The 72,089-nt window shown below is 40.5% G+C and overlaps 2 protein-coding genes across 2 annotated transcripts; both read right to left on the bottom strand.

The window, feature by feature from the left end:
• Positions 1 to 6,477: 6,477 nt before the first annotated feature.
• On the bottom strand, positions 6,478 to 28,963 carry matn1 (matrilin 1). The gene is made up of 8 exons (XM_041213232.1): positions 28,858 to 28,963; positions 24,122 to 24,465; positions 16,875 to 17,097; positions 15,199 to 15,321; positions 13,377 to 13,781; positions 11,271 to 11,420; positions 8,478 to 8,558; positions 6,478 to 6,530 (listed from the first exon to the last, which is right to left on the bottom strand). The coding sequence occupies exons 1-8, from the start codon at positions 28,961 to 28,963 to the stop codon at positions 6,478 to 6,480; spliced, it is 1,485 nt and encodes a 494-aa protein (XP_041069166.1).
• Positions 28,964 to 34,600: 5,637 nt separating this feature from the next.
• Positions 34,601 to 61,041, bottom strand: LOC121291954 (lysosomal-associated transmembrane protein 4A-like). Its single transcript, XM_041213641.1, has 7 exons — positions 60,726 to 61,041; positions 51,860 to 51,968; positions 51,017 to 51,093; positions 48,329 to 48,460; positions 46,297 to 46,392; positions 42,809 to 42,907; positions 34,601 to 37,463 (listed from the first exon to the last, which is right to left on the bottom strand). Exons 1-7 carry the CDS (start codon positions 60,819 to 60,821, stop codon positions 37,281 to 37,283), a joined length of 792 nt encoding a protein of 263 aa, XP_041069575.1. The 5' UTR covers positions 60,822 to 61,041; the 3' UTR covers positions 34,601 to 37,280.
• Between the last annotated feature and the right edge of the window lie 11,048 nt (positions 61,042 to 72,089).

Below are 72,089 nucleotides of genomic sequence, written 5' to 3'. Positions count from 1 at the left end.
TACTTTTATTTTGAAACAAAAGTTAGCAACCAGTGGAAAATATAGAACTGAGATCATTTATTTAAAAATTAGAATTTAAAGAAGTGTACTCTCATGTTAATTCCTCGTTTGTTCTGATTGAATTGATTTTCGGAGGCGATGAAGTGATACTAAGTGACTTTGGGCTAGAAAGGGAAAAAAAATAACAGTCTGGGCTCTCATCCTGACTCTGATCCAGTGTCTTAAAATCACAGAAGGGGGCTATTTAGCTTGTGCAGCTCTTTGGTAAAGCGATCCAATTAACCCCACTACGCATAACCCTGTAATATTGTTCCTTCAAGTATTTATCCAATTTTCTTTTGAAAGTTACTATTGAATCTGCTTCCACTGTCCTTTCAAGCACTGCATTCCAGATCACAACCTGCTGCACAAACAAATTACCTCTGTTTTTCTTGCAAACCACCTTAATTTTGTATCATTTGGTTACTGGCCTTCCTACCACTGGAAGCAATTTCTTTTTATGTGCCCCATCAAAACCATTCATGATATTGAACATCTAATTCTGCCTTAAAGTACGCATTTGGAGATTGGAGTAAGACAGTACTGGTCTTGGCTGTGATAGCCTCTGCAGTCACTCAGGCTGCTGGTAACATAATTAGACTTGGACAAAGGTCTGAAGGGCTGCAAGAGGAATGGTTCCTTCAGGAGAGGAAGGGAGCAAAGAAAATGTCAGAAGAATAATTATTTCAGTTATTTGCCATTGACTGGAAGAATATTCTTGCATTTTAGCACAAGGACATTGCAACACTGAAGTAGGATACTTTGGTCTTGTGGAACATGATTTTAACCTTCTAGTCGGCTATGTTGTTGGTCTTGCCTGCACAATTGTGGAATAATATTTAGTGCAGAGCATTTGGCATCTCACAGGGAAAGGGGAATAGGGTGGGAAGGATGAAGAATTTAATAGTGACAGATCTCCAGTCCACTTTTGTGCATTTACAAGTTGCCAGCTCTGTGTTGGATTGGTAGAGGATACAGGATATGTATAGCCCAGGAAGGTCAGTCGCATACTGCATAAGAAGCTTCTCTACAAGATCAAAGCATTTGGTTTTAGTTGTAATACACTGAGCTGGATTAAGAACTGGCTAGAAGGTCGGAGGCGAAAACAGTTGAAAATGGATTTGGATCTGTTTGGAGACAGGTGTCCCACAGGGATTGATGTTAGGACCATTGCTCTGACTATGTTAATGATCAGGATGTAGGCATTGGGGTACAATCTGCAAAGTTGTAGATGATGCTGAGAGTTGTGTGAATGTTTGGGCTGTAGGTGATGCTTGAGCATTCAGGTTGATCTTGATGTATTTGGGGATTGGGGTCATGACTGGCAAATGATAATTAAATTAGAAAAGTACAGTGTTACGCATTTGGGCAAGGCGAATGTTGGACACAGATACACCCTTCAGGGAAAAGCATTAAAGCAGTTGAGAAAGAAAGAGACCTGGCCACTTGAGTGCAGAGATTTTAAAGAACACATGCTGTGAAGCAATAGCTAGAGCAAATAAGGTGCTGGGTGCATTTATAAGATAATTGACTATAAGACAAAGAATACTATTTTGGTCAAGCTTCAGTTAGAATTCTGTGTCTAGTTTTAGTCTCCTCACATGGTGGGTGATACAGAGAAAGGTCAGTAGATCAATTCCAGTTTAAAGCATCTTGGTTATCAAGATAGGATAAACAATTTGGGATTCTACAACTTGGAGAAGTGCAGACTTAGGGATGATTTGATCACACTTTATAAGTAAATGAAAAGAATAGATTGTGCTTGAGTGAGCAGTCTATTCCTATAGCCTATGGAGGGTTAGGAGTTTACAGCTATTGAGTAGCCCCCTGGCTATCAGCTTTATTGACTTCACCAAGGCCTCTGATAGCCTATGTTGTCCTTCACAAGGGAAAATTATCTCTTCATGTGGAATCCCATCAAGGATGGGTACAGCTATCGAGGAGATTTATGAGAATTCCAGGTGCTATGTCAGGGCAGAGGATGGTTCCGGTGGCTGGTTCCAGTGGCTGGTTCCATTAGCAGACTGGCATCAGGCAAGCTTACATCATTTCCCTCTTTTTTGTTGTCACCATTGACTGGGTATTAAAGAAGTCAACCAAAAATAATCTTGGATTGAAATGGATCAGTAATGGTCGCTTACATACTTGGACATTGCTGATGACATTGCTGCCCTGTCAGACAGCATAACAGGGTTACAACAGCTCATTAACTCAATTAGCAATCAGGCTGAGAGAGTGAGACTTCCCATAAATACCAAGGAAAGAAAAAAAATATGATGATGGGAAACCACTACAACCAATAGATATTAATGTCAACCAAAACAAAGTTGACATTGTAGAGAGTTTCACCTAACTGGACAGTTCCATTAATATCCAAGGAGCCATAGACAAAGAACTCAATTGAGAATAGGTAAAGCATCATCAGCTTTCAATCAACTGAATAAGATTTGAAACAGTAAAAAACTTTTCATGAAAATGTAGTTTAGGTTTTACAGTGCAAATGTGCTCTCCACTCTCCTCTGTGGTTGCTAAACTTGGAACCTGAAAACTCACCAAAATCAAAAACCGGCTGTCTTTGATGCCAGATGTTTTCGAAGGATTCTAGGCATAAACTGGAGGGAGGAAAATGCTCAGGTCAGTCTCCAGTTTCACCCAACATCTGCAAAAGATAGCTCAGCTGGTTTGATCATGTCACCTGACTTCCATCATCAAGGCCTGCCCATCAGGTCATAAAGTGGTGTCCTAATGGGCAGAGAAGAAGAGGACAACCCAAGATGAACTGGCGCCAGACTGTCAGTAGAGATCTCCAGTTGGTCAACAGATGCTGAAGTGACATGAGAACATTGACTGTGGACAGGAGAGAATGGAGTGTTTTTTCTGCCTTATGTATCTCTAGATGCAGGAGCAATGAAGACCAAGTCTAGTAAGAGGACCAGGGGTTGCAATGTTAACTTGTGTAAAGCTAGATGTCCGTTGGGGTGGTGGGGGGCATGCAATGAGTGGTGAGGGGGTTGGTGGTACTTCTCCCAAAGATTCTTTCTGGCTGGGTGGAGATCACTGTGCCAGAATGAGTTCCTGGATTAGCTTTGATCACCTAAAGGGACCAGAGAGGAAATTCAGATTTTCACCTCCCAAATTGGTTTGGATTTTATCTGTTTTTTTTTGCCTCTCCTTGGAGGTCACATGGGTATGAGTGAGTTGGTGAGTTTATACATTGGGTTAGTTGGGCCAGAGCTTCTTTACCTGTCTGCCAATGATTGTATGCTAATAATTGGTGAGCCTGAAAATAAGGTAGTTTACCATGCTATGCCCATGTTACTACTCCACAACCCCCAACCTTCCACATGCCTTTCTTTGCTTTGTTGCTGCATTTGTTTCCCTTTTGACCCACCTCAACTGAAGTTACTTTTCACCAATGCCAAATATTTGTTTGTTTAATATATATAATAAATGCCAGCTCGGTTCAGTGTTAGCATCTTTAGCAGAGACTGGGACAGAGGGTGGTATCTTCCGCTCTAGAGTATAAGTTGGGTGGTGGAAGGGGAAATGAGAGTAATTTCTGCTCGGGGGTGGAATGGCCGGCCTTCCAATATCGTGCTCCTCAGCTCATCACATATGCATGCGCGAGGAGCACGGCAAATCCCGCAGTGGGGGCAGGCAGGAAGTCGCCGTCGCTGCTGTTACCTTATTGGCTGGAAGGTTCCGGCGCCATATTTAAAGGGCATGCAGGCTGCAGGCCAGGAACAACTGTCTGGCTGTCATTCTAGATGGAGAGGCCCACTGCAGATAACAGAATGTCACAGATCAGATAATGCATGGCCCCATGATCCAGAGGTCCCCTTGCAGGGGGACAGGAAAGGCAGGAGGCACTTTTTCCCAGGGATGGCAGCAGCAGACACTGCCGTCTGACTACAGTGGCCTGGATAGAGGTCACGTGGAGGTTAGCGGCCATGGGGCCCAAAAAAGAACAGCCCAGCAGTATCAAGAAAGGATGAAGGATCTGCTTGCACTCCGCTAGGGTAAGTGACACTGTCTATTCACTACTAAATGACACTTATTAGGGCATCAGGCAGTGTAAGTGCAAGTGCACAATCAAACAGGAGTTAGGGTTGCAGGATTCAGCAGCAGGTGGGACATATGCACTGAATGTGTGGCAGCTACTTCATGCTCTCAATCTTCTATCAGTTGCAGGACATTCTGCTTGTTAATCACTTACTGGGGAGGGCTCAAGTTGGCATGGACACACATGGTCCTAAACTGCTCATGCACCCATTGGGATGACAGTCAATCCCTCTGTCTGTCTGCAGGAAAGAATGCTCACAACGGGAGAGAGAGGGCCAAGATTGGCGACAGCCTTCCAAATATTTGAATTCTAAACACCTTCGAGGATGATCTCAGAGAACTAGCTGGGGACAAGCAGGACCATGCCCTGTGCTGAAGGTGAGATAGGACTTCCCCAGCAAGGCAGTAAGGATGCCATTGACAGAGTGAGATAGATAAGTCCTTGTCAGCCGTGACCGTTTACCTGGGAGTTTGCTGCCGTTTGCTGCTCCTTGGAGGCACCCACTTCCTTCCCACCCTCCCTTCATCCCTGCCCCTGACAGCAGCAGATGCCAATCAGCAAAGAACGCACAGCAGCTCAAGACCTTGATGGGTTCTCACCGGAATGCGATCCATTAATCATGGAGCAATGCTGGTTCATTAAGCGTTGGCAGCTCGAATAAAAATGGCCAGGAAGTTTTCTGATTGTTGTCAAAAACTCAACTAGTTCACTCCAGCTGTTCCAGCCTGGCCTGGTCAATATGTGACCTCAGTCTTTAATTGCCCTCAGAAGTGGCCTAACAAGCCATTTGATTATATTAAACTGCTCTGCGATTGAAGAAGGCAGCCCACTACCAGCTTCTCAGGGCGACTAGTGATGGACAATAAATGCTGACTTTACACACAAGAGTGACCTCACCTGGCATGAATGAATTTTTGAGCAAAGGACATCACCAAAAGCAGAAAAGATGAGATAAATCAGAAAGTGGTGGTTAAATTGAGACATTACTTGGTGGGGGGGGGGGGGAGGTTTGGGGGAATGGGGAGAGTAAAAGAAACCTTCAAAACCTTGGAAATTCATGTGGGACTTAGTAGTGTCAATTGTCTATGAGAGGTGGAGATGCTATCATTTATCCTTAAGGTATTGAACCTCTTAGATCAAATCATGCCATGCAGGTGAATCTTGTTTGACTTTATGGTTAGTTTGGTTATGGTTATGGTTTTCTTACGTTTATTTTTTAGTGAAGGGTTTTTCTTAGAGACAAGATTTGTATTAGGAGAGAAATCAAAGAGGTTTCAGTTCAAAAAGATTCTGCTGCCAAGTCCTGTCTTCCCACAGGATGACTTGCACATCGTGGTCAACCTGTTCTCGTCAGTGGAGCAGGATTTTTAAATGAACATCACTCAGTACTGGGCATGATTAGTTTGATCTTGTGAGTTTTCCAGGCTACTCTCATTCATTTCATTTGTCTCATTCTTAGAATACCAAAAGCAATGTTCCAAGTGTGGTCTGAGCAGTGCCTTGTAAAATCTTCATAACTGGTGTGAACGCTCATCACTCCTCAGTCAGCTTTCAACTCAGACTTTCAGTGTGAAACAAGAATATTCTAATCAGTGGAGTCACAGAGTCCAACAAACTGGCCAAAGAAGAGAAATAATAATGTAAATAAAGAAATCACTGTACAGAACTTGAATGTTTTTAGGCCACTTTAATTGGTCTGTTTTATTTCCTGACATAAACTATGTTTTACCAAGATGACAAAACAGAACACCCATAAAACCTCTTAAAAATGTATGATACCTTTTTTTCTTAAATATACTTCCATAAATATTCAGATTTTAACACGTAAGACACTTTGTTTCCTGGTTTTGTCTAACAAATTCTTTTCTTTTAACTGTCCACCTTGTATTTCATCCACTTTAATGAATAACTATGATATTTTGCTTTCATAGTTCATTGGGTATTTTATTTTTGGGACAATTTCAATAACTTGTGTTCTATTATTATGTCATTTTTTTAGCCAGTGAACAAAATATATAGGCTAGGAATTAAACACGGTTGAGGGATATTCGGTATCAAGTAAATTACAATATAAATACAAATTACATTTCAGTTTTACATTTGGTGACGTTCTTTAATATACAAAATATACTGCAAAAATATTCAAAGTTTCTGGCATAATTCACAGGGCTTTGTCCATTTGTTAACATCTGCACTTAACACTATAGGGTTCCTGTACTAGGAAAAGGTTAACTAGATTAGACACTTTAAAATAGATGAAAGCATTTTTAGTAGTTCAGGTGCTTTTGTATATTAAATAAGCATGTTTTCAGTCTTTTACAATAGGATACTTAGTGATGATGTTAAGGGTGTCAGGAAAAGTGCACCGGAATCTATTAGACAAGAAGCCTGTTCTCGAGAGCTGCCAGTTTTTTTGTGAAGGCACCTAGTATAAAAAATTGTTAAGGATAACACTCGATGAGTCAAAACACTAATCTTCAGTGTTTTGTATAAAAGTGTTCTAATGGTTTCAAATTTTCATTGAATTATTTATCTACATTCTAAATCTTACAAATACCCACAGACATAATCTCTTCACACCACGCTAAAGATCAGACCTAGCTGACAGTAAAGTTCTAGGTACTGAGCATTCAAGTGACAGATGTTTCTGCTGATCAAGAACTCAGTGTGTGCAAAATCAATTAAAACACACCTATAGAATTCTTGTAGGTAACAGAGGTTGTTTTATTCATTCGGGGCATGTGAGCATCATTAGCAAAGCCAACCAGCTGCCCATCCCTAAATGTTCCTGAAAAGGTGGTGGTCAGCTGCCATCTTGAACTGCTGCAATCCGTGTGATTTGGTACATCCACAGGTTTTTGACCCAGCGACAATGAAGGAGTGGTAATTCAGTTCCAAGTTGTGATGATGTGTGATTTGGAGAGGAGCTTGCAGGTAGTGGGTGTGTTCCCATAAGCCTGCAGCCTTTGACTTTCTAGGTGGTAGAGCTCGCGGGTCTGAAGGGTGTGTTGAAGGAGCCTTGGCGAGTTACTGCAGTGCATTTTGTAGATGGTACATACTGCTGTCACTGTACACCAGTGGTGGAGGGAGCAAATGTTTAAGTTGGTGGTTGGGGGGGAGGGGGGGGGCAATCAAGTGGGCTGCTTGGTCCTGGATTGTGTTGAGCTTCTTGAGTGTTGTTGGAGCTGCACACATCCAGGCAAGAGGAGAGTATTCTATCACACTCCTGACTTGTGCCTTGTAAATGGTGGACAGGCTTCAGGGAGTCAGGAGGTGGGTTACCTGTTGCAGAATTCCCAGCCCCTGACCTCTCTTGTAACTCTTTCGAGTACAAACCCGTTTCCATCTGTTTCAGATGAAGTTACATTGTTTCATAGTTTGCCATGGTGAGATTTGAACTCTTGATCTTGGGGTTACAAGCCCGGTACCATAACCACTTGGCTATTTAGGCCAAGCCCCTGACCTCTCTTGTAGCCACAGTATTTATATGGATGGTTTCTGGTTAATGGTGACCCCCAGGTGTTGATGATGGAAGATTCAGTGATGGTAATCCATTGAATGTCAAGAGGAGATGATTAGACTCTCCCTTGTTGGAGGTGATCATTGCCTGACACTTGTAGGATGCAAACGTTGCTTGTCACTTTAAAGCTTAAACCAGAACATTGTTCAGGTCTTGTTCCACGTGGGCATGTTCTGCTTCAGTTTCTGAGGAGCTGTGAATGGCACTGGACACTGTGTAATCATCAATAAACATCCCCACTTCTGACTTTATATTGGAAGCAAGGCCATAGATGAAGCAGCTGAAGATGGTTGGGTCTAGGAGACTATGCTGAGGAACTCCTGCAGCAATATCCTGGGGCTGAGATAATTGGCCCCCAACAACCACAAGCATCTTCCTTTCTGTTAGGTATATCTCCAAACCTAGTGGAGAGTTTTCCCTCTGATTCTCATTGAAGTCAATGTTGCTAAGGTTCCTTGATGCTCACCTGCTTAAATGCTGCCCTGATGTCAAGGGCAGTCACTCTCGCCTCACTTCGGGAGTTCAGCTCTTCTGTCCCTGTTTGGATCAAGGCTGCAATGAGGCCAGGACCTGAGTGGCCCTGGTGGAACCCAAACTGGGCGTCAGTGAGCAGGTTACTGCTGAGTAAGTACCTCTTGATAGCACTGATGTGACACTTTCCATTACGTGTGCTGACAATTGAAGATCCATTGCAGTTAGTGTGTGCTTTGGTCACAAACAGCAATATGTGGATCACAATAAGAGTTCAGAACTGAAGCTTTTATATCACCTACACATATTTTTCCTCTATTAACTGTGGGTAATTCGATATTGGTATATTTTTATGCTGAACCACACACGGAATTAAAAGGATATGTTTTGATGTCAGTGTTTTAATTATTTTCTCGACCTTTGTCTGGAACTCCACAAGTGACTCGCAGGCACATGGGTCTTTAACTGGTGCAGCTGAAAGCAAAATAAAGCACATGAGGGAAAAATACGAACATATTCCAGCCATCCCATAAATCACTAGCTGCAGCTGCATATCATGCACCCTGTGTATTATGTGCAGTGAAATTCTAAATGTGTTAGCTAGTGCATGTTACTTAGAACTAGATCTACACAATGTAGTTCTCATGCCTTCCACTGTGACACTCTTCAGTATGTTGGTCGTAACATAATATAAATTTATCCAAGTGTTATTGCACATCTCTAAATCTTGTTCAGAGATTGGCTTTGGAGTCATATGTAGACCAAACCAGGTAAGGACAGCAGATTCCCTTCCTTAAAGGATATTAGTGAACCAGATGGATTTTCATGACAATCATCAGTAGTTTCATGCTCACCATCAGGCTTTTAATTCCAGATTTTTATCGAAAATTTACCATCTGCTGTGGTGGGATTCAAACCCAGGTCCCCACAGCATTACCCTGGGCCTCTGGAATACTAATCCAGTGACAATACCACCACACCACTAAACCTATTGGTAAACTATGTTCCCTTCACCCCTAAGAATGTACTTCACATTAGTTAAGAAAATAGTAAAAAGACCAATCCCTGCAGAATATCATCAGGAATGAGACACTGTTGGTAATTAGCTTTCAAGAAGATCCATAGTCATTAATCACAGCTCTTTACCTCTGGGAGTGTAATCAAATCCTAAAACATTGTTATGCTTCCCCACCGATACCACAAGATGTTGTCCTGTGGAGTAACCTATTGTGTGATACATCATCAGAGGCTTTTTAGAAGTTGAAGTAAACCACGTCTAGTAGATACCTTTGTCCACTAACCTTTTAACTTCCTCCAAGAATTCTAGTCAATTAGTTAAACACCACGTGCTTTTCCAGAAGCCGTGTTGAGTGATATGATACCTTTCCTACCCCAGTGATCTCCCTTACTCATGATTGACATCAGGCTTGTGGGCCCGTAGTTCCCTGGACCCAATTTGTCTGCCTTATGAAAAGCAGCACAATTTAAGGATCTTCCCATCCTAAGGAAAAAAAATCCAGAACCCAGGGAGTTGTTAAAGATAAGGGCAAGAGGCTTGCAAATGACATGCTCCAGATCATTAATCACCCTTAGATTAAAGTCACCTGGACCCGCAGCTCAATCTACTTCAAGGCCCTTCATTCCATCCAAGATATCTTCCCCTTTTATTGTAATATACTCAATTCTCTTGTTTACACACAATCCATGTCTGGTAGTGGGGCATTATCCATAAGAGGGTAGACTGCTGCAAAGTAATCATTGAACATTCCTGCCATAATTTAAGATTCTTCTTGAATCTGTCCTAAGGTATTTCTCAGTGATTCTAAGCAGTTGTTTATGACTCCTAACAAAAATAATCTTTTCCATTACTCCCATAATTCTCAACAATTTTCTTTTCCTTCGATCTTTTAGCTCCTCTAATAGTTGCTTTGGTCACCCTTAATTACATGTGATATTAATTTCCATTTTCTTTCAGTATTTTTGTTTCGGCCTAATTTTTGCTGCACATTTCTGATTAGCTATTTGGCTTAGCATTGCTTTGTCACCTTTTACTTTCCTGTTTGCCTGTGAATGGTCTTCAAAATAATGCATGCATTCTTAGCATCAATTTTCCTGCCTACAGAGGTTGTCCAATCAACTTTTGCTTACATGAATTACTATGACATTTACAGTTCAAAAGCAGGACATTTGGCCCAACTAGTCTGTGCTGGTGTTTGTGCTTCACACATATCTCCTCCCACACTTCACACCTACATCATCTTAACCTTCTGCATATCTTTATGTTCCTGTCTTGTTTCTTGTTCCTTTTTTAATGATGCACACAGGCCGTTGACATTATAGCTGAGCTAACTTTATTGATAACACATTTTCCTAACATGAGCACATATTTGCAGTGTCTTAGCTTTAACAAGACAGGCTCCAACATGTGCTATCTGACGTTCAGCCCCCAGGTCAGATGACCCCATATATAGTACAGAATACCATAGAGTATCTAATACTGGAGTCCATAACCACAATCAGCTATTATCATGACAGTTCCCTTTTCTCTCATGTACTTGGTTAGTTTCCTTTTGAAAGCATCTTTCAAGCCTTTAGCCTGTTTATTGAACTTAGACCAGCTGAAATCATGAACGAGTATTAAATTGTTACTAACCTTCATTTGGCCAATACAATTAAAACTAATTGTTATGATCACTGTTGCTCAGGTGTTCCCCCACATGAGTTGTGATACAGCTGCAGGATCAGTCTTGAAAGCCCATGCCACATTATAATGTGTTGAGTTAAAAATATAATTATATAGACAAATGTTTGAGCTACTTTACACAGAACACTTGATGGTCCATTTTCTACAAGGCAAGTTGAAATCACCCATAATACAGACATGGTCTAATCTAGACTTGCCAGCATTGTATTTCTGTTGCTGTAAGCTAATCAAAAACATTTCCTGCAACAATGGCACTGTATTCCTTTCAGTAGCTGACAATGTCTTTTTTGAAATTAGGATATGGATTCATGGATATAAGTCAATATTTGAAGGCTGTCCTCAAACTCATGCCAATATTGCAGTCTTTAGAGTGTGCAATATTTGCAGGGTTCCCTGAACTGAAAAGTTTGAATATCTCTAGATTAAGAAAGCTATAATAAAAGACTGAGTTGTATTGAAAGAATATTCCTTACCGCATATTTTAACCTGTAATTTGTCTGCAATATTATTCATTGTCTTGAAATCTGCAGTATAATGATAATGATCCTTAACTGGATCTGAAGCAATTATCCTTAATTCTTCCTCAAGTGCATTCCCCACTCCAACTGCAAACATCCTAATTTCTGAAACAGATAAAAAAAAAAATGACTTTCCAATTACATTTTGTACATAAAAATGCACTGGGACAAATGCCAACATTGCTAAGTTATACATTTTGTACTTGGAATTTGATACGATGCTGTCGTTGTTGCAGGCTCAGTCCTTTAGGACCGTGTAACACAGAGAATAACAAATGTTGTAGTGCCGTCTACTTGATAGATAATTGCAGCAATGAGCAGGAGAAGTTGCAGGCTCAACCCGTAACCTTGGTTGCTCCAGATAAAATTGGTTAATTCGACCGAGTGTTAGAATTGGTCTTATTGGGGTATGAGCGGGAATAATCGACTTCACATGCCTCCTGTTGAAAATGTGAGCAATTCTGATTGTTGGAAAGGAAAGATTTCATTGATTTGCTAGGCATCATTTTTTATGTTGGCTTGCCAATAGGCTTCCAGTCCTTGAGGACTGATGGATAGAAATGTTGAAAACTATGATAGTTTCTCAGTAATAGATGATAAGGAATGTTATGCAGGAAAAGAAGCTAAGGACCAGAATAGATATAGAGACAGATGTTGCGATAGACAGGGTCAATTTTTTAGGGCAGAATTTACTGTCCACTCCTGAGACGAGTTTGCAGGTGGGTGGGAAGGTGGAGGGGGGGGGGGCATTTAATCGGGCAGGAGGAAGCCAACTGGAGACCCCATTGCCTTCCTGCCTCTGCCCTAATTAAGTCCAGGGTGGGGAGGCTTGTGTGCACTTTTGCCAATTGAGGCCCTGAAGTGAGAGATTAAAGTCCACTTAAGGGCCTCCTCCTGCCGTCGCTGGTATTTAACCAGCAGCTGGTGGGGGGCAGTCAAGGTTGCTTTTGAGCTCCTGGGGGTGGGTAGAGGGGGGTCCCTCATTGTCAGGCACGCACTGGCTGATTGAGGGACCCAGTCTTGGGAAGGGGAAGGGCCCACAGAAAGCAACCCCCCCCATCCTTGTCTCTGACCATCTGCTCCCAAAACCAGTGACCACATCCCCGCTATCACTATTCTCCCTTTATTCACCTTTGGAATGGGTCCCTTGCTGATCTTAGGTCTCTGGTGGGTGTGTTGCTGGCAGCTACCACTGCTTCCCCAGTGGGGCTGCCTACAATGAAGAACTTCTGGCCTCTGATTGGTTGGCAGCTTTTGGAGGGCAGGATTTCTGCCCCATTTAAGGCCATTTATGATGAGGAGGAATTGAGGAGGAATTTCTTCACTCAGAGGGTGGTGAATCTTTGGAATTCTCTACACCAGAGGGCTGTAGAAGCTCAATCATTGAGCTTGTTGCAAGACAGAGATCGACAAATTTCTGGAGACTAATTACATCAAGGAATATGGAGATAATGCAGGAAAGTGGCATTGAGGTCAGACATGATCTCACTGAATGGCAGAGCAGGCTCCGGTTCCTATGTTCCTAAATAGCTTGTGCATCAAAATGTTGCTCTATGGAGCAGCAAGTTCAGCTTGTCAAATGGCAAATTTGGCACATTGGGAATTTGATTACATTAAGGAACCGTTTCAAGATGGCAATTCACCTTGTCCTGACTGATGAAGGGAGAAGTGGAAAATGGTGAGGAGAGAAGAATTTTGTCTTGCTGGTGTTATACACTTTGTGGTATTTAACCCAATAGTAGCATACACAGCAGCCAAGGAGCAGGTCACTTGTTCAACATCCTGATTATAAAGTAAGCACTGGCATAATGGGGACAGGTATAAAGAGGAGAAATTGGGGGGAAATCACATCACAGTTTCCTTATAGAATAATAGAGTCTTAAAGCACAGAAGGAGGCCATTCAGCCCATCATGCCCCTGATGGCTCTTTTAAAGAACTATCCAATTAGTTCCACTCCCCTTGTTCTTTCTCTGTATTCTTGCAATTTTCTCCCCTACATATAAGGATTGAGGGTAATAGATTTTTTTTTCAAAAAAAGTCAATTTTCTGCCAAGAATTACCTTTATCTTTGGCCTTCTGGGCAAAATCATTAATGTAATCCTGTGAGCGGCCATCCGTAAAGACAATTCCAACTTTTGGGATGTTCTCTCTTGCTCCTTGTGAAGGGACAAAAATTTTTTCAGACAGATGTTGCAGTGCCAGGCCTGTCATTGTTCCTCTCTCCATGTACTCCATTTTCTTGACTGCGGTCTTGATGTCTTGTCTTGTTTTGAACTTGTTGAGAGGGAATTCTGTCCTGACTGAGCTTGAGTACTGAACAAGGGCAATGCGTGCGCCCTGATCACCAACTTCTAGGGCATCAACAATTTGATTGATGAATTTTTTTACCAGTTGGAAGTTTTCAGGTCTCACACTCTTTGACCCATCAATGACAAAAGCTAAATCAACACCTCCTGAACTGCAAGCTGTGCACAAAGTTAAAAGCAAGAGTTAAAAAGAAAGAACTTCCACATTCCCATATTCCCCATCCCCTCTACGAACTATTACAGTAAACTATAACATGAGCCAGAGAGATAATCAAGGAACATTCCCTTTGTGGGCTGTGTAGTTGCAGTCAAATAGAAGATATATTTAGGACCAAGGTCTTTGGAAGAGGTTCAAAAAATGTAAGTAGGTTCCCCTAATCTTGAAGAGGGAGCACCTATAAAGATTGAAGTTGGTCATTGTGCTGGATTTCAGTTAGAATGTACAATCTAGGCTCCTTTAGAACATTACTGTTAATAGGTGCATAAGTGGGATGACAGGAAGAATGTTAACCTCTGATCCAAACAATATTTCAACACATTTGATGGACCGTGCAGTATCCATTGAATCCCTATATCATATACATCAATACAGGTGTGTTAACTTGTACAAAGCATGCCACCCCACCACTAACTTGATATTGTGTACAGATGCAGGTACCATGTAACAGGAGACAGAGGCAGTACAAAGAAAGGCTGGTAAGTTGATAAATGGGGTTGGGCACCACATCTATGATGAAGGACTAATGGTAGGATATATGTTTATATTGGAAAAAAAGGCAGCTTAGATTTGAATTTATTGGCATAGTAATGTTCTTAAAGAGAATTTAAGAGCTGGTTTCCAGAATCATGTTCATTACCAATTATGCTCCAGGACAATGAAGCATAGATTGTAACTTATATGAGAAAAGGTGAACACACAGCTAAAATATAACTCCTTCACGTAGAGGATGGTAAATATAAGGAAATCCTACTAAAGGTGGTATAACACAGCACAGAGGGAAACCCTTATCGCTAGAACCTCTTGCAACATCACCTCTATTTCAATAACCATTAAATACGGGATTGGGTAGAGGACTATTCCATCACTTATCTGCAGATTCATGCCTAGATCTTGGGTTTCATTTTCAATTATAGGCACCACCAGTTTGCTTCCAACATTTGCCCAGATTTACAGCTGTATTCATACTAATAGGCTGATTTGGGAAGATTGAGAACAAGCAAACCAGCTCCATTTCAATCTATCTAAAACCTGCCAATAGTGCCTGGCAAAAGCTAGGACAAACCTAGACTTGTACATTCAGGCACGTACCATGGGCAACCATGGTCTCCTGGAGTTAGCTCGATTTAGTGAATTGGGGGGGAATTTCCCAGATTCATCTTGAAAATAGCCACAGTTTCTTTTACCTCTGCTGTTAGGTTCATTGCAGGCATCAGGATGGGCTGGTACATAAAGTTGCACAGGTGAATGGAAAGGGCAAGCATTGGTGCACCTTATAATCTTACCTTATAAGTGTATGTGCAGGTAGGCTAACTTTCAGTTTAATAACTTTGTGAGTCCATGCTAAACAAAACTTACTGCCACATGTTCTTCCATCCGGATTTAATGTGAATCCTTCGTTGCAGGCACATTTGTAAGAGCTGGGAATGCTCACGCAGATGTGCTCACAGTCATGATCCCCACTGGCACACAGATCCACCACTGAAACACCAAAATTCAGGCTACGTCAATCATAATAAAAGAAAACATACAGAAACTTGTGAATCCAGACTCAGCTACAGAAAGTTTCCACAGGAATATTTGATAATAGGAATGCTTTTAGCCACAAGCAATAATACCCAGAATAATGTTACTCTTAAACTGCTCTATCAGTGACTCAGTTGGTGACCTATGGCTCAACTCTTTTACTGCACACACATATATATACTGTAAATGTAATTTTGTTAAATCCGTATATTGCAGAGGAAAGATAACATAGAATTATAGTTATTGTTTTAAACTGTGCAGTAATAGATAATAAGCTGCAAATTAAATAAAGTACACAAATGAAAATGTCTGCAATGAAAGTAGTGTTCAGCATTCCATCTGGTATTCCACCCCCACCAGCCCCTCCCACCATGAATCATCATTATCATCATATGTGTTCTGCCCAAAGGCAGGTCCTTGGCTTATAGTCTTCTCACGTCTCTGTGATCTGTGCCAGTCTTTTCATTTGCCAATAACTTCCTTCAATTTTCAAGCCATCCAGCATTGAAATTCTCTTCCTCCCTCTTCCTCTTTTCCCTTGAAGCCTTCCCTCCATAATATCTCTTACTGGTCCATTTCCTCTTAAGATGTGCCCTGCCTGGTGTCTCTGCCTTTTCCTAATTATATTCAGCAAGTTTCTTTGTTCATTCACTTTCCTCAGCACTTCATCATTTGTTACTTTTTCTCTCCAACTGATCCTTTCCATTTTCCTCCAATCCCAAATTTCAAACTATTTAGCAAGTTGGTCTCCTCTTTCCGTAAGGTCCAAGTCTCACATCCATATAAAACAACCCTCCAAATCAAGTTCCTTACAAGTTGCTACTTGAGTTATTTACTCATCTTTCTAGTTAGCAACTGTCTCCTCTAAACGCAGCCTTTCCATTGCTATCCTTGTTCGTATTTCTTTGTCCTACCTTCCACTTGCAGATGTTATACTTCCTAAATACTTGAATCCTTGCACCTGTTCTAGTTCTCTTCCTTCTTTGAATATATGACTATTGCTTGGTGATTTTGAGATATGTATCACTTTGGTTCTGCCAATGTTCACTTTCACTCCAAAGTTCATGCCTGCTTTTACTAGTCTATCGATGAGTTTTAGTAATCTTTCTTCTGTGCTTGCTTTAAGTGCTTTGCCACCTGGAAATCTAACTGATATTATCATTCTCTCCCCGCCAAACCCCAAACCCCCATCCCCAATCTTTACACCGGATTCTGTGTCTTCAAATGTTTCAGCATAGACATTGAAGAGGACTAGTGATAATGCCTTGTTATACTCCTTTTCCAGCTACACAGGAATCATATCACCAGAAAATAAAAATGATTCTGTGAACAGAATTAGATTAGCTGCTCAAGTACCTGTTTAATATGGGTACCAATCCAGTATGAACACTGAATGGTCAGCATTGTTACCCAGAATTGTGATCTAATGGGCATGGAGGCTGAGGCAGCCTCTTAGTTGCCATGCTACTGGACTGACACCATTCTCTCTTCTTTAGTGCTTTACTCACCGCAGAACGCTTCCTGGAATTTCTTGGAAAGTTTTTCTATAGCACTGTAGCTTTCCACATAGTCTAAGTGGTCTTCCAGAGGTTCGCTGGCGATCTCACGCAGTGAGTTCATCTCTGCCCTGCCTACGCCAATGGCAAAGATCTCAGTGCCACTCTGTTTGGCTTGTGTGGCTGACTCCCGCACTCGGTCCTGAGGCCGGCCATCAGTCACAATGATGGCAACCTGAGAATAGATGGAGCACAAAAAGGGTCATTTCTTGCAGCAGTCATGAATGATTGGACATCAGAGTCCACTGCTGATTTTATCCTGTTGCTGACTTTTGCTTTGGTGTAAAGTGAAGCCAGAAAGGCACATGTGTCTGTGTTCATTAGTGCGATAAAATCTTAATCCATAACCATTTCAAAAATACTTTTAGTCAATGCTTTTCAAAGTGTTTAACCTCAGAACGATACTGGCACCAGCAGTGGGCATAGTCCTTATGCAGAGGTACATCAGGAATGCAGTCCCAAAGTCAGTGTTCTGGACAGAGAGTATCAGATGCTGTGACCATGTTCATCTGGTGATTTTAGATAGATTTATGGTTGATGCACATAGAATTAATCCGTCTTCACAATATAAAACTCAAAGCTGCAAAAGTAAGTTATACATTTAATGCAGCATTTTGGTAACTAAGTATTAATAGAAATTAATATTTGTTTGTTTTGGAGACCTTTTGCCCAAAACAGTCATTAGCTGAGTTACATTGTCTGTTTTCTAATATTATAAGTGAGCAATGTGTAGAAGTATTTAGCCTGTGTTTTATCTATTGAAGAGCATGAAATGTTACCAGTTTGTTGTGTTGTTGATGATGAAACTACCCAATAGGGGGCATCAAAAGCACCACACTAACTCTTCCCAGTGTGGACTTTGAGTGGAGAGAAACTCCGATGTCTTCACAAGCTTACAATATGTTTACTATGGCAATATTTTGTAAGATATACAATTTAAATTGGGCTTAATAGCTTAATGTAATGAAGCCCCAGTCTTACACTGCGATGCTATGATATTCGCAGTTCTGCCCAATGTTTCTTCTACAGGCTCTCTTATTTCCAGCCCATTGTTGCTTTCCCTTAGAACTATCGCTTACATTAATTCTGTCCCTAAGAAAGATGTTCACTTTTACACTTACAGCTCCTGTTGTAGCGCCTTTATGTCTCGACTCAATAAAGTTATGGAAGCTGCTATTAACTATGAACTATCATCTTGAAAAGTTTGATCTATTTCACAATGCAGTGTGGTTTGCAATATGACAGATTCACTGGTGAGCTCAATGCTGATGTAATCCTCCACTCTGTGTTAGCACTTTCTTGAGTCATTTGCCATTGCCTTACATATCTTCAAAGCTTGTTACAGGGTCTAGCACAGCAATCTGCCATGCTGTGAGAATGTGGAACTTGCTACTGGATTGAATAGTTGAGGTGATTAGCATAGATACATTTGAGGGAGAACTTCCTTGATCAGCATGTTCTTGGCCTAACCAGAGAGGAGACATTTCCGGATCAGGTGTTGGGAAATGAGGTGGGCCAAATGGACCAAGTGTCTGTGGGAGAACATAAGGGTAGGAGTGATCATTGTATTAAAATGTTTAGATTAATAATGGAGAAGAGGGCTTATTTCAATAGATGAGGAAGGACCTAGTCAGGGTGAAATGAAATCAGAGACTGACAGGAAAAACTGTAACAGAACAATGGGTGATCTTTAAGGAAGAGATGCTTCAAGTACAGGCTAGGTACATTCCAACAAGGTAACGGAGCCACAAAGAGGATGACGAGGGAGATAGGGGTAATGGTGAAACAGAAAAGGAGGGTGTATGCTGCATGTCAGGTGAGTTTTTCAAGTGAAAACCAGGTCAAATGCAATAAGTTGAAAGTGGGAGGGGTGGGGGGGGGGGGGGGGGGGGGGGGTGGGGGGGGGGGGGGGTGGGGTGGGGTGGGGGGTTGGTGGTGGGTTGGGGGGTGGGGGGCGGTTGGTGAAGAGCACAATAAGACTGGCAAAGACCAAGTAGAGAATAGAATGGCAGTCAACATAAAAGGGAACTCAAAAATCTTCTACTTGCATTTAAATAGTAAACAGGTAATAAGAGGTGGAGTGGATCCTATATGGGACAAAGAGGGTGATGAATGCATAGAGAAAATGTGGAGAAAGTGGAGCCAATGGCTAGCCTATCTATGTCCACGCAGTTAGTATCATCCTCATGGTTTGCCACTCCTCCAAGTTTAGTATCATCATCAAATTTTGAGAAATTGAAATGCGCAGACAAGTGGCTGATGGAATTTAATACAGAGGAGTGTGAGGTGATGCCTTTTGGCAGAAAGAATGGGGAGAGGCAATATAAACTTAATTCTAAAAGGTGTGCAGGAGCCGAGGAACCTGGGGGTTCACGTGCATTAAATTTTGAAGGTGGGAGGACATATTGAGAGATTGGTTAGCAAAACATTTGGATTTTGTGCTTCATAAATAGAGGCATAGAGTACAAAAGCAGGGAAGATATGCTGAACTTATAAAATCCTCTAGGCCCAAACTAAAGTATTGTGTCCAGTTTTAGTCACCACACTTAAGGAAAGTAAATGTCTTTAAGATGGGTGCAGAGGAGATTTCCCAGGATTGTTCCAGGGATGGTGGGGGGATGTTAGTTACAAGGTTAGGTTAAAAAAGCTGGGGTTGTTCGCCTTGAATCAAAGGAGATTGAGAGGAAATTTGATAGAGGTGTATGAGATTTTGATAAGTTCGACAAGGAAAACCTCTTCCCGTTTGCTGATTGTACAAGGATTAGGGACGCAGGTTTAAATTCTGGGCAAGACATGCAGGGAGAATGTGAGTAGAACTTTTTTACATAGTGACTGGGAATGGCCTGAAACTCATTGCTCATCAGGGTGGTGAATATAGAAACAATCAATGATTTCAAAAGGAAATTGGATGGGCGCTTGAAAGAAATAAACTTGTAGGACTACAGGGACCAAGCAGGGGGGTGGGACTGACTGGATTGCTCTGCGGGGAGCCGGCATGCACTCGATGGGGTGAATGGCCTCCTTCTGTGCCATAAATGGCTCTATGACTTCTGGTCTCCATCAGAATCCTCTGTATTTCTCTGTTTTGTTTCTCCTCCTATGGTTGGAGCTCCTCGTTTCTCCTAGGCTACAAGTATCACACATTATGGACTGTTCATTTCCTCTGTCTCCAACTATGCTGAGATCAGCACTCATACTATCTCTTGTTTTAATTAATTCTTTCCCAGGAACTTAGCACAGTAACTCTTTGACACCCAGTCTTCTCTTTCTTATACAGTCTGGCGGCTTGGCTTCCTCTAATCAGTGATCTTGATCTGCCTCATTTTTTTTTCAACCTTGTGCATCCCCAACTTTAATCATTCCAGTCTTGGTGGGTATGCCTTCAGCTGCCTGGCTGTAAGCTCTGGAATTATCTCCCTAAGCCTCTCTACCTCTCTATCCATCTTTAAGACTTTCTTGATTTTCACCTAGGTTTCTCAACTTAATGAACCTTCAAAAAAATACTTTGGATTTTATCTACTTTATACTTTTGCCGTTACTGAGATTTTTCTAACAGTAACCAGTAATCAGAGTTGGATTTTGATGAGATTTCAGACTTATCGAGGTTGAATTTAATTTGTACCCGATTTTGGAATGCAAGGGTACCAGTTCTTTTAATAGTATTTACATTGTTTTCAACAAGTTTTTTCCTTTATAAAAGTATCTCCTCTCAAATAGTCCAGCAATTCAGTAATAAAATGCGTAAATACCTATCTGAAAATTGAAATTAAGCACTGTGTTGGAAGTAGATCCCAATGCAACTGTTAAAGAAAAAGCCATTTAGTGGCCAGAGGGTGCACTTGCCACCTTATTAAGGATGATGGGTCAGCGCCTGAAGCTGGTGGACCAATGCCAGGCCATCCAGCAATGACACATCGGCAGCCCCACTGGCTGAGGTGGAAGCTACTGATTCAAACGTGTAGATAGAGAGAGGGCACCTCAAAATGGAGATGCCCACTGAAGTGTAGGCACGTAAAATTGAAATAGGTCACAGCTGCTCTGGCCATGAGATGGCTAGTGGCCACAGTTGTCACCTGATGGTCATGCCAGGTGCTCCCTAGGTGGGTGAAGCAAGGCCCCTACCCCAGCCACCATGAGCCCGCCACTGTTTTGGCCTCTGTGTGCAGCCACCCTGCTGACTGGAAAATCTCAGTTGGCTTGGGAAAGAGGCTTTCTCCCACCCAACCCGCCCATTTTAAAAATGGGTCAGGAGAGTGCCAGCAAACTTGCACACTGGCCAGCAGCGGCAAATCCCAGGCATACTCACCTCTGGTTTTATCCCCGGTGGCATTTAAAAATTCAGCCTAACCAAACCTGTTATGATATTGCTGTAGTATAAGGGTCTGGCATAGAAAGGGTTCACATGGGACTGAGTATAGTACCGCACACACTGTGATGTAAAGGAGCACATGACCCGAGTCTAGAGGGCAGTCTTGTACTGGACAGAGATGTGTGTAGAGGTAAGCATGGAGACAGCTCCTAGCTTAGACCTTATGCTATACACATGTACATAGTTGTGAATAGTTAATAAACACTTACTGTTAAACTATACAGGACACCGAATCCCTTCATGAGACCCACCGAACTACACACAACATCTTACAGCAACTCCTTCTGACTTTTCTCACTCCCAGTAGCCTCTCTATGGTGCCCCATTATCGCATGGCTCAGATAGATGAACTTGTGAAGCATGAGGTTGAATGAATGAATCAGTGATTGAACTGGTATCTCACTATCCGCATTGCTACATGCAGCTGACATTGCAAAACAACATCAGGAAAGTTTACATTTTCTGACTTTATAGCTGGATGTCAGTTGCTGTTCACTATGACCTGATTGGTTTAAATTTTTTTTAAATAACTTTTTCTTAAACATTGATCCCTCTATAACTGTAACTTCATTCAGCGTTGTGTAGATACACAATTCCACAAACAAAGTTGTACAGTTCTCAGACAGTACCTCCCAGAACTACGACAGGAGTCTCTCTGTATTCTGTGCAATTTTCAGATTGATATTTGCCATTTGAAAGCAATCGTATTTTACTTGATTAAAGTCAAATGAGACCCAAATTCTTAGAAAACATTTCTTAAGGGATCAGAAATGTTTGGCTACATCGAACATTTATGATATAGTGGGATATGTTACAAAAAGGATATTCGAAACTTGAAATTAGTTTGTGGTAGAAGTAGTTGTTAATTCACAAAAAATCCTTATGTAAGGTCATTGGCCTGAAATGTTAACCCCGTGTTTCTCTCTCTGTAGATGTTGCCTGACCAGCTGAGTGTTTCCAGCATCTTCTGGTTTTGTTTTGGATTTCCAGCATCTGCAGTATTTTGCTTTCTATTCACCTACTTGGGTTTTTAAGGAGGCAGAGTTTTTAGCTTGGTCATTTCTAACTTTGGAACTGTAATAATGGAAGAGAAAACAAATCAACCTTTGCGGATGACCGCATCCCACCGACTTTTGATAAAATACCAGGGTTCCGAAATATCAAGACTTTGAGATGCTGGGAGAACACTCCTTTTTTTTTCAGATAGTAGTCAAGACTCAAAGAAAATCTTTTTAAAGAGTATCAAAAAAAGAATGATGTGTGAATGGGACTTGGTGCAAGTTAAGATACAGACGGCAAAAATTTGGATGAGCTTATGTTCATGGATGGTGGAAGGTGAGAGGCCAGCCTGTTGAGCATTGGAATAGTCAGGTCTAGAGTTAACGAAGACATGGGTGAGGGCTTCAACAACTGATGAGCTAAGGCAAGGAAACAGTCAGGTGATGTTATGAAGGTAGAAGTAGATGATCCTGGTGGTGGTTTGGATATTTGACTAGGGGGTTCCTTCCTGTTTGGTATTTTGTGATTACTGCTATAAGGTCTTTGCGTTGGCTATTGGCTGAGAATGAGACCAGGCTTCACATTAATGCTTTCGAGGGTCACATAGCCTGGCACTGCACGTCAAATTTGAAAAACTTGGGTGAGGTTTTGTAGGCCAGCTCGCATATACGTGAGGGCATTGTGCTGAAGTTTTGTCTCCCACCCCCCCCCCCCCCCCCCCCCCCCCCGCCCAAGAAAAGATGGGAGCAAATATGTTGTCTAGAACTGAACCTGTCTGCCCATGACATGTGATTGGATTGAAGAAGCTTTGAAATTGTGCAAAATCCACGCGGCAGGGGTTAGTTAAGATTGATCGCATGAGACCCGTCCTTAAGAAGCTCAACCTCACTGACCCAATTTGGAAGCACCTTGACAGTCATTGACAAATGGCTTGTCATGTTCTTTAACACTGACTTATCTTTGATAAGTTTGAAGTGTCCAGCGGTCTGTATTGGCAGATTAAGCTGTGGAATTAAACAGTGGTGTGTTCAACAGCCACACAAATAAAACAAAGTTGACAATGAAATATGTTTGAAAGACAACTGATTTCCTTCTACAATCAAGATTCCTGAGTGCGTGTATTGTTCACAAATTATAGGCCCTTGTTACAGCACTAAGTTCCGCTGATCTGAAAAGCAGTGATCCTATTGTAGCAGAAAAACAGGGATATCAGGCATCTTTTAAAATGTTTGAGGAATGGACATCGATCACAATGGACATGTTACTCTCATTCTCACTAACCAACCACTGCACAATGGTGCATTTTTGTTTTTAGCATTAATCTGTCAACCACTTCAAAGATCAATATCAAGGAAGTGACCTTTATTTCACCTTCTTCCTAAGATAGCCATCCATAACTACCAAAATTTAAAATCTTTAGCTCTGAAGAAGATTCATACGGACTCAAAATGTTAACTCTGTTTCTCTCTCCATAGATGCTGCCAGACCTGCTGAGTTTTTCCAGCATTTTCTATTTTTATTTTATATCTTTGCGCTTTGCTTTGTGACTGCCCAAACATCAGGAGCAGTGGAAAAGATAGCAAACTTGGCACATGCCACTTAATGAAAATAGAAGACTGTCCTTGGATGGATGGCAAACTGATGATGCAACTGAACATTTTGAAAGCCACTCAAACCTGTTATGACTGAAGCTAAGAGAATAGTCAAATTGGTACTGATCAAATTACTTTAAAGCAATAAATTAATTTTTAAAAAGGAGGAAATCTTTATATCAAATATTTTTTGAAGTGTTATCCAATACCAGACTTTAAAAAGAAGTTTCCATAGTTACCTTGCTGGCGGCATTGGATTTGACCCGTGCCCCTTGAGACTCACTGAAAGCAATGTTCGTTGCAAATTGAATGGCGAGGCCCGTCATGGTGCCGGAGGAGAGTGGCTGGATCTGGGAGACAGCTCGCAAGACGCTGGCCTTGTTGCGATGTGCATTTAGGGTGAATTCGTTTTTGACGGTACTGGCATAGTTAACCAACCCAACTTGGGTGGCATTTGGACCAATGTCAAGGGATTCGATTACCTGGGACACAAACACTTTCACCTGTTCAAATTCAGAAGGGCGTACACTCCGAGAGCTGTCGATGATAAAGACCAGGTCAGTTGGTTTGGTCTTGCACAGACCTGTAAGAGAGAGAAAGAAGCAAAGGAGGGAGTGAAAGAAGGCAAAATAAAAGTGAAAACAGGAGCTGTGTTTAAAAAAAAAACTCTCTCTTAGGATGAAGTTGCATTTCAGGGCAGATTCACATGCTCTAGATAGATGTTAAAATCAGATCTTGTGCTGAAATACTGAAAAAAAACCAATGCCTGAAATGTTCAATTTTAAGTACTAATATAGCATATTAAAGTTAATTGATGACTGGTAAGCTGCTGCTAATAGCATGGACAGTATTGTTCTATTGAAAGCTTTATCCTCTTACTGTTATCCTGCATTCATTGCTTTAAATTGGGTGAAGTTCTGTAGTGAAAGCTCATTTTCTGGCATTTCAGTCAGTTGTCCATTCGTGAGTGTAAAAACCTCAACAGTAATTTTCAACAGATAATTAGGTCATGAAGGGACTAGTGCCAAGGCCTACTGTGTCCTCACCCAATACCTGTCTACATTCTGCCTTCCAGCAGGTGTCACTGGAGTCATTTTCTCCACTCTAGCCTAGGAGCACTTAGGCCAATTGAAGTATCCCTACCATTACCTTGGTTGGATCAGTCAACTCAATGTAGACCAGGAATGAACTTGGGTCATTTTAGTTTCACTACATTAACTACATTAACAGCACCTTTAACAAATAAGCCACTGCAAGGTAATAATACAACATCCTTTATTAAAAATAAGGCTCTGCTTGTAAATTGGTAGCATAATCTTTGCATTCATAGCAGAATGCTAGGATCACACACACACAATTTCATACAGATGGGTTGAATACAGAGTATTATACTATTTCCTGTCAAAAGCGAGTCCTTTTCATTAGGCAAGCCAAGAAAGATCGAGTTCCACAAACATTTCACTTCCAAGACCATCAGTTCTGATTATCCAACTCTTTGAAACGTAGAAATTTGACAGCACAGAGGGAGGCTATTCAGTCCATTGTGAACACACTGACCAAAAAAGAGCCATCCCACTTTCCAGCTCTTGGTCTGCAGCCCTTTAGCTTATGACAGTGCAAGTGCATATATGAATATTTGTTAAATGCAATGAGGATTTCTGCTTCTACCACCCTTTCAAGCAGCAAATTCCAGACCTCCACCACTCTCTGGTTGCAAAACAAATTTCCTCAACTCCCCTCTAAACCTTGTACCAATTACTTTAACTCTATGCTCCTTGTTTATTGATGTCTCTACTGAGGGAAATTGGTTCTTTTTATCCATCCTACCTCAGCCCCTTATAATTTTATGCATTTTGTTCAATGCTGCATTAAGGTGTGCTGTTGGCAAACTGACTGGTCAGGAGGAGTTTTGTTGTTTCTGTTAAGAACAGCAAGAAGCATAATAGGACAGAGAGCGACACAAGAACGGTACAAATCATGGTTAACCATTTGGAAACCTGATAAAGAACCCCACTATTAAGAACATAACATAAGAATTAGGAGTAGGAGTGGGCCATTTGGTCCCTTGAGCCTGCTCTGCCATTCAATAAGATTGTGGCTGATTTGATCATTGCCTCAACTCCACTTTCTGGCCTGTCCCCCCATAACCCTTGTAGAACAAAAATCTATCCAACTCAGCCTTGAATATATTCAATGTCCCAGCCTCCACTGCAACTGGAGCAGAGAATTCCAAAGATTAATGACCCTTTGAGGGAAGAAATTCTTCCTCATATTCACCTTATTTTGAAACTGTGCTCTCTAGCTCAAGATTCCCTCACAAGGGGAAATATCCTCTCAGCATCTGTCAAGTATCACCCCACAACCGCCAAGAGTCTTATTTATTTTTTGAAAAATATACTTTATTCATAAAATATCTGGCAGAACATTCCAAAACATTTCAAAATCAGATTCAACTTTTACATATGTATCACAAGGTGCATCAATACAATCAATGAATATTACAATCATTTCAATTTGGTCAATGCAGCCAATCAGACAAAGGTATTGGAGTTATCAACACACATCATGTTGCACTCTTGAGGTGCTTCAATACATTTATAATACACTTAGTATTCACTGCATACATTCAGTTGTGAGCTGTACAGCCCGAGGGGCTCTCAACAATTCCCAGTCCCTAGGTGCACTGTGGCAGAAAGGTCTTAGACAGCAACCATTCCCCATTGCGCCTTTGCGGTGGCTGCCCCAAGCTTTAGTGCGTCCCTCAGCACGTAGTCCTGGACTTTGGAATGTGCCAGTCTGCAACACTTGGTCGGGGACAACTCTTTGCGCTGGAAGACCAACACGTTTCGGGCAGACCAAAGAGCGTCTTTCACCGAGTTGATGATCCTCCAGCTGCAGTTGATGTTTGTCTCGGTGTGTCCCCCTGGGAACAGCCCGTAGCGCACAGAGTCCTGTGTCACAGAACTGCTTGGGATGAGCCTCAACAGAAACAACTGCATCTCTCTCCAGAGCTTCTTTGCCAGGGCACAATCCACAAGGAGGTGAACAACAGTCTCATCCCCACCACAGCCACCTCAAGGGCAACGTGCAGAGGGAGTGAGACTCCTGGCGTGTCAGAAGGATCTGATGGGGAGGGCCTTTCTCACCACCAGCCAAGCTACATTTTGGTGCTTGTTGGAAAGTTCTGGCGATGAGGCATTCTGCCAAATGACTTTGACAGTCTGCTCAGCGAACCATCCCACAGGATCCACCCTCTCCTTTTCCCGCAGGGCCTCTAAGACATTACGTGCTGACCACTGCCTGATCGACTTGTGGTCAAAGGTGTTTCTCTGCATAAATTTTTCCACGAGGGACAGATGGTACAGGACGTACGGCACAACTACTTGCAGCACTCTGCAGCAGTGTGGCCAGACCCATCCTTCGCAACACCGGGGACAGGGAGAACCTCAGTATGTAGTGACACTTGGTGTTTGCGTACCGAAGGTCTACGCACAGCATGATGCAGCCGCACACAAAGGTGGCCATCAGTATGAAGGCGATGTTGGGCATGTTTTTTCCCCCTTTATCAAGAGTTCTTATATGTTTCAATAAGATCACCTCTCATTCTCCTAAATTCCAATGAGCATAGGCCCAAGTTGCTCAACCCTTGCTCATAACACAATTTATTAAGAAAAGTAGAGATAATTGTAATAGTCAATTCCAATCCCACTCTAACAAACCATTAGAGTGAAAGTGGAAAAATAATTTTGGAGCACTGAATATGTGTATGCAGCAGGCACTTGATAGTTCACATTATTTTTATTCATGCAAATTACTGCTACCAGGGACCAAGAAAATGCCAGCAATATCTGCAACACCAGTTCTAGTATAATTAACCACTGTAATAGTAGACACGCAGAAATCCTTTCCATTGACCTTTTCCCCCAACAACCGCATAATGCATCAAAAAACAAATTATATTGAGGGCTCTTCTGATGGTTACATTGGTAAATGCCCCAGGTATTGTGGTACAGTGCCATACAGACATGAAAGACCCCTAGTTTCACATCTGACCTGAGCTGAGCTCACCTATCTTGACTTTGGTAGCAACAATGGTGCACCAATTGAGATCACTGTTCAAAATATCCCAAAGACATTAAGTTTGATTGATACAAAGCTGATCCATATCCTGTATGTTTAAGGGAAATTTTTGCCCAATGATTCAGTATATCCAAAAGGTTGCAGAAAATCAGCCAACAATTCAACTGTTCAGCACTTTGAAGCACAGGTTGCTACATTATTAGTTTAAATTAATTCTTTAAATGAGTATGAATATTCACCTGCACATTGAGTTTAAATGCTAAGTGCAATGCACCTTGAAAGGTTTACTAAAGTCTAGCTATACTCTTCAACCCAGTGACAAAAATAGCAATAACTAGGATTTCAGCCCTAAATTTCTGCATCCCAAAGACCATGTAATCTATAGGAAAAATACAGTTTGAAATTTTGAACAATAGCAATCAAAATGTTGTATTAACTATAATTTCAGAAGTAACATTGCAATAATATCACTATTTATAATATTTATCCAACATTATACTGATTTGGATGCAACAAAATTATTCCAAAGTCATTTCAAGAAAGCTGAAAAATGTTATCAGCAATTTAAGAAAGCTAGTTCTAAAGAAATCATTTTCAGCTCGAGACTTTAACTCGTTTCTCTCTCCACAGATGCTGCCAGACCTGCTGAGTTTTTCCAGCACTTTTTGTTTTTATCTCAGATTTCCAGCATTTGCAGTATTTTTCTTCTATTTAAGAAAACTGGTCTTGCCATTTGGAAAGTGATTTTCTTAAATACTGGTGATTTTCTGTACATTATGGGTTAGGAGGGTCTATAAACTGTAACAATAAACTATAAAAGAATCAGGTTAAGTTAATAGTTAGAGCTCTTATGTGTTTTAAAAAAAAATAATAATACATGAATATAGCCCCTTACCTGCTGGAACCTGGGGACCAGGCTTTGCAGGTTTGACTTTGGGCACTCCATTAGCCTGGACCAGGATTAAGGCGAAGACGAGCAATCCACTGAAAAGTCCCTTCATCTTGAGAAGCAGTTGCAGGAGTCCAGGCTGCAGACAGAGTGTGGCAGAGAGCTCTACTTGGTCTAGGTATTAACATGCCACCCCTCGCAGAGGCTGAAACGCAGCCTGACACGTGTGGAATACCTGAAAGGGGTGCCAGGAAATGCGTTGAAATTTAACCCCTTTGACAAAATTATTCCCCAGTTTTCAGCAGTTTATGGATAAGAAGAAAGGCGTGAGAATGGGACTGACAGGAATTAAGATGACAAGAGTTCAAATGAAACGAAGTATTAAAAACATTCGAGTGACCGAGTATGTTACCATACCAATACTCGAAGCTATAATTGCTTGGATCCCTTTATCGAAGCTATTTTGTTTAGAGTTTTCGAAAAAGGTTTGATATGTGCAGAGTGCTTGGGTTTGAGCTTTTGTTGCAATAATGTTTGCTTTTTTCTAACATCCTAACCCCAACCAACTGCACTTGAACTCAACCGCCAGATTGGTTTTGTAAAAACCAAAAATACAGACCAGGGGCACCAGATTGCCAAAACCTCACAATGAAGCCGAATTCCTCAGTTTTCCCGAGACTAGAATACAAATTTTCCCGCTAATCCCGGCACCAGCAAGTGAATAAGGGGCAGATTACACTGAAGCGTTGATACAGTTGCGCCACTGAATACTTTGTGTGTGATTGACTTCAGCTAAAAAAGGTAAACTTCAGCTAAAAAGGTAAACTGCAAATCTGCAGACACTTTTCAGCATCGTTACCATGTTACTGTACACAGATACAGATCACGGGTTTACTCTCCAATCCTATTCTTTGACTCTCTATAATCTCAAAAAACGACGTCCCAAATATGTTCTTGTTTTCCAACTGTACTTAGACTTATTTATCTCTTCGTATAGTAACACTAATTAAAACGACCTCGTCTCCCTACCGACCATTGCCTCTTATTGCGGGTCGCATATGTGACATATTCTCAAATTGACCAGCTTCGAAATGACCTGGAAAGACTTGACCTTTTGCTCTTTAAACTGTACGTACGATGCATAAATCCTTCAAATTCTATAACATTGCTTAATCTCGTTTCCAAACTTCGTCCGACTCGATGATCCATTGAACCAACAGCCCTCACATGCGGCTGCATTCCAGATTATACGTTCATTGCAGAACCCAAGCTTTGCCGGGGCGAAGGAAATCGAATGATTGAAGAATAGAATAATTCTGGTCAGTGCTAGCCCGAACACGTAATAGTTTCACGGGTTAAAGGGATGACGAGGAATTATGACACTGGTTTGAAGGAAATATTAAGTTTTAAAGTTTGTTCAAAATGATCCCATTCCCTGGTTTTAATTCAAGTTTTGTAGCGTATTTTGCAAAACAAGAAAAATTAATTAATCTTCCCCACGTACAACGAAGCTGTTTAAATGAGGTGGGTCAATTATTCTTTGTACCAGTTTAAATAACTGGGTAAATACTGTTATAAAATAACTTTTGTTCTTTTCTCCTGTTATTACATCGGACTTGCAGCAGTGGAACAGGCCACTCAGCTCAACTGGTTTGTGTTAGTGTTCATGCTTTAGGAGGGCCTCTTTACTTCATCAAACCCATCAACATATCCTTTCATTCATTTCCTCCCTCGTGTACTTGTCTACGTTCCCCCCCGAATGAATTTATACTCCAGGCTTTAACCACTCCATGTGGCAGCCAGTCCCACACACTCTCAGCACTCACCGATTAGATTAGATTCTCCTGAATTTTTTATTGGATTTTTTGGTGACTGTCTTATACTTATGAAGCCCAGTTTTAGACACCTCTCGAGTGGAAACATCAAATCCCTTCATAATTTGAATCCCTTAGCCCTCTCTAGAGAAAAGAGTCCCAACCTACTGCCTTTCCTGGTAGCAACAGCAGTTTAGCTCTGGTACTATCCTTGTAATTTTTTTTGTGCACCTTGTGCTGTGCCTCCAAATTCTTTTGGCTGAATGGAGACCAGAACTGTGTACAGTACTCCTAAGTGTGTTGCCTAAAACGTTTAAATATATGCCCCCCCCTCCCCTCCCCCCTCCCCCAAAAAAATTGGAACATTGGCAAGCGTAATTTCAGCAAATAGTCTGTGAAATCTTACACTGTCCGAAGCAAAGAAAAAGGTGTTTATATTCATCACTGAGGGACAGCTGCACCACTCCTGATTAAATCAGGAACAAACTCTAGCTTAGTAAATATTTACTTATTCCGACATTTTTCCAAGAATCCGTTTAACAACAGGTCTTCATCTATGTGAAATGGACTATGCAAAAATGGCTTTTAAAACGGTACGCTTTAAGGTCAGGGAGAAAGCGGTTTCAGTGCAGGTGCTTCAAGTTGCTGCGATTTGGGGAGTTATTTATGATCAGACGATTTGAGCACAACTGCACGTTCTTTTCATGGCTTTGATGTACTAGGAAGGTGTAATTTCAAGAATCAGGGCCATTATACCTGATAACCGACCCCATTCCAGTACTGCGAAGTTCCAGCCAGAAGTCCATCTCACCCCATCTCACGTTTGGGAGGCTGTAACTCCAGACTGCTTCAGGCGACGTTTCAAAATGTCATTGCGCTCCCTCATACTTCAATTCAAAGCACCAAGTGACTATAACAACTCTTTGGAAAAACTCAGCAGGTCTGGCAGCATCGGCGGAGAAGAAAAGGGTTGACGTCAACTCTTTTCTTCTCCGCCGATGCTGCCAGACCTGCTCAGTTTTTCCAGGTAATTGTTTTTGTTTTGGATTTCCAGCATCCGCAGTTTTTTGTTTTTATAACAACTCTTAGTTGACTCCATCGGGCTGTTGGTTGGAACATGACCAAAGTCTTAAGATCTGCATATGTCTTAACAAACTAGGCAGAATCAAAAAATCCAGGTGGTTGGATACTTTGAATTTCAAAGCTAACTCACTGCCAACCTACACACTTGCAAAAGTTCTGAATACAAATTCGAGTTCACCAGGCAGAATCAATGTTACGATGGTAAGAAGGGTTACTTTCTGGGGAAAAAAAATCCCCGCGTTGGTTATCTTTAAAGATGGAGAAGCGGCCTTTAAAGGTATTTGTTGCTAATCGGTGCCCCGAATAAGTAAAAGTTATAATTTAAAACATTATGAGCAATTGGAGAAAGAGGCTGTAAATAAACAAAAGCCCAGAAAAAGCACTGACTTTTGGAGATTCCCGGGATCCATGTTCAGACACTTTAGTTGACCTCTTGCTATATGCTAAGTGATGTACTCACTCAGCACCGAGAGAAGCTACTACTGGAAATGTCACCGGGTCCAGACACTTTAGAAGATAACTGAAAATTATTTTGTATACGTTGTTAATTAATAACACTGTGCAACTGCTGGACCTCATTTCCCACCCCACAAAGCCTTGGTAGCTCACAGTGCTGAGAAGCAGAAGCTGGCATCAGAGACACATGGCACTAGTTTGACCCAGTCATCCCTAACAATTGGCCCAGTTGTTCTGCTCAAAAAAATGCTCAGATTTCTCCCTCCTTTTACAAGTTGTACATTAATCAAAAGTATAGTTTGTGAGATTATGACTAAAAATAGGAGTCCCCGTGTTTATAAGTTGTGTCAATATTGTTCCCGTTCACATCCGAGAACATTAGGTACTTTATTTCGGTCTTCTGGACCTCAATGCTTGTGTAACACAGTGGCCAGATTTTGTGGTCAACAGTGAAGGGGCTCACTGCTAGGAAGAAAGCTGCTGGTAAAAACCTGGTGGTTGCTGTTGCATGGATTTCACATTTCCTGATGTTGATATCATTTTGGCCTCATCTATTGGGAATCAGCAGCAAGTGGTCATCAAGTAGACAATTGCATATAAGAACTGTCAGAGCTGGTAGGTTTTATCGTTCACTTATCTTTTGTTTAAACCAAAAACAAGGGTTGGAATACACTGATGGGATTGAGGTGGAAGTCGGAATATCAATTGAAAAATAATATGTATGGAATTTTTAGCATGAAATTGAGAATATTTTCAAACCCAGAGGGTGGTGTTCAGCAATAATTATGATTCAGTGTGCTGTTAAAAACAAAATTACACCACATTGCTATGATCCCCTTGGAGATCGATAAATTTTAAAAGAAATCAAACTTCCAGTCAATAGCTGATTGGATGCAACAGGATGAAAATATTTTATGTTTTAAGACATTTAGTAATAGTAAATAGTCTAAAAACATTACTGACAAAACACTTTTCATAGGCAACTTATACTTTAAACTATAGAACATAACACAACTAGATCAAAAACCACCATTCGGTATATGTTGTGCTGTCCTTTAAGTAGAAATTCAATTAACCTAGAATTAAATTCTCCCAGAATTAGTCCAAAGTGATTTTTATTTACCAACGGTTTACTTCCGATCTTTTCCTTTCTAAGCCTGGAAACTTAACTCCAGAATTATCTTTCATGGTGCAAGATTCCCTGGAGACTTCCCCCTCCAGCCAAAGCTAGGCAAACCTTCTAGCCCCAATTTAACTCCTCACAAATTTAGTCTTTTTAATCCGGAGACCCACCTGCTCTCTCGCTCTCTTTGGCCTCTGGCAGATTAACTCGTCTGTGATATTTTAGGAAAGCATGTAACCCAATTTCATGACTTCCTCTGTACCATTCCCTCTCAAGGCCCACCAGATGGAAAAGTGAATTACATGGACTTTTTAAAAACAAAAGCGAATCAGTATTTCTACAAGACCCCAACTCTATTTCTATTGTGGATTTAAATGGGCAGTTTAAAGCATAACTATTTATAATCTGACATTCTCAACACTTTTCTGGACTTTGGAGACTCTCAGTCTTTCCACTATTGACACACAGGCTGCTGCCATTGCCTCCAGGCATAAACACCTAGTACCTTCTTCCCAGCAAATCACCTAATGAAACCACGCAGGCTTGCTGTCAGGCAGACTGCATGACAGGTCACATGTTCCCTTAATTTTACCTTAAATTGAAAACAGTCCCAAAACTTAACAATATTACAAACCTCAATTGGAACAACACTCAGTAACTTATTCCAGGAGTTTTACAGCAAGACTAATAGTCCAAAAAGTGAAAGTTCACATCAAATTGGCAATGTCTACATGATTTCCATTTGGTGAAGACTTCAACAGTACACACCAGGTAGAGGAGAAGGGAACCACTGACAGCAATGTCCGGATTGCTACATTTAACTACGGCCTTGCAGTCATCAAAAGTTGCTGTCACTTCGACTGCATTATTATGGTCAACGCTGACAGTCTCACCATTATAACTGCAAACCTGAGCCATTATGTATGCTAGTAGAATTTTCTACAATTAAAATAGATTTTAAAGGCTAAAATCCAGAAAACTGGGGAGGGGTTTCTGCTAGGTTGTGCTGTTATCTTCACCATAATACACTCCAATTCAGCCAGGACAGTGCAAAAGATTGCAGAATTTTGAGCACAAATTACATTCACTGCAAATAAGAGCTTCCATTAATTAGTGTTTTGTGATAGAAGCTGACCCTACCAAAAAAACTGACCATGCCCTGATCAAATTAATCACCAATGCAAGTTTCTACTTACTGCGCCAATTTGCAGGCTTTCAAGGAGGCTCTAAAAATGAACATTTTGGCAGAAGGACACAAAGGCACATTAAAAAATCTTCTGAATATTTTTAATTTACTAAGAAAACATACTGTACACCAAATAACTAGCAAATGGTTCTGTATTTTTTTAAAGTCACTTTCAGTTATTTAAAATCAGGTTAATCACAGGTGGAGGACTAGACAATGGTTTAAATATGCACATTTTGCTTAATATAACTGGAAATAGGTTTGTCACAAATGGAATGCTACCACTCAAACATATCTAGGAATGTTTTCAACCAAATTTTTAAAAAATGTTACAAAATGCTGCCTGATTTCACTGATTCATAGCAGATTTTATGTTCACCGATATGCAAAGGATTGATTTAGGAGAAAGTAAACACTTCTCAAAATTAGAACAATTTTGAATGTAACTTGCACCCAGATTGCCGATGGCACTCAAAGCAGATACTCCACGCTGCTTTGCCTGTAGAAAAATGATTTTTTTAGAGTTGTAGGTGGAAGGGCTCTCAGGTTGCAAATAATTCTTTTATGCATTTTCTTCAGTTTAGAGATTTGCAACAGAGACTAAATGGTTCATGAGATAATATAAGATGGTGCTGATAAAAGCTCCATGTACCTCAGCTTATCATGGATTTTTGCATAGGGGTCTCACATTGGATATGAGCTTCAACTTCCCAACAATTTAGGTTTTTGAACAACTCAAACAAAATTGTGTTGTTTGTACAATTTATTTATAGAAAATCTCAATTACAGAAGCAAAACCGGCTTTAAAAATCATACGTTATTGATTGCACAGAAATGTGAGGACAGTTGTATTTGCCACAGTTTAGCCATAACAAAGTACCACAGATTTCAAAATGTTATGTAAACCTTTAAAAATGCAAAGAAAGATTACATTGCACTTTTACTACTCAAATTTAAAGAGGTGCACTTAAATGATCTTAGAGGTCTTAACCATTTCAATGTTTCATATTTTGTTCTTGCAAGCTGTAGATTTTAAGCAACACAAGCAGCTAGTATTGAAGCCAATCCACTTTTCAAATGCTTTATATATCATGGATAAATGGGGAATTTTATAATGGACTCAACTACAGGTACTGCAGTTAGAACACTGTAAATATGCAGTAATATAGAAACAGAAAATGCTCAGTCAGCATTAAAGTAGTAAACAGGAACAGGCAATACAAAAACCTCAGCTATCCCATGCCTCAAAATGCAACAGTAAACACACAAGTCAAAAATGTGACATTGAACATGTTTGTAAGGTTTTCATACATTGTCCTTTCAAATGGAAATGAAAGAAACCAACATTTTTTTTAAAAAGGAAGCTCATAATGGATTTGACTAAATCAATTTTGAGGGAAGAATTTGTTGTTTTTTAACTGTGGCAAAATCAAAGTAGTATAAAGAACAGGTTTATGATTCCATTAGAAATTTTGCATAGAAATTATTTTTCTCCCTCTTCTCTAACCCAAATTAACATGAAAATAAATTACTCTGGAACAACATTTAGACAAGTCATCTAAAAGACAGTCCAATTTTTAGCTTGCTGATCTTTAGCTTGCAACAGAATAAATATTTGACAGCTAATCTTAATTTCAATCTGGTTCAAACATATGATGAGCTTTTACATTGCCAGTAAAGTATTATAATACTTTTAAGTGTGGCTTACCTTCAGCTAAGTAATTAGAATTGGTTTAATGTAAACTACACATCATAAGGGGCCCACTCGACAATGTGACAAATAAGTTCTGTCCTGATACATCTCCGTTGGAATACTGATTGTTCATCACCGTTGGAATACTGATTGTTCGTTTCCTACTAGACAGGAATCTACTGAAGCTTGAATCTTCTACAGTCAAACCCCAGTGAAATACCCTCTGCTGATATATGCAACCATGCTGCGAAGAAGTCTAATCAACCTATGCATTCTTTGACTGAAGGGTGACTGCACTGGAAATATTAGATGAAAGCAGTGTCTGCCATTATATTAGAAAAGTGATGATTCATTGGTTAGTCCATGAAAAAACATTCTTATGTTAAAAACCTTAAGGATTCCTGAATTAGTTTGTAATAACACCATCATATATAACATCCAAGCCATTGGTAAGCAGTTTCAGAGTTGAGCATCATCTGATGACTGTCAAAAGTACTCTTTAATGTCAATAAAGTTCTTAAAATACAACTATCAGATAAGTAAAACATGATGGGAGATGAAATTTTTAAGCTGGTAAAAGCACGTGTGTGGCACTAAAGCAAATTTTTGCTATTTCCTATTTGAAAAATCTTAACTGAAAGTGTATAGCTATCATCTATCTAAATTCATTCCTGAAGACCTGTTGATGGGTTTTCAAAGGATCTAGAAATGTTGGGATGGTTTCCATATTCAGTGAGCAGAAAATCTAGCCATGTTATACCTGAGCATTTCTAGTATTTTTTGTTTCTATTTCAGAAAATCTAGCCCATTATCTAATAGTTCAATGCAATACCCATCAACTTTACTGCAATGCATTAATTCCAATGCACAAGCGTTGTCATCACTAGCTTTCAGACCAGTATTAGATATTTCACATTTACTACAGATAATACTGAACCCAAAATGCCCTCATTTTTCCATTTTACACAAGCAGCACAAACTCCGCAAAAATCACTAGCAAGTATAAAATCAGTTTTTGGCAGTCCTATGAAAGAAAGTTGAAGGATGCTTCTAAAACTCAGTATGTTGCTTAATTCAATACTGTGTGCTAACATTTTGATAGGTACTGAACTTTGACATGTTCACATTTGGCCACCGTAAATTACACATTGTGTAGGATGGTGGAGACTCCTTGTGTGGCAATTCTTCTGGTGCCTTCTTTACAATCTCCTCATATAATGGCAACTTCATAATGTCCTCATAGGCTGGTGGCTGGGTCTGGATGTAAAATAAGTGCTTCATTACGTAATGATATTAATGAATACAGGTCAAGTAAATCAAGAAGTATTTCAATTCAGCTTAAGTGCATATGACAGTGGAAATTTATAAATGGTTGTTAAGACATTCCTTCAGCTCAAAGACATACAACCAGAAGGAATAATTATAGAACTGTATTCATGGTATGGACTGGTTTTAAAAGGACCATGAAGGAAATTGATCTCAAATAGCACAAATTGATAGGTAAAGGGTGCACTAAAATAGTGGTAACATTCTAACAATTGCATATCTGCCCTAAGTTCACAAACAACCATTTGAGTTTTTCTTCTATAGATAATTTAGACAATTTATAACCGTCTAAACTAAACTATACTCACTATTGAGTTTTCGGTTTATCTTCCTGCGGAGATTTTTCCTATTTGTAAACCCAAAGACAAAAAAAACAATTTAAATATTCAAGACAGAAGCTGATGTCTTAGACTAAGGGAATTCTACTCTCATGCCCAACATACACTAGTTAAGCCTAGACTAAGTATGCATTTTGACACGTCTATTTGTTCCCATCCAAGTTCTTTATACATTATCTCAAGCTCCCTTTCTTTAGCTAATGAAATCAACACTACGCTGCAGATATGTATGGCACGTCAGTATTATTACAATAGCTCGCTTGATGAGTGCATTAACCAGTCTGCTATCAAGCCATATAATCGAAAAGGTTCCAGATTGATTCATTAGTTGTGCTGAGCTGGATAAATGTAGCTGGGGTACCAGGTGTTAAAACTGCTAAGGGCGGGACTGAGGAGATTGGATAAGAAAGGAAAGGTGGGAGTGTACAGCAATGACCCTTGATCACTATACAGCAATTCCTACTTCAAATTGAACTGTATTAGATTGGATTTAAATGATCCCGACATTTAAATATCCTGCAGATAATTCGCCATGCCAGATGGTCAGTTAGGCAAGTTACCAAGAAAGAACATGTGGCAGTGAGGGGTGGGGAGGAGGGAAGAAAGGAAGAGAGGTATAGTCTTAATTTTCCACTGTCAGTAATCATCTATAAATACATACCAATTTCTTAATTGTGAGACATTAGCCTCCCCTATAATATAATTTGTAATCTAGAGGCAGTTAATACTTATGCTAAAAAGAATAACCTGCCTATTATGCCAATCAAATGCAGAATGCAGTTTTGATTATACAAGCTTTGCTAGTTTCATTACATTTAACAGCTCACCCTTCTGCTCCTAGTTTGTCTTTTGCACATGCATCCTGAGATTTAAAAAAATATAAACAGCACTGCTGAGAGACAGAGTAAAGCACCAAGCAAAATGAGCAATGCTGAAGAAAACGGTGGCTCTGTAAACCTATAATAACCAACATGGTGCTTTACTAAAGCCTCAATTTATACAAATATACAATGAGCTTTAATTTTAAAATATTTACAGATCCAATACAAGCCCTGATCACCATAAAATCACAGAAAAGTTACGGCACAGAAAGAGGTCATTCAGCCGGTTGTGTCTGTGCCGGCCAGAGAGAGAAAAAAGAAACTAGTTGCTCGTTCTTAATCCCACTTTCCAGCACCTCGTTCGTAGCCTTGCAGATTACAGCACTTCAGGAGCAAATCCAGGTATTTTTTAAATGAATTGAGTGTTTCAACTTCAATCACCAATTTAGACAGTGAATTCCAGATGCCCACTACCCTCTGGGTGAAAAGGTTGTTCCTCATGTCTCCTCTAATCCTTTTACGAATCACCATAAATGGGTCTTTCCTGTCCATCCTATCTAGGACCCTCAATTTTGTACACCTCAATTAGGCTACCCCTTAGCCTCCTCTGTTCTAAGGAAAACAACCCTAGTCTATCCAATCTTTCCTCATAGCTGCAATTTTCCAGCACTGCCGGCATTTGTGTAAATTTCCACTGTACTCTCTCCAGAGCAATTATGTCCTTCCTATAATGTGGTGACCAGAATTGTACACAAAATTCTAGCTATGGCCTAAGGCGTTTTATGCAGTCCCATCATTACATTTCTGTTTTGTATTCAATACCTCGTTCAATAAAGGAAAGCATTCAGTATGTTTTCTTTACCACCTTATCCACCTGTCCTTCCACCTTCAGGGACCTGTAGACATGCACTCCAAGGTGTTTCACTTCCTCAATCCCTCTCAACATCCTCCTGTTTATTGAGTATTTCCTTCCTTTGTTTGTCTTCCCCAAATGCATTACCTCACGCTTTTCCGGATTGAATGACATTTGCCACTTTTCCACTCACTCAACCAAACCAGCGATATCTTTCTGGAGACGACAGTTATCCTCTTCACTATCAACTACACGGCCAATTTTTGTGTCATCTGCAAATTTGCTGATCATGCCTCCTATACTTAAGTCATTAATACATATAACAAACTGCAAGGATGCCAACACTGAACCTTGTGGAATGCCACTGAAACAGCTTTCCATTCACAAAAACATCCATCAACCATTACCCTTCGTTTCTTGTCGCTGAGCCAATTTTGGATCCAACTCACCACTTTCCCCTGTGTTCCATGGGATCTCACTTTTCTGACCAGTCTGCCATGTGGGACATGGTCAAATGCCTTACTAAAGTCCATGTAGACAACTTCCTCTGCCCTACCCTCATCAATCCTCCTTGTTACTTTCTCAAAAAATTCTATTAAGTTAGCAAGACACTATCTTCCACTAAGAAAACCATGCTGACTAGCCCTGATCAATCCTTGCCTTTCTAAGTGACAGCTTATCCTGTGTCTCAGAATTGATTCCACTAATTTCCCAACCACCGAAGTCAGACTGACTGGCCTATAATTTTCTGGCCTATCCCTTGCAACCTTTTTAAATATTGGTACAACATTTGCAGGCCTCTGGTACCTCGCCTGTATCTAGTTAGGATTGAAAAATTCTGTCTTTACAAAGGAAGAATTTGCTACCTAGGCCAAGGTGAGAAAGGAGGTAACTGGTACACTAGAAGAGCTTACAGTTGAGAGGAAGGTGTTAGAAAGGCTATCTTTACTTAAAATAGATAAGGTACCAGGACTGGATGAGATGCATCCAAGGGTACTGAGGGAAGTGAGAGTGGAAATTGCAGAGCCACTAGTGATAATCTTCCAGTCTTCCTGAGAGACAGGGGAGGTGCCAGAGGATTGGAGAACTGCAAATATTACGCCCTGGTTCAAAAAGGGGTGCAAGGATAAAGCTGGCAACTACAGGCCAGTCAGTTTGACCTTAGTGGTAGGGGAACTACCGGAAACTATAGTACAGGATAAAATCAATAATCACTTAGAAAAGTGCAGGAGAATTAAGGAGAGCCAGCACGGATTCATCAAGGGAAAATCATGTTCAACTAACTTGGAGTTTTTTGAGGAGGTCACAGAGAAAGTTGATAAAGGAAATGCTGGTGATGTGGTGTATGCGGATTTTCAAAAGGCATTTGAAACAGTGCTACACAACAGACTTGTGAGTAAAATTCTAGATCATGGAATAAAAGAGAAAGTAGGCACTTGGCTGAGTGACAGGAAACAGAGTAGTGATAAACAGTTGTTTTTTTAGATTGGAGAAAGGTTTGTAGTGGAGTTCCTCAGGGGTCAGTGTTGGGACCCTTGCTCTTCCTGATGTATATTAATGACCTAGACTGGGGGGTGCAGGGCACGATTTCAAATTTGTGGATAATACGAAGATTGGAAACGTTGTCAATTGTGATGGGGATAGTCTTGAACTTCAAAAGACGTATTCAGTTGGTGGATTGGGCAGACAAGTGGCAGATGAAGCTCAATGCAGACAAGTGTGAGGTGATTTGTTTTGGCAGGAAAGATATGGTGGGCCAGTATAAGATAAAGGGAGAGCCTCTGAAGGAGGTGCAGAAACAGAGGGAACTCGGTGTATACGTACATAGGTCATTGAAGATGGCAGAGCATGTTGAGAGAGCAGTTAATAAAGCATATAGTTTCCTAGGCTTTATTAATAGGACCACTGAGTACAAGAGTAAGGAGGTTAGGTTGAACTTGTATAAGACACTAGTTAGGCCTCATCTGGAGTACTGCATCCAGTTCTAGGTATCATACTTGAGGAAGGATGTAAAGGCTTGGAGAGTGTACAGAGGAGATTCACAAGAATGATTCCAGGGATGAAGAACTGTAGCTAAGAGGATAGATTGGAGATTTTGGGACCGTTTTCCTTGGAGAAAAGGCGGCTGAGAGGAGACATGATAGAGGTATTCAAGATCTTGAGGGGTATGGGCAGGGTAAATTGAGAGAAACTGTTCCCACTCAGGAGAACATCAAGAACTAGAGGGCATAGATTCAAAATTATTTGCAAAAGGAGTAAATGTGATGTGAGGAAAAATTTTTTCAGAGGGTGGTTGGAGTCTGGAACAAACTTCCTGAAAGGGTGGTGGAGGCAGGTTCGATTGAGGTACTCCGTATCTCAAAAGGGAGCTGGGTTGTTACCCGAAAAGAGAGAACGTGCAAGATTACGGGGATAAGGCAGGGGGGGTGGGACTTGGTGGAATGCTCTTCTAGAGAGCTAGTGCAGACTCGATGGGCCAAATGGCCTCCTTCTGCACTGTAAAGATCCTCAGAGCATCCGCTATCTCCTCCCTGCCTTCCTTTAACAATCTGGGATACAATCCATCTAGCCCTGGTGATTTATCCACCTTAAAGATGTCAGTCCCTCCAGTACTTCCTCTCTCATTACGCTTATCGTATCTAATATTTCACACTCTTCTTTAATTAGAATGTCTGCATCATCCCTCTCCTTAGTGAAGGCAGAGGTAAAGTACTCATTGAGAACCCTGCCCACATCTTTAGCATCAGTGCACAAGTTACCATGTACATTTCTGATAGGCCCTACCCTTTCCTTAGTTATTATCTTGCTCTTAATGTACCAGTAAAACATGTTTGAGTTTTCTTTGATATTTGTCAATATCTTTTCGAATCCTCTCTTTGCTTTCTTAATTTTCTTTTTTACTTCACCCCTGTACTTTCTATTGTCCTATAGTAATAAATCATCAACAATAATAGTTATTTAATAACAAGTCTGGGTGAAAACTCATTCATGTCTTACAAAGCTAACAGAGATATTCAAAATTATGGAACCAATCTTTTGTGTCATGGACATGGGTCCGCAATCAATCTCTATATCCTCAGCTCCCAATGGCAGTATTATTAAAAGATGTTGAGCACATACTTGGAGGGAACTCCATGTACATCCACTAATCATACCCAAAGGAAGGAAGACAACATGTCTGATGTACTCATCTAGCTTTTTCCTGCTTGTTAATCATTAGGCCATGATAACCAATCATATCATGATAACCTTAACAACTCTTACCCGAGAACGAAGATTAAGAAGAGTGTTGACTAAGCTGCTCTCCTGTTCCAATTCCTTAATAAATTTGTAGCAATTCCATGTAGAGTAGATGAAGAAACACTACAGACAAAAATCAGAAGATGACTTGGCTCAAGATACAAAATTTATTTTAAATGCATTTCATAGTAGTTCACGGTATCAAATCAGGATTTTCACTACGATATGAAAAATTATTACATTATTTTAATGGGATGAATGCCAAGCTGTAAATAAAAGATGCACAAAGTTGGTAAGCAGCAATATATTAAAACTCATTCAATTGTTGCTCGTTAGCTTACACTGTTTTTACTCAGGCTGACAAGCAAAGAGTGGAACCTGTTGGTGTCTGTGATTGCTGTGTGTTTATTTTGACTTAATTCCCCTTCTGCTTGTTCTGTTCCTTCATAGGAGTACAGCAGATAAACAGCATTTTTCAGTTCCAAGGAAGGAATAATACCTGAAGTAAATAGCTTGTGTTTTCTCAATGGATGTTGCCCGACTTAAGTGTTTCCAGCAATTGTTATAGAACTTTCTAGTTTATTTATCAAAGAAATCTGGTCACTAAGTTAAAGAAAGGATTATATAGTGCAATTGTCAGTATTTAAGCATATTCTAGTTCAGAAGGATAATATGTTGGCTGGTGATATTAGCTCCCCAATACAAGAAAACTAGGTACTTTGGCTAAGAAAGTAGCATCTATCGTCAAGGGCAATACATTTCATCCTTTGCCTCTGTTAGAACCATCATGTTAATTAGAGAAATTCAAACTTTCACTTTTGAATTAAGCAGGTTATAAACATGAAACACCTATTAACACCTGAGCCTCCTCTTTAAAATGAATAGATTCAATGTTCCAAGTTTACAACACTGCAATTTTTAGGATATGACAATACCACAGTAAGTCTAGCAGGTTAAATTATTATCTCAGAGAGGAGAGAAGAAAGGGCATCCTGAACAATATCAGTATTCTAGTGCCCATGGGGTTCAGGTTGAAGTTCTAATTAAGATTTTCAAAGATCTTAAATAGATCTTACAGCTTTAAAACATTCCATTCAGCCCAACTGGTCTATGTCAGTGTTTATACTTCATACAGGCCACCTCTGACCCCAATGATCTTTTCCCATCCTATCCCCATAAGCTTCTGTTCCTTTCAGATGTGTGCAAATCTCTCTTTAACTATGTCAATGTTATCTGCTTCAACATTTTCATATGACACCAAACCATATTTGCCACATTTTGTAAAGAAATTCTTCCTAAATTCTTTGCTTCATTGGCCTTGCTCTGATGGAAATAATTTCTCCTCATCCACCTATCAAACCCTTTCATAAAATTAAGACCTCCATCAGGTCTTCTCTCGAGTCTCTTTTTTTCCAGATAAAATAACCCCAGGCTGCTCAATCTTTCCTGGTAATTACACCCTCTCAATTTTGGCAAAATCCTTATAAATATTTTCCACATTTTCTCCAGTGCTTCCATATCCTCTGTTGTGTGGAGACCAGCTTTGCAAGCAGAATCTCAGAATTGTTACGGTGCAAGAGGCAGCATTCGGGCCATCATGTCTGCACTGGCTGTCTAAGCATTTTAACTTAGTGCCAGTCTTCTGTCTTTTCCTTGTAATCCTGCATATTATTTCTATTAGAGGCAATGCACTCTAAACCCGAACCACGCGCTGTGTGAAAAAGTTTTTTCTCACCTTGCATTTGCTTCTTTTGCAAAACACTTTAAAACTGTGCCCTCTGGTTCTCAATCAGTTTACAAATGGGAACAGTTTCTCCGTATCTACTATGTCCAGACCCCTCATGATTTTGAGTATGATCTAACCAAAATGACCTAAACAAATTTATCATTTCTCCTTTGCATTCTTTTTCTCTAAATACAAGCCCCATACTTTAGTACCTTGTGTAGTTGTATTCTCAGATCTCTTTATCCTTCTACCCCATTTAGCTTATCTGCTAAGAAATAAGTGACCACCTTATTCCTCCTAACAAAATGCGCCATCTCACATTCCATTGTGCTAATTTTATTTACCATTTATCAGCCCCCTTCTCAAGTCTGTTTATGTCTTCCCTGTAATTTGGGGCAGTTCTCCATGTAACTAGCTATAGACCGCAATGTAGGATTGTCTGCAAATTTTAACTCCATGCCTCCAATTACTGAATCCAAATCATTTATGTTTTTGATAAAAAGAAGAGTGGCTCAATGCAAATTCCTGCAGAACACACTTTCTGCCAGTCTGAGAACTTTAACTTGCATCCTCGGTTTTCAGCTTTATAGCCATCATTTAATCCATTAATTTAAGGCAACGGTTCAGAAAAGGAGATAAAATAAGCCTTTTATGAGGTGGCTGGGCTATAATTCACTAACCAATTACAACTAGGTAGATTTAGTGCATCTTAACTGGATAACAGTTCAGACTGACAATACGCCTGCTTGGAGTGGAACATTATCAAGCCCCTTCAGCCCTCAACTTGCTCGTTTCTAGAGAAAAGAGCCCCAGATTGTTCAGCCTTTCCTGGTAAGTATATCCTATTAGATCTAATATCATCCTTGTAAATCTATTTTGCAACTTTGCTAATGTGTCTCTGTTTTATAATATGGAGAGCAGAACTGTTTGCAGTATTCCAAGAGAAATAGGAAGGGCCAATGATAGATCCTGATGGGACTCCAAAACAATGGTGCTTGAGTAGAAAGAGAAGCTATTACATGCAATTCTCAGGCTACAATTTGATAGATAATAATGGAACCAAACAAGGGCAGTTCCACCCAGCTAGATGACAGAGCAGCGGTGAAGGAGTATGGTACGGTCAACCATGTCAAAGGCTGCAGATATGTCAAGAAATGACAAGGAGAGATAGCTTATCATGGTCACTTAGAATGACATTTGTCAAGCAGTGAAGATTAATGCAAGCCAGCTCAAGGGATTTCAGGACACCATTATATTCTACCACTGCCATCCAAAAATTTCTTTTGGCATATGTCCGGCAATTTTTGTTTTTGTTTCAAATTTCTAGCATTCACAGTATTTTGCTTTTGTATTAGCAAAGTGTCTCCACTTTATGGCAAATCTGTAATAAGGAGGCACATACTCAGAATCATCACTAGAACAAAAGGGGAAACTTGGCTAACATTTAGTGTTGTTTGGATAAATATTTAGATCTGGAGAATATGAAATGCAGGGAAAGGGCAGATACATAGATCATGGTGCATATTCTGATGGAAGATTAACCATAATACTGAGCTAAATAACTTGTGTTGTCAGTGCAATGTATCTCCAAAACGTCACACTAACATTGGCAATATCCAATGGGTTCAGTGTGGACTCTAGATACTTCTGATTAAATATAAGCTTTTGAATTAAGTATTAGGCTTTGAACTATCGTAACAATAGCTAACCAACAGGATACAGTTTATGTTGCTTATATTAAGACACCAACATAAACTTAGTATTCAACAATATTTGAATTTCTTACCTTCAAAAGCAAAACGCATAGGAATATACATATGTACGTTATCAAGGCCTTATTGGAGTCTGGTTCAGCCACAATTTCTCTTTCTGGGAAATAAAACTTGGCAGGAAAATGATCACTTACTTAGAAATACAAACCATGTAACATTAACTGAAAAACAGTAATAAAAAGAACTGTCCCAAAATCACTGGCTCTTCACATCAGTATAGGGATAGGGAGTACAAATCTCTCAGACTATTCTTCCTCTTAGATATATTAAAAGTGGACTGGATGGTGCAATAATTAATTATTAGCATCTCAAAGCAGAGTTCAAATCAAACCCAGACTGATGGGATGAAGGTCCCATCTGTATGCTGGCTGTAAAATTCATAGGTAATCAAACAAACATAAAAGTAGACAACTTTCCAAGTCAGCAAAACAGACACTGCAGATGCCACACTAACTGGGCAACAAAACTCTATAATTGTAGGCAAATAAGTAAGATTTTCCATTTAAGAGCTAAAATTAACAATTACTTCGGAGAATGACAACACGTCTTGAGATCAAAATCCTTGCATTGTGTTGCAGTGATGGACTCCAGCTCAATTTTATCAATTCTCTATTTTTTTTATTCAAAAAGGCAAAAGTGAGATTACATATTTTCAAACAATTTGTACTTGTATAGTGCTTTTAATATAGGAATATATTCCAAAGGGCTTCACAGGAGCATTAACAAGCAAAAATTGACAGAGTGAAAAGAAATATTAAGAGGGGTGACTGAAAGGTTGGTTTTGAGGAGAATATTGAGGGAGTAGAGGTGACAAGTTTAGGAAATTTTCAGGGCTTGGAACCTTGATAGCTGAAGGCATAGCCAATGGTGGGAAAAGTAAATACAGAATGCACAAGAGGCCAGGGTTGGAGAAAGACCTCATGGAAGATAGTAGGGCTAGAGGAATTACAGACATACAAAGGGCAGAAGCCATGGAGTGCTTTGATCATGAGGATGAGAGTTTTAAATTTGATGTGCTGATGCACCAGGAGCAGATCTAGGTCAGAAAGTATAAGGGCAATTAGGATATGGATTGCAGTGTTTTGGATAAACTCAAGTTTATGTGAGGTAATAAAAATATGGATGATGGTTTCAACAGGGTGAATGAGATAGGGGTGGAGGTGGGTGATAACATGGAGGTGGAAGTAGGCAATCTTTGAGATGGAGAGAACATGGGGTCAGAGGCTCAGCTCACGGTCAAATAGGAAGCCGAAATTTCAAATAGTCTGGTTCAGGGGTCAGAATCAATGGCAAGGAAGTGAAGTTTGTGACACAGCCAAAGTCAATAGCTTCAATCTTTCAGTGTTCAACTGGAGAAAATTGCTGCTCATACAGAACCAAGCAAGAAGACTGACAATGCAGAGGTAGATCAGAGAGTGCATGTGGAATCAGATGACATTTTTCGGATGATGTTGCCAAGGGTCAGCATGCAAATATGAAATAGATGGCCAGGGATAGCACCGAAAGGACTCTGATGTGAATGGCATGGGGTGGGAATAGGAGCCATTGCAGGATATTTCGGGTTTCCAACTGGATATTTAAAAATGGAATTCGGTTGCAGAACATAAAAATGTTATAGGACGATGGCACGATCAACCATACTAAAGGTTGCAATGAAGTTAAAATAACACCAGACTCACATTCACAGACGAAGCCATTTGGGACTTGACTATGGCTGTTTCAGTACTGTGAAAATGGCAGAAACCTGATTGGAGATTTTCAGAGTTGCAGAAAAAGTGGACATGGAATTATGAGGCAACAACAGATGGGGATGAGGTGGTAGTTTGTGAAAATAGTGAGGTGATGGTGTTCTTTTTTGAGGAGGAGTTGACAACAACAGGTTTCCAAAGGGAGATGGGGACAGTACCCAAGGTAAGGGAACTACCATTATCAGCCTTATCTTTAGCCCAGAGCACAAGCACAAAGAAAAATAGTGAAGTAAAAAGGAGGAACAAAAACTATTCGCTTTCAAATAGAAAATCCAAGACCCTGTGAGGTAAAACTTACCACATTTTGAACATAATGCTTGACGTGCATATATTCTGGAAGTTCAACATAGATGCCAAGCACTTCTATGCAATAGATGATGATGTCCACTACCAGGTAACATATAAATGGAGTCAGAAAATGTGGAAAGTACTAGATCAAAAAACAAATAGGAACGAAAAAGTCAATAGAAGCACTTGTTTCCCCATGTATTTTTCTTGGACGTTTGGGAAATTGAAAAATTATGAAATAATTATTCGTTGAAAATGTCTTACTTTATATCTCACGGAGTATATTTCCCCTGGGTTACACTGGTGTTTTTCTCTCTCCACCACCAACCCTCCACCCCCCACGATTGCAGACAAAGTCACCTTCCCTACCTTATAGCTGTACACTATTCTCACAGGTCCTTGCTTGTTGCCTGCTGACACCAGATCCCCTACACCATCTGCCAGCCAAGTAGTTAATCTAGCCAGGTGTCAGTGTCAGGCAGGACTCTGTAAAGGTTTATTCAAATGACGTCCTGCCGATGACATCCTGAATTTTTTGGGTTCGCTGCTCACTACTGGGCATCCCTGCACCCTTACATCCCCCTGTAAAAATCAAAGCCTGAGAATGAGCAATAGATAGTAAATATGTTGAATAAATACTTCCTCCAAGTGGAAGTTATGGGTAACATGCCTTTCCTAATAATTTACAGCACAAGAGGCCATTTGGCTCACCATGCTTGCGCTGCTTCTTCGAAAGAGCCCCACCTCCTGCACTTTCCCCATAGTGTTGTATTTTTTTCTTTTAAGTATTTATATAAATCTCTTTTGAATGTATACTACTGAATCTGTTTCCAACAAGCAGTGCATTCTGGATCACAACAATTTGTTGTGTAAAAAGTTTCATGTTGCCTTTGGTTCTATTACCAATCATTTTAAACCTCTATACTTTTGTAACTGACCTTTCTATCACTGGAAACAATTTCTCCTTAAATATTCTATCAAAACCATTCATGATTTTGAACACCTCTATCAAATCTCCTCTTAACCTTCTTTGCTCTAAGGAAATCCTTCTGCTCGTAACTGAAGTTCTTCATCTCAAGAGCCATTCTAGCAAATCTCTTCTGCACCCTCTCTAGGGACTTGACACCCTTCCGAAAGTGTGGTGTCCAGAATTGAACTCAATATTCCAGCTGAGGCCTAATCAATTTTCTAAACTATTTTGCATAACCTCCTTGCTTTTGTAGTCTATTCCTCTATTAACAAAGCCATTGATCTCATATGCTTTCTTAACAGCCATCTCAACTTGCATTGTCATCTTTAAAAGATTTGTGTCTCTGTTCCTCAATCTTAAAACGTACCATTTAGTTCAAATTACTTCTCCTCACTCTTCCTACCAAAATCGTATTATTTCACACTTCCTTGCATTAAAATATCATCTGCCAGATGTTTGCCCATTTTATCTGTTGGTCCATGCCCTCATCATTCACTACATTTGAGTTTTATACCATCTGCAACTTGACCATTGAAATTACCCCCTCAATGGTCAAGTCCATTCCCCATTAAGACACATCAAAAAGGGCAGTTTTCTTAATATCAACCCTTGGATAACACCAAAGTACACCCTAGTCTGAAAAACAACATTCACCATTACTTAGATTTCTGCCCCTTAGTCAATTTTGTATCCATGTTGCCCTTGTCCTTTTAATCCCATAGGTTTTCATTCTGCAAATTCGAAAATCATTTATATAATAATGACATTGTATCCAGCATTCAATGTGGATTCAGAAAGGGTACATACAGATCAGAAACTACCTGCATTTATATAGTGCCTTTAATAGAGTAAAGCAACCTAAGGCACTTAATAGGAATATTAACAAACAAAATCTGACACCAACACACTTGAGATAACAGGGCATTTGGTCAAAAGTTCTGTCGAATAAACAGGTTTTAAGGAGTGTCTTAAAGAAGGAAAGAGGTAGAAAGGCAGAAAGTTTAGGGCATGGCAGCTGAAAGCATGGGCAACAATAGTGGAGCAATTATAAATTGGAGGTGTGCAAGACGTCAGAACTGGGGGAGTGTAGGTATGCTCAGAGGGTTGTAGGGCTGGAGGAGGTTACAGAGGTAGAGTGGGGCAAGGCCTTGGAGGGTTTGATAACAAGCATGAGCAGATAGTGGTGTAGTGGTAATGTCACTGGACTAGTGCTCAGACAGGAAGGGATACAATTTCACAGGTCCACAAAAGTTTATCTATTTGGAAAGAAAATTGTAGATAGTCTGAAGCAAGACTTCTGCTGCTGCCACTTAGTTTAATGCAGCCTTCACACTGAGGAGTGTTCCAGTACCTAGTCTGTATTAGGGTAAATGAACTCCTGTGCGTGTATCGAACACCTAAAGCTCAACTCTCTGCAGTTGTAAATAAAAATGCCACTGTTGTTAAAAGACATCAACCAATCCTACATGAAAAACACTAGGACCAATCAACTTCATACCAGTCAGTTACATGGTAGATTCTGTGACATTCAATCTCTTCAAGGTGGTACCACATTGGTTGACAAAATGGAAAATGAACTCACATTGGCAATCTCAGAACAGATGCACGAGTTTGAACTAACACATTATAAGTTTTACATTATAAAAAGGCTGATAACCTAATGTGATTTAAGCATTTTAAATGCATATAACTGTCTGCTAATTTTAATATAAAATTGGAAGATCTTACCTTAATAATTCCATAAACTCCTAAGCCACTGATAGAAATCATTAAAACTTCAAAGATAAGAGATGTAAACGTCTCCACTGAAAGACATGTTCACACGTTAATGGACAATGGCTGAGAATGGCAGATTTAAACTGGGACAATTAATCATCAAGTAAATTAGGAGACTGCCTTAGCAATGCTGAGTGACAAAAGTACTGTATATTTAGTTTACTCAAAATCTAAACTCATTCCATAAAACCATGCTTTGGATTAATCAGCCCGTATTTTAATAAGGTTGAGAAATGAAGCTTTATTCAAATAAGTTGCAAAAGAGCTTGAAGACTTATTTAACAACCAAGCCATTTTTTGAACTTGTACTTATTTGAGGCTAACAGAATAGTTTAAATTTTGGCCAGCACTCTAGATTTGATCTAGGCAAGCATGAGGACCAACATTCAGCTTCAAAAGGGATACTAATTTTCATTTAACTTAAAAGCGACTGCCTTGGTAAATGAGTCAATTTTTCCCTCTCCCAAAGCACGCCTTTCACCCCTTCACCTCCCACCCACTCAAACTTAGGCTCAATTAATTTTTTAACCAAAAGAAGTTACAGCTATTGCCAAGCTATGTTAAATTTATTTTTACCTCTGTTGCCTTGATATAGAGTGCAGCAGTGTTACAACCTAAAGTTGTATACTAAAACGTTTGAATTTAACATGTACTTTTAATATGGGAGATTGCTAGTCACAATCTACACTGCTAAAATAAATTGCCATACTACATGTACAGAACTTCGTCATACTGCAGATTTTCTAATCTAAATCATTAAAAATTAAGACAAAAGCATCGAAAATATTCATTTACCTCCATGAAAAACACCTTCAAGATGAATACCAACCATAGAGACATCTACTTTTGAATCTGGCCTGAACAATCTCACCAGTTCAAATCCAGCCATTATTGTCCAAACAACCTGAAAGAAAAAAAAAACAGCATTTTGCTATTACTAAATGTATATTGTGACCGTGGTTGTCCATTGGTGAGCTATATGATGCACAATACTGGAAACAAATGCCAATTCCAAGTCTTGATGTTGTTCAATTGCAGAACATTACATACAGCACAGAAACAGACCATTTGACCTAACCAGTCCATTTCAGTCTTTGTGCTTCATTTGAGCCACCTCCCATCTTTTCTCATCTAAATTTACCATCATAACCATCTATTCTCTTCTCCCTCATGCTTGTCGAGTTTCCCCTTAAATGCATCTATACTATGCGCTTCAACCAATCCCTATGGTAGCAAATTCCAAGTTCTCACCACTCTTCTGATTAAAAATCTTCTAAATTCTCTATTGGATTGCTTGGTGACTATCTTATATTGATATCCTCTAGTTATGCTCTTTTCCATAACAGAAAACATTCTCTCTGTATCCGCTCTATCAAAACCTTTTATAATTTTAAAGACCTCTATTAGGTCTCCCCTCAGCCTTATTTTTTCAAAAGAAGAGACCCCCAGCCTATCAATCCTTTCCTGATATGTGTACTCTTGTGTGTCTGGTATCACACTTGTAAACTCTCAGTTTCTCTCCAGTGCCTCTAAGATCCCTTTTTAGACATGCAGGCCAGAACTGTACACAGTGCTCTAAGTGTGGTCTATCCAAGGTTTGATACAAGTTCAGCATAACTTCTATACTTTTCAATTCTTTCCCTCCAGAGATAAGACCTTGTGCTTATTTTTTTTAATGGCCTTGCTAACCTGTGACAACTTTTAGTGATTGTGTGTTTGTACTCATTGTTCCTCTACCCCACCAAGTCTCGCACTTTCAGTCATAAGTGACCTCTCTCTGCAAGTTAATGCCCTCTTGCAAACTGCTGCAGTTCTCCTCAGTATTGACTATCCCCACCATTCCCCAACCCAATTTGATGTCACCTGCAAATTTTGGAATCAAAAATGCAATTTCTAAGCCCAAATTGCTGATGTAAATTGTGAACAACAGTGCTCCCTGCACTGATCCTTGTGAAACACTACTTATGCAAGGTGACCAAGGCTCGAAGCTAGAAAAAAGTGGTATGGTAGCTCTTAATTAAGAGTTAATTAAGGATGACATTAGTACAATAGTGAGAGATAACCTTTGTTCTAAAGATCAAGATGCAGAATTAGTATGAATAGAGATAGGAAATATCATAAGAAGTCACTTGTGGGAGTAGCTTATGGGTCCCACAACAGTAACTTCACTGTAGGATGAAGTATAGAGGAAGAAATAATAGGGGCTTATAAAAAAGGCACTGCAATAATGAGTGATTTTAATCTACATGTGGATTGGATGAATCAGGTTGGCAAAGGTAGACTGGAAGATGAGTTCATAGTGTTTTTCGATGTCAATTTATTAGGGTAACATGTTCTAGATCCAACCAGAGAGCAGGCTATTCTAGACCTGGTACAGTGATGTGCAATGAGACAGGATTAATTAATGACCCCACTGTAAAGGAACCTCTAGGTGGCAATAACCATTAATGATTGAATTTCACATTCAGTTTGAGGGTGAGAAGTGTAGGTCTAAGACTAGTGCTTTAAACCTAAATAAAAGCAATTACAAGGGTATGGGGATAGAGCTGGCTAAAGTGAACTGGGAAATTGTGTTAAAGGATACAATAGTAGAGATGCAGTGGCAGACATTTAAGATGATATTTCATAACACTTAACAAAGATACAGTCCAGTGAGAAAGAAAGACTGAGAAGGATTAACTATCTGTGGCTAAGGAAGTTAAAGATAGTGTCAAATTGAAAGAAAAAGCATATAATTCTGTGAAGATTAGTGGTGGGTCAGAAGATTGTACGGAATTTAAAGACTAGCAAAAAAAAATGAGGGAGAAATTGAAGTGAGAGAAAACCAGCTAGAAATATAAAAATAGATAGTATGAGTTTCTAGAAGTATTTAAAGAGGAAAAGAGTAACTAAAATGAGTGTTGGTCCTCTAGATAGCGATTCTGGTGAATTAATAATGGAAATTAAGGAAATGGCAGAAGCATTGATGAGATATTTTATGCCTGTCTTCACTGTAGAAAACACAAATAACATTTTAGAACTACTTGTAAATCAAGAGATGAAAGGGACGGAGGAACTTAAAAGAATTACAATCACCAGGGGATGGTTACTGGGAAAACAATCAGAACTACAGACTGACAAGTTCCCAGGACCTGATGGCCAGCATCCTAGGGTCTTAACAGAAGTGGCAGCATTTGATCGAGTGTGGCATCAAGGGGCCCTGGCAAAACTGGAATCAATGGGAATCAGCAGGTAACTCTTTGCTGGTTGGAATCATACCTAGCACAAAGGAAGGTGGCTATGGTTGTTGGAGGTCAATCATCTCAGTCCTAGGACATCACTTCAAGAGTTCCTCAGGATGGTGTCCTAGGACAACCATCTTCAGCTGCTTCATCAATGACCTTTCCTCCATCATAAGGTCAGAAGTAGGGATGTTTGCTGATGATTTCACAATGTTCAGCACAATTCATGACTCCTCAGATACTGAAGCAGCCCCTGCTTATATGCGGCAAGACCTGTACAATATCCAGGCTTGGGCTGACTAGTGGCAAATAACATTCATGCCATACAAGTGCCAGGCATTGATCATTTCCAAAAAGAGAGAATCCAACCAACCCTCCTTGACATTCAATGGCATTACCATTGCTGAATCCCCCAATACTGACATCCTTGGATTACCAGAAACTGCACTGGACCAGCCATACAAGAGCAGGTTAGAGGCTGGGAATTCTGCAGAGAATAATTCACCTCCAGGCTCCCCAAAGCCTGTCCACCATCTACAAGGCATTAGTGTGGTGGAATACTCTCTACTTGCCTGGATAAGTGCAGCTCCAACAACACTCAAGCGGCTTGACACCATCCAGGACAAAACAGCCTGCTTGATTGGCACCCCATCCCTCACCTTCAACATTCACTCCCTCTACCACTGACACATAGTGGCAGCAGTGTCTACCATTGACAAGATGCAGTGCAGCAACTCACCGACGATGGCACCTTCCAAATCTACAGCCTCTAGCAGGACCAGGGCAGCAGATGCATGGAAACACCATCATCTGTAGGTTCCCCTCCAAGCCACTCACTATCCTGACTTGCAACTATATTGCTGTTCCTTCACTGTCACTGGGTCAAAATCCTGGAACTCCCTCCCTAACAGCACTGTGGGTGTACCTACAGCATGTGGACTGCAGCAGTTCAAGTAGGCAGCTCACCACCACCTTCTCATGGCAATTAGGGATGGGCAATAAATGCTGGCCTACTTCCCGTGAAAGAATTAAAAAATCAGCCATGGTCTTATCAAATGGCAGAGCAGGCTCGAGGGGCCAAATGGCCTATTCATGCTCCTAATTACTATGTTCATCGATCACTTCTCATTCTTCTATGACTAGTCTACTCAATCTCTCCTCACAGGGCATATCCCTTATCCCACGAATCAGTCCAATGAACTTTCACTGCTTTTCACTGCAAGACAACAATGTCACTACACACAATAGCAGCTCCAATGCCCTAAGCTCCCCCTCGCTGTTACCTCATCAAAAACTCACACTGATCAAACATGATATGCCCTTAACAACAAAAAGCCATCAAATAATTTAGATACACAGGCTTGGAAATTTGGTTGTGTAGCACTTGTTTCTCAGATGCCATATGGCACCTCAAGACCCCAAATTAACAGACAGGAAGCGTGCACACGCTTAGGACTTAAGGCTGTCATGTTGGCAAAGGACAAAAAGGAGACATCTTTTTAGCCAAGAACAACTGTTAGGTCCTGTGCATTTGTAAACAAAGGATGTAATATCTGGTCGGGATCTACATAGCAAGACCCTGAGACAGTGCCATCACTGCCCGAGCTCAAAAAAAAAACCTTATAAAACACCTGCAACAAAGCAGTTTAAGTTGTTGACCTGAATGTGGAGCTGGGAGGACCACACCTACATTTAGGAAGCTCCTGATTGTTGCCACTCCTGGATAAGATTCGCTGACCTCCCCCACAAATCCCATATCTCCTGGTCCCATATCCCCACTCCCTGGCCACCCTCCTCCCAGTTGAGAGTTGCACAATCCACAATTTCCTTTGGCCCGATTACTGAGAAACCCAACCTCCCCCTCCTCCCTTTTCCTCTGAGGGCGAGGATGGGGGAAGCAGTACCCCAAAATTTGTAGGCCATAATCTTTCATTATTGCACATCAGTACTCTTCAAGGCTATCTCAGTGTTGCAATGTGTAGCTATTATCAAATTCCAGGATGTGCAGCTCCACTGTATAGAATTCAAATTAACCAACTAAATCCAAAGTCAAAAAGATAATTAACCTTATTAAACAGTAATTGAACTAATTAACTCTGCTTCCTCTTTAGGGAGGGAGAAAAGACCATCCAAATATAGCATACAATCTGCACCACACCTGCTAACACTTCAAGCTTGCAATGTATTCAGCAGAGCAGAAGACATGCAATTAACTGATCTGCAAAATAACCACTTCCTTTGAGAAAACTTTTCAGTATTAAGTATAACGAAACCAGCATTTCGGCAACCTCATACATTCATTTGGTGTTAGCAAACAATTGCAGCCATGATAATTCTAAACAAGCAATGCTCTTTAGTAGCGTTCAATATTGCCAGAGCCACTATTTTAATGTCAGTGGGCAGCTATACAAAGCCAATTACATCCATTTTTATAAATATTCAAAATGACTGAATTTTACTTTTAGAAACATAATCTTCAACTTGGCATGGCGCATTGAGGAAAAAAGGCAAACACTTATCAATTTGCGACATTTTCCTACAATAAAGATTCGAGGGACAACCATTCATAATGAACCCTGTATTAACTTCGAAGAATTAATGCATTCTCAAAAGCTTAAACTTGCCTGTCATTGGTGTCATAAAATACAAACATGATTACCTAAACCAGGATGTGCACCAAATGCAATTTTCCTTGAATCCCAACAGCAGCAGCAGCGGTGACCTCTCCATTTAGTACGTTACTCTAAATTTCCAAAAGGTTCCATTCTTGTCAGGTACCAATTTACAGAACATTGAAGGCAGCAATCACAGATTGTTAAGGCCAGTAAAAAAAATAGAATAGAATTCTAAGTTTTATCTCAACTGACATGGAAGATTAAAAAAAAGGATAATGATAAGCTTGTGTAAAACCTAATAAGACCTCAGTTAGAGCTGTGCTGTGCTCAACACTACATGAAGAATGATAGGGCTTTATAGTGTGCACAACACAGATTCAAAGGGACACTGCCTGGCATGAGGAACTACACTAAGACTTCAAAAATGGGGTTTTTTGTGATAGGAAAATGCAGATTATGGCATGATATAATGCAAGTTTAAAATAATTAAAAGATGAGGTAGAAGATAGCTAGAAGTAGACTGTTTCTGGTCAAGGATGAGGTGCCATCGACACAAGATTTTATGCAAGAGATACAGAACAAGGGGCACGAGAAACTTCTTCAAAGAGTTGTGAAACTGTCAAAGTCACTTCTAGGTTTAGCAGAACGTGCAGAAACTGTAATCATGTGGGTGAGGCATGGGGCAAGTGCCAAATCCCCTTCCTCCCTGAAAACTCATCAGTATGTTAAGGTACCGCACATAAGGTTACTTAATAAGAACCCCTGGTGTTGGGGGTAGTATATTAGCATGGATAGAGGATTGTCTAACTAATAGAGGAAAGAGAGTTGGGATAAGGGGGGCATTTTCAGGATGGCAACCTGTAACTAGTGGAGTGCCACAGGGATTAGTGCTGGGGCCACAATTATTTACAATATATATTAATGATTTGGATCAGGGAAGTAAATGTACAATTGCCAAGTTTGTGGATGACACAAAAATAGGTGGGGAGGCAAGCGGTGAGGACGACACAAAGAGTCTACAGAGGGATATGGACAAGTTGAGTGAGTGAGTAAAAACTTGGCATATGGAATATAATGTGGAAAATGTGAGATTATGCATTTTGGCAGAAAGAATAGAGGAGCTGAATATAATTTAAATGGAGAAAGACTTCAGAAAGCTGCAGCAGAGAGAGATTTGAGGGTCCTCATGCATGAATCCCAAAAACCTACCATACAAGTTCAGCAGGTAATAGGGAAGGCAAACTCGGACCTCTTGCATATCTCTGATTTTCAGTGCTTCACCATTGGAGGCCAAGCCTCAATTGCCCAAGCCCTTGGCTCTGGAATTCTTTCCCCAAGCCTCTGACTTTTTACTTCTTTGTCTTCCTTTAAGATGCTAATTAAAACTAAACTCTTTGACCAAGCTTTTGGCCATCTGACCTAATAACTCCTTATGTGGCTTGGTGTCAGATTTTTGTTTTGTAACACTTTTTTGATGTCCTTGGGTCATTTTACAAGGTTATAAGATGCTATATAAGTCAAAGTTGTTGCTGTGACTGAATTGTCTTTTACAAACATTCAAAATAGCTGGCAGGAATCTCACAATCTTACTTGCTAGTAACATTTGAGATGGCCATGTCTCCAGCTGCCTGGATCCTAAGCTCTGGAATTCCCTCCCTAAACCTGTTTTTGCTCTCCTACTTTAAAATGCTCCTCAAAACCCAAGAACCTTGAACAGAGGTTGAGGGGATATTTGCTAGAGGTGTATGAGACTATGATAGGTTTAGATATGGCAGACAAAGAAAAGCTGTTCTCATTTTGTGATCTTACAAGGACTAGGAGACACAGATTTATAGTTTTAGGCAAGAGGTGCAGTAAGAGCTTTTTTTTTAAAAACACAGCGACTGGTTAACAACCTGAAATTTAGGGTGGTGGAAGCGGAGATGATGAATGATTTCAAAAGGAAATCAGGAGAGCGCCTAAGCAAAATAAACTTTCAGGGCTACAGGGATAGAGCAGGGGGACAGGTTTGACTGGATTGCTCTACAGAGAGCCGGCATGACTTTAGGACCAAATCTTTGATGACCTGCCCTAACATCTCCCCAGCTGGCATTCTGGGGTCAAATCGTGTTGGACAACAGCACGAAGGCAAAAATAATAACAATAAAAAGGCAAATGGAATGCTGGCATTTATTGCAAAGAGAATGGAAGATAAAAGTAGGGAAGCTTTGCTGCAGCTGGACTGTGCAGGGTCTTGGTGAGTCCACATCTGGAGCACGGCGTAAAGTTTTGGTCTCCTTATTTACAAAAGGATATAATTGTGTTACAAGCAGTTAAAAGAAAGTTCACTTGACACAGTCCTGGGGTGAAGGACTTATTTTACGAAGAAAGGTTGAACAGGCTGATAGAGGAGTTTAGAAGAATGAGAGATGATCTTATTGAAACCTGATATCCTGAGGGGGCTTGGCAGGGTAGATAGGAGGATAAAAACAAACAAGCAAAAAACTGCGGATGCTGGAAATACAAAACAAAAACAGAATTGCCTGGAAAAACTCAGCAGGTCTGGCAGCATCGGCGGAGAAGAAAAGAGTTGACGTTTCGAGTCCTCATGACCCTTCGACAGAACTTGAGTTCGAGTCCAGGACAGAGCTGAAATATAAGCTGGTTTAAGGTGTGTGTGTGGGGGGCGGAGAGATAGAGAGACAGAGAGGTGGAGGGGGTTGGTGTGGTTGTAGGGACAAACAAGCAGTGATAGAAGCAGATCATCAAAAGATGTCAACGACAATAGTACAATAGAACACACAGGTGTTAAAGTTAAAGTTGGTGATATTATCTAAACGAATGTGCTAATTAAGAATGGATGGTAGGGCACTCAAGGTATAGCTCTAGTGGGTTTTTTTTTTATATAATGGAAATAGGTGGGAAAAGGAAAATCTTTATAATTTATTGGAAAAAAAAAGGGAAGGGGGAAACAGAAAGGGGGTGGGGATGGGGGATGGGGGAGGGGGCTCACCAGTCGTTAATGTGTGGAATTCTCCCCAGAGGGCAGTGGAGGCCGGGTCATTGAATATATTCAAGGCTGAGTCAGGCCGACTTTTGACAGACAAGGGAGTCAAGGGTTACTTGAGGATAGGCAGGAAAGCGGCGTTGAGGCCACAAGCCGATCAGCCGTGAGCTTATGGAATGGTGGAGCAGGCTTGAAGGGGCCGAATGGCCTCCTCGGTTTCCCCACCCCCACCCCCACCCCCGGAGGTTCTTGATTTGGGACATTTGAAGTGCTCTTAAAATGCGAGGGTGTCGTACGTCTCTAACGTCACCCCATTGAAAAACCCACCATTTTAAGCGTTAGTAATGACAAAAACAATATCGAATTTTTTTTTTGTGGCGGGGGGGGGGGGGGGGGGAGAGAAATAAAACAAAAATGAATTCGAATTTCAAACGGAAAGTCGGTTGGTAACGGCTGCTCCACGCGCCGCCCGCCGGCTCGCGCCCGCAGACGGTTGGGACGAAAACGGAGCGAGGAAGGAGAGGGAAAATACCAACAAACCGAGCAACAAACTCCCCTCTTCAACCACCGCCACCCCCGCAAACGTCCATCTAACAGCAAGTGTCTCCTTTTATTTCTCTCTTTTTTTTTTAAAAAAAAAAGGTCTGGAGATAAAGGCACAACTCTGAGGCGTCCCTAATGCCGTTTTATCTTCATCCCCCATCCAGGTGGTGGTGGGGGGAGGGGGGAATCTCTCTCCCCACCCCCCCCCCCCCCCCCCACTCCTCCCCCTGCACCTTTCACACAACTTATACATGATTTATTATATTATTATTATTTAATTTATTTATCCCACTCACCGTGTAAGAAGCGGTCAGGATGATGGTTCCAGTTCGGACATGGCAAAAGAGGCATCTGTGACTCCCGTGGTACATGTGGGAGACAAATCTGACCATGTTCGGCCTTGTTGTTGTTTTGTGTTATCAATGGATTTATAAAAGAAGAAAAAAAAATATATATATATATATCATATGAAGTGGAGAGAAGAAGGCAGGCTCTTTAGCTTTAATATCACCGCACTCTTCCTCTCTCTCTCTCTCTCTTTCCCTCTAAGGGACCCGTTAAACGGCCCGGGATAGAATTTACAGCTTCGCCACTTCCTGCTTCTATCTCCTACATCACATGACAACAACAACTTGAAAAAGTTTCATAACTTTTTGGTGGTGGTGGTGGGGTGGTGGGGAGTGTAGCATGATCATTTATTTTCCTTCTCCATCTCGTTTTGTAATGAAAGAAAAAAATCAAATCGAAAACTTGCGTGGTCGATTCAACAATTATTGACTCAGAAAGTCACAACAAGCTCCTTCGTTTTCTCGATACACAATCACCATCCACATTTTAAAAAATATGACCAAGTGTCAATTGTAACTAAAAGATTTAGTTTTATGTGAATGATTGACAGACTTTTTTTTTAAAAAAGAGTGCTATTAATTGAGTTTGAAAAGAGAAAAAGTCAAGATGTATCAATAACTCATGTCATCAACTTGGATTTTAAAAGCCCATGCAGGTGGGACCACTGAGGATGGAATAAATGTTGGTAGATAATAAATTAGATTAAGGACCATTGCAGTGAGTCTTGGGCCAGAATTTTACTGGCATAGCCTGGACCAAAAGTGGATCCAGAACCTGGGCGAATGGCAGGACAGCAGAAGGGATTTTACCATCTGCGGGCAATTATAAGTATTATAAGACAGCTCTACAGCCTTGGTAACATCACCGATAGAGGCTAAGGCTGTGGGTGGAAGGAGACAGCACCTCCATGTTGAGGCACTCTCGAAGGGCTGGTAAGAATTTTTTTAATGTGCTCAACCAGGCAGGCTATTGCCACTGAGGGACCCCTCCTTAGACATGGAATCTCCAGGAACGAAGACCACCTCCCTGCCCCCCTTGGAAGCCACCTCACTGTACCTGGCGATCACCCCACACTGCAGGGGGGTGATCTGACAACAGTAAAATCCTGCAATTGTGGTAAAATTTACTGTCAATTGGCCCTCCAGCTTTGGGAGCCCAACATCCTTAATTGGATGATGCGCCCATCCTTGGGTGGGGGGAAATCACTGACTGTTCACTAGATAGTGTGGGCTTCTGAACTCCATTTGGGTCTGATGGTGGGGTTTTGAAGCCTGCAGGGAAAATCCTGTCCCATATTTTTAAATACTTTTATCTTGACCCATTCCTTCATGTTGTTCAACCATATCTGCCTCTATCGTCTTCACAACTTTCTTCTTAGGCCATTAAGTCCTTCAAGCCTGATCTGCCATTCAATAAGATCATGGTTGATCTGATTGTAACCTCAACCCCACATTTCTGCCTACCCCTGATAACCTTTCACCCCTTGTTAATCAAGAGTCTATCTAGCTCTGCCTTAAAAATATTCAATGATTCTGCTTCCACTGCCTTTTGAGGAAGAGAATTCCAAGTCTCACAACCCTCTGAGAGAAAAAAATTCTCATCTCTGTCTTAAATGAGGGACCCCTTATCTTTAAGCAGTGACCCCTAGTTCTAGATTCTCCCACAAGAGGAAACATCTTCTCCACATCCACCCTGTCAAGGCCCCTCAGGATCTTAAAGATTTTGATCAAGTTGCCTCTTTCTCTCCTAAACTCCAGTGGAAACAAGCCTAACCTGCCCAACCTTTCCTCAAAAGACAACCCGCCCATTCCTGGTATTAGTCTAGTAAACCTTCTCTGAACTGCTTCTAATGCATTTACATCTTTCCTTAAATAACAGTACTGTGCACAGTACTCCAGATGTGGTCTCACCAATGCCCTGTACACCGAAAGAATTATCTCCTTACTTTTGTATTTAATTCCCCTCACAATAAACGATAACATTCTATTAGCTTTCCTAATTACTTGCTCTACTTTCATACTAGCCTTTTGTAATTCATGCACTATGACACCCAGATCCCTCTGAATCTTAGAGCACCTCAATCTCTCACCATTTAGATAATAAGCTTCTTTTTTATTCTTCCTGCCAAAATGAACAATTTCACATTTTCCCACATTATACTCCATTTGCAAGATCTTTGCCCACTCACTTAGCTTATCCATGTCCCTTTGTAGCCTCCTTATATCCTCTTCAAAATTTACTTCCCTATATATTTTTGTGTCATCAGTAAATTTAGCAACCATAACTTTGGCCCCTACATCCAAATCATTTATATAAATTGTAAAAAGTTGAGGTTCCAGCTCTGATTCCTGTGGCACACCTGCCAGCATCCTGCCAACCAGAAAATGACCCATTTATGCTAACACTCTGCTTCCTGTTCACTCGCCAATCTTCTATCCATGCCAATATGTTACCCCCCTACACCACGAGCTATTATTTTCCGCAATAACCTTTGAATCCAATAGAGTGAATGGATTCCCTTGTCTAGATTTCATATTTTTCCTGTGGATGTGTTTTATTTTCTAGAAATGCCTGGTTACAGCTTTTGGCCATTTTCCATATCAATTTTAGATAGGAATTCTTGAACAGATGCTACAATTTCTCATTATTAATATCCAGTGTAAATGATAGCAAGGTAGCATTTGAGACCTTAGGAAGTGGTTATCCTTGCCCATATGCGAGTTGCCCCAGGCCTGGGTAAGAGTCTCATGCACAGGGTTACGAGCCAGGGCCAACAGGAGAGCCAACAAATTTTCAGTGGTGAAGGCAAATGAGTGAGAACCTCAAAGGACAACAGTTGCTTACAGCTAGAGAATCCTTCGGGAAGCAGACTTGTGTTTCCTTTAAGCATAAATGAGAAAGGCACTGAGAAACCATCTCATATATTCTTTTCCCTAGTCACATTACTCATTGGAAATGAAAATGGGAGGCACCTGCGAGATATAGAAGAAGAAAGTGCAAGACCATAGGGCTTAGGTAAATGAGCAGAAATGAGCCCTTAGACAGCTCACTAAAACAGTACAAATGATAGATACTGAAATAATGAAGTTCGATGTATATAGGTGAAGATTATTTTGGAAAATAGTTTCTTTTATTTCAAATTGATCAGTCACTGTTTTTGACCTTGATGTTTCATTTTAGGTACGGTAAGTATGCCACTGCAGCATCTTCTTGTGGACAACTCCAAGTGCAGCTCTTTCAAAATGGTAGGTACATGGCTGCTACTATTAAGTAGCCAGGTTGATACTGGAAAGTTCCCTCCATCAACTCAAATTCACTGCTAGGGGAATCCTTGGATGATGCTTAGTAGAATGAAATTTTGATAGTATAGCAGATGGTTATCACAGCATTCAAATGCAAGGCAAAAATCATAATTGCCTCCTGAGCCAACAGTTCTAAGATCCATTCTTCAACTGTGGTGAGTTCCTTGTGGGTTTGAGGTAAACCACAGTAGTCCGTATGACCCTTTTCTTTGTGGTTAGTTTTTTTTTTTGGCCGTCTGCAGGCATCCCTAAATCTGTTTTTACGTTCATTCTTGCCTGGCTTTAACACTCATCTTTGTTTTGGTCTGGTGGGTATCGTGAATCTTGGGGATCGTTTGAGCAACTATTTTCTCAGTTTTTTTTTCCTGATCACAGAGCTGAGAGCTGTATTGGAATATTTTTTGACACTTCCTTAATATTGAGAATTTCTGATCCATAAATTGTTTTCCAAACAACATATTAAAATAAGGTTGATATGCAGCCCTTTGCATGCTGATGAGAATGTTTAGTTGGAAATTACACTTGAAGGTCACAAGAATAGATAAATTTGCCTATATGTTAAGTCAGAATTGGGAGAAAATATGAAACTAACATAATACAAATATGAAATGTGGGTAGCATTTGTAGCAAAAATAGAAGTTATGAAACTAGAAATATTGGCAATTTAATAAATAATTGTTTAGCCCACTTGTATGACATTGCTCTGCCTGGTATTTGAACACATATATTAATTCTTAGTTAATTGATTTATTGGGTTAAATGTCTATTAAAATAATGGACAGAGGAATATTCTAAAAATGTATTAAGGGTTCATCTATTGATGTTGTTAATAATGGCATAGTATATTTTTCAGTTTTTTCTATATATCTGTTGAGCCTGAGCTGTGAAGTTCCTCTTTTTAACCATAATCAGAAGAATGTCTGCTTTTCTCTAAATTAATAACAGCTAAAAACCTGAGGAAACTGCAGCTTTAAAGTGTGTGATTGCGGAGCATACAATTTTGCGTGCAGACCATTAATTATGGAGAAAGATGGGAATTCTTCCACTTTATTGAAAGAGGAGTTTTATTCCCATCTTGCTCTGTAATATATCTGTCTAATTGTTTTTACCTGATGCGCCCAACTATTGAAAGAGAAAAGTATATTCTAATAATTATTTAAATCATTGTTCTGGATATTAATAAAATGATATACTGTTCATCCTCAGATGATATTACAAATAGATTTAATACTTACTACACCTTCAGGTTCTGTAATGACATAAAAAATGTCCCAGATATATTGAACATCACAGTGAAGATACATTTAACCTCAGTCAAACTTTTAGTGATAAAAATGGAAATGTACCATGGCAAGTTCCTTGAAATCTTTCCAAATGTCTGAAGCAGGAATCTAGGAGTGAGTAGTTTATAAGTCAGTTTTACAAAAAACAGAATCGTGTTTCCTCTGGCCAGGACTGCTTCCTACCACATTGCAGCTTCTGTAACAGTACCTCTATTTGCCTATTAGTTTTTTTGCAGACCGTTGGAATGTAAGGTAGTCAAAGGGCACTCAGTAACATTCTGTCCCTGAGAACTGCTTGAAACTAGCAATCAAAATAGTGAATACCTTCCACACAGTTTCAGTGATTTGCAATTTATAAAGAACATGGCCACAATTTCTATTTGTTTTTACACATTTCAAACCAAGTTCGGCCATATTACATTCAAGTAGCCCTCTAGACAGAAGACTTCTGTCTGTGCAGTACACTGAGAATATCAACAAGAGGCATTGAACAGAGAACCAGGTTAGAATTATGAAGCACCTTTTATTTTATCAGGAAATACCATATCTTCCTGTGACTCCATTTATATGTGTTCTGTCTCCTAAAAATCCAGAAGCTGAACTTCAATTACAAGACTAAGAAAAGGTTTTACATATCAGCTCATTTACTTTTGCAGCTGAAATGACAAATCATAAAAATAATTTTGTACTTATAAAGAATCTTTTATATTTAGGCCACTAAAGGTATAAGCAAAGGGAAGTGCAGTAGCACTTCAATATTATATGTTTTCTCCTAGACTTTATAAACTAACTAACATGATAGCAATTAGGTGACAATCTATTGCTTGTTACCTCTATCAGAATCAACGAATCACACAGTGCAGAAGAGGCCTTTCGGCCCATCGAGTCTGCACCAACACATGAGAAACACCTGACCTACCTACCTAATCCCATTTACCAGCACTTGGCCCATAGCCTTGAACGTTATGACGTGCCAAGTGCTCATCCAGGTACTTTTTAAAGGATGTGAGGCAACTCGCCTCCACCAACCTCCCAGGCAGCGCATTCCAGACCGTCACCACCCTCTGGGTAAAAAAGTTTTTCCTCACATCCCCCCCTAAACCTCCTGCCCCTCACCTTGAACTTATGCCCCCTTGTGACTGATCCTTCAACTAAGAGGAACAGCTGCTCCCTATCCACCCTGCCCATGACCCCCCATAATCTTGTACACCTTGATCAGGTCACCCCTCAGTCTTCTCTGTTCCAACGAAAACAAGTCTATCCAACCTCTCTTCATAACTTAAATGTTTCATCCCAGGCAACATCCTGGTGAATCTCCTCTGCACCCCCTCCAGTGAGATCACATCTTTCCTATAATGTGGCTGACCAGAATTGCACACAGTACTCCAGCTGTGGCCTCACCAAGGTTCTATATAACTCCAACATGACCTCCCTATTTTTGTAATCTATGCCTCGATTGATAAAGACACATGTCCCATATGCCTTTTTCACCACCCGACTAACATGCCCCTCTGCCTTCAGAGATCTATGGATACACACGCCAAGGTCCCTTTGTTCCTCAGAACTTCCTATTGTCATGCCGTTCATTGAACACTTTCTTGTCAAATTACTCCTTCCAAAGTGTATCACTTCACACTTTTCAGGGTTAAATTCCATCTACCACTTATCTGCCCATTTGACAATCCCGTGTATATCTTCCTGTAGCCCAAGACACTCAATCTCACTGTTAACCACCTGGCCAATCTTTGTGTCACCCGCAAACTTACTAATCCTACCCCCTACAAAGTCATCTATGTCGTTTATATAAATGACGAATAATGGGGCACGCCACTGGACACTGGCTTCCAGTCACTAAAGCATCCTTCTGTTATCACCCTCTGTCTCCTACAACTAAGCTAATTTTGAATCCACCTTATCAAATTACCCTGTATCCCATGTGCATTTGCCTTCTTGTCTCCCATGTCAAAGGCTTTGCTAAAATCCATATAAACTACATCAACTGCACTGCCCTCATTTACACACCTGGTCACCTCCTCAAAAAATTCAGTCAAATTTGTTAGCATGACCTCCCTCTGACAAAGCCATGCTGACTATCCCTGATCAAACTTTGCCTCTCCAAGTGGAGATAGATTCTCTCTTTCAGAATTTTCTCCAATAGTTTCCCTACCACTGACTTGAGATGCTCTGGCCTGTAGTTCCCTGGCTTATCTCTACAACCCTTCTTAAAAAGCGGAACCACATTGGCTATTCTCCAGTCCTCTGGCACCTTGCCTGTGGCCAGAGAGGAATTAAAAGTTTGGGTCAGAGCCCCTGTGATCTCCTCCCTTGCCTCCCTCAGCAGTCTGGGACAAATCATCCAGACCTGGAGATTTGTCCACTTTTAAGCCTGCCAACACCTCCAATACCTTGTCACTCCCTATATCAATTTACTCAAGAACTTCGCAGTCTTTCTCCCTGAATTCCATACCTTCATCCTCATTCCCTTGGGTGAAGACAGATGTGAAGTATTGGTTCAACACTCTAGCGATGTCCTCTGGCTCCACCCATAAATTGCCCTTTTGGTCCCTAATGGGCCCTACTCTTTCCCTGGTTATCCTCTTCCCATTGATATACTTATAGAATGTCTTGGGATTTTCCCTATTTTTACCAGCCAGAGCTTTCTCATATCTCCTCTTTGCTCTCCTAATTGCTTCCTTAAGCTCCACCCTGCACTTTCTGTACTCCACTAATTTGCTTCCCTTGTACCTGCCTTTCCTTCCTGAATATCTCTGGTCATCCATGGTTCTCTGGGCTTGTTACTCCTACCTATCAGCCTAGAGGGAACATGTTGAGCTTGTACCCTCCCCATTTCCTTTTTGACCACCCCCCACTGCTCCTCTGTAGATTTCCCCACAAGTAGCTGTTCCCAGTCTACCTTGGCCAGATTCTGCCATATTTTACTAAAATCCGTTCTTCCCAATCCAAAAGATTTTTTTGCAACTTGTCTATTTCTTTGTCCATAACAAGTTTAAACTGTACCAAAATTTTCCAGGCCAGCTTCTCACCTTGAACTCTCACAAACGTGAGCTCATCCAAAACTCTGCTATCCATATCTTAACTCGCACTAAGTCCCGTTTACCAATCACTCCTGTGCTCACTGACCCACTGGCTCACAGTCCAGCAACGCCTTGATTTTCAAATTTTCATCTTTGTGTTTAAATCTCTTCAGGGCCTTGTCCTCTCTATCTCTGTAACTTTCTCCTGCCCTATAAACCTCCGAGATCTCTTCACTCTCTAATTCTATCTTCCGGTATTTCTTCAATTTTTATTGCTGCAACATTGGAAACTTGATATTCACTTGTCAGTCACCATCTTCATAAAATTAGTGTATTGAAGGGGCATTGGATTGACAGCCAATTAGACAATGGTTTTCACCTCTAGAGCCCTGGTTTGAATCTAACCCTGAAAAATGGGATGAAAATTTCCTCTGACTGGCAATTATCTGGCAATCCTACTTAGGAAGATCATCAGATAGTTGTTCTTGGAAGTAAAATCTGCCATAATAGTACAGTGGGCATCTTCCACTGCAACTGGTACAGAGTAGATGAAGCTTTACACTTCTATATTTGATTTGAGAGTGCTTAACAATTGTACTGATGCCTCAAATGGGGAGGTGTATCCCTCATCTTGTTGAACCGAAAAGTCAGCATTAAAAGCCTGCTGATTAAGAATTAATTTAAACAGTCATTTGGTAGTACAGAACTTGGGTATTGTTGAAAAAAGAGACATGCTGTCAAAGTTTTTCATCTCGCACTCATCAGGACAGATTCGCAAGAATACCAATTGTAAAGGGAACAACAATTTATACTGCATGAGAAGAAAGAGTTGATTGGTTAGCAAGTGCACTCTGATTGGTAGACGCATTGCCATGGAGAATGCACTAGTGAACAGTTAATTGCCAAGGTTTTGTTTAAATTCAAACCAGGCAGGTTGACTCTGATTGGTCAAGCATTGCCATGGGGAATGAACCAGGGATTGGCTGCCCCAAAGCTTTTGTTTAGTTGAAATAGGTACAACCCGGGGGCATGCCCTTTCTGTCTGCAAAGGACAAGGCCCTGTGTATGAATATAAGTAGTTCCTAGCATACGTGAGTGAGCCATGCTGCAAGCCTGACTGATGACCTTAAATTGGCTGTCAGAGTAATTTTTAGACCAATCACGATTGTTTAGCAAATGCTGTTCAATCTTGGAATCACATTTAATGTTAGATACTATGGGCGGAATTTTACGGCCCCTCCCACTGGCAGGATTTTCCAGTCCTGCCGAAGTCAATGGACTTTTGAACGGCTTGCTACTACCTTTTAAAGACATTTAATTGGATTTAATTGACAGGAGAGTAGGATTCCTGTCCTGCCCTCCTCCCATACTGGTGATTATTGCTGGCATCGGGAGCAGCACCTTGACATGTTGCTTGATGCCAGTATTTTTGAGGTCCCCATGGCTTCAGTCCTAACTTCATGGGTCCTGAAGATTCAGCCCTATATGTCAGAAATAGTGGGGAAGACTTTCCCCTTTTGCACTCGGATGTTAAGTAATTGCTTGGACAAAGCACATGGATAGAAATTGGAAAGGTAGATCATGCACCATAATGGAACTCACCTTATATTAATTTCATTCCATTTGAATTGGCAGATGGAAAATCAGACCGGCTTCATTATAGGCAAGTGATCCTCTTTGCCCAATTTTCCACGTGTGCTTTGTTCAAGTGACTACAAAAAACAGACAGGTTTGGGTCAGGTGGAGGTGTGGAGGTGGTCAGATCTTAAAAATCAGAATCCTGACACCAATGCACCTCCATCCTGCCTACTTTTGACTTTAACTGAGGTGGTAAGGTGATCAAACCACTCTAAGGAAGGGGGTTAGCACTGGTTGCAACCCTCATAATTAAACACAAAATGTATGGTCAGCCATGTTTCCTGAGCTTCAGGAAATCCAGCAGTTGTACCCAGGTGAGCACTGTGGGGAATGGGAGGTAAATACATTTACTTGCTGGATCCAGCATATCTGCCTGGGAAACCCCCATAATTGGGCACCCCCACCCAACCTACTTCATTAAGCATCTGTTCTATCCCCCTCCCATCCACATAGCACCCAACAGGGCTCTGATCTCCTTTCCAGTTCTCTGATTCCATCCCCCCCAATCCCAGTGAGGCATTCAACCTCTGCCGCTCAGGTATTCAACCTTCCCCAGCACAGGTTGTTTATCCCCTCACCAAGCCTGAGATTTCCCTCACAAGGCATCCGATCTCCCATTTTGAGGACCTTGGAATCAGCAGCTGTCCTCCAGGATCAACACACTGACTCTAGCCAACCACCCCTCCCTCTCACCGAGATCAACCTCTTCCCCAGTGCTGAGATGCAGTTCTCCCTGATTTATCCCTTCCCTAAGCTTGATCAAACCCCTCGACCCTGCCCCCGGAGATGACCTCCACCCCATCCTGGGTATGGATCTACCTTGTCCTGTGGCCAAGCCCATCAATCAGGCTGACTTCTGGGAGAGCAGCTAGCTGGTGATGTCACACAAACCCCACAGCATATAGGTGAAACCCAGTGGCTGGGGTCTCCACACTTTACTGGGAGATATGTCTTCTATTTTTATTTGTCTCTCTTATATTGAATTTATGATGAATACACCCTTTATTTTTTATTTTTTACAACTTAAAAATATTTGCTTATCAAGTGACTTCTGATGCTTGAAACCTGCTTTGATTCTCTTGGAACCACCAATGAAAACCATCTTCATCGACCAGAACTGTAACAATTGAAATGATGAAATCAGAGGCACTACTTGGCAATTTTTGACTATTTTTACACATAAACTAGGAAGGGGTGCTGGAAGATGAATTATCTTACCTGTGATACTAGTAGACTGGATGAGGCAACTCAACTACAATGCAAAAAGAGTTTCATTATCATTAAAATATATTTCTATCCTTGGTATTTGTAATCATTGCATGAAACTCATTTGATTTACATTTCAAATGAATGTAATACACTCTTCAATATTTCAAAGCAATATTGTAAAATTATTTCATTTTGGTATAGGTAGACTCATTTAGCTGCATTGCTGAAGATTTGTGCTCCAGAACTAGCCATGCCTCTCACCACATTGTTCCAGTACAGCTATAACAAGACATCTATTCGACAAAGTAGTCAATTGCCCAAATGGGTCCAAACCAACCAATTACTGCCTCATCAGCTTCCTCAATCGTCAGCAAAGTGATAGAAAGTCATTGACATTGCTATCAAGTGGCACTTAGACAACAATAATCTGGTCATTGATGCCCAGTTTGGGTTATGCCAGGATCACTTGGCTCCAAACCACATTACAGCCTTGGTCCAAATATGGACAAAAGAGCTGAATTCCATAAGTGAGGTGAGTGACTGCGCTTGATGTCAAGGCTGTATTTGACTGAGTGTGGCACTAAGCAGCCCTAGCAGAACTGAAGTCAATGGGAATCAGTGGAAGACTCTCCACTGGTTGGAGTCATACCTAGTGCAAAGACAGATAGTTGTGGACAGGACATTGCTGCAAGAGTTCCTCAGGGCAGTGTTCTAGGCCCAATCATCTACAGCTGCTTCATTAATAACCTTCCCTCTATCATGAAGACATATATAATATAAAGACAGATAGTAAGAGTTTCTATAGATATTTAAATAAGGAGTTAACAAAATGAACATTGGACCTA

This window comes from Carcharodon carcharias, chromosome 19, assembly GCF_017639515.1.
Source record: "Carcharodon carcharias isolate sCarCar2 chromosome 19, sCarCar2.pri, whole genome shotgun sequence".
Lineage (NCBI taxonomy): Eukaryota > Metazoa > Chordata > Chondrichthyes > Lamniformes > Lamnidae > Carcharodon > Carcharodon carcharias.
The sequence above is the reverse complement of the archived record's forward strand: the minus strand, read 5'-3'. Positions and strand labels throughout refer to the sequence as shown.

Bases quoted from the DNA above. Each gene is read 5' to 3' on its own strand.
- LOC121291954 (XM_041213641.1), bottom strand. From the start codon at position 60,821: ATGGTCAGATTTGTCTCCCACATGTACCACGGGAGTCACAGATGCCTC. The intron at 51,969-60,725 runs GTGAGTGGGATA...TTTTTCTTTCAG, and splicing joins TCCTGACCGCTTCTTACACG to GTTGTTTGGACAATAATGGC. The intron at 48,461-51,016 runs GTAAGATCTTCC...TTTTTGATCTAG, and splicing joins GAGTTTATGGAATTATTAAG to TACTTTCCACATTTTCTGAC.
- matn1 (XM_041213232.1), bottom strand. From the start codon at position 28,963: ATGAAGGGACTTTTCAGTGGATTGCTCGTCTTCGCCTTAATCCTGGTC. The intron at 17,098-24,121 runs GTAACTATGGAA...ATCTATTCTCAG, and splicing joins AATCCAATGCCGCCAGCAAG to GTTGCCATCATTGTGACTGA. The intron at 11,421-13,376 runs GTAATTCTTGGC...TATCTGTTTCAG, and splicing joins CCAGAAGGCCAAAGATAAAG to AAATTAGGATGTTTGCAGTT.